Source organism: Lepidochelys kempii, chromosome 27 (assembly GCF_965140285.1).
Source record: "Lepidochelys kempii isolate rLepKem1 chromosome 27, rLepKem1.hap1, whole genome shotgun sequence".
NCBI classification, from domain to species: domain Eukaryota; kingdom Metazoa; phylum Chordata; order Testudines; family Cheloniidae; genus Lepidochelys; species Lepidochelys kempii.
The window spans coordinates 2,146,219-2,218,307 of NC_136406.1; the positions used below are offsets into that span (position 1 = coordinate 2,146,219).

General features: G+C 47.3%; 1 long non-coding RNA gene across 1 annotated transcript; it reads right to left on the reverse strand.

Moving 5' to 3' along the window:
• Positions 1-4,509: 4,509 nt before the first annotated feature.
• On the reverse strand, positions 4,510-40,699 carry LOC144929916 (uncharacterized). The gene is made up of 3 exons (XR_013635086.1): positions 40,483-40,699; positions 36,775-36,951; positions 4,510-5,035 (listed from the first exon to the last, which is right to left on the reverse strand). It is a non-coding gene; the product is annotated as an uncharacterized LOC144929916 (long non-coding RNA).
• Positions 40,700-72,089: the final 31,390 nt, after the last annotated feature.

Genomic DNA, 72,089 nt, shown 5'->3' on the forward strand with positions numbered 1-72,089 from the left:
CAATCTTTAAAAAAGGGAAGAAGGAAGATCCTGGGAACTACAGGCCAGTCAGCCTCACCTCAGTCCCTGGAAAAATCATGGAGCAGGTCCTCAAAGAATCAATCCTGAAGCACTTGCATGAGAGGAAAGTGATCAGGAACAGCCAGCATGGATTCACCAAGGGAAGGTCATGCCTGACTAATCTAATCGCCTTTTATGATGAGATTACTGGTTCTGTGGATGAAGGGAAAGCAGTGGATGTATTGTTTCTTGACTTTAGCAAAGCTTTTGACACGGTCTCCCATAGTATTCTTGTCAGCAAGTTAAGGAAGTATGGGCTGGATGAATGCACTATAAGGTGGGTAGAAAGCTGGCTAAATTGTCGGGCTCAACGGGTAGTGATCAATGGCTCCATGTCTAGTTGGCAGCCGGTATCAAGTGGAGTGCCCCAGGGGTCGGTCCTGGGGCCGGTTTTATTCAATATCTTCATAAATGATCTGGAGGATGGTGTGGATTGCACTCTCAGCAAATTTGCGGATGATACTAAACTGGGAGGAGTGGTAGATACGCTGGAGGGGAGGGATAGGATACAGAAGGACCTAGACATATTGGAGGATTGGGCCAAAAGGAATCTGATGAGGTTCAATAAGGATAAGTGCAGGGTCCTGCACTTAGGACGGAAGAACCCAATGCACAGCTACAGACTAGGGACCGAATGGCTAGGCAGCAGTTCTGCGGAAAAGGACCTAGGGGTGACAGTGGACGAGAAGCTGGATATGAGTCAGCAGTGTGCCCTTGTTGCCAAGAAGGCCAATGGCATTTTGGGATGTATAAGTAGGGGCATAGCGAGCAGATCGAGGGACGTGATCGTCCCCCTCTATTCGACATTGGTGAGGCCTCATCTGGAGTACTGTGTCCAGTTTTGGGCCCCACACTTCAAGAAGGATGTGGATAAATTGGAGAGAGTCCAGCGAAGGGCAACAAAAATGATTAGGGGACTGGAACACATGACTTATGAGGAGAGGCTGAGGGAGCTGGGATTGTTTAGCCTGCAGAAGAGAAGAATGAGGGGGGATTTGATAGCTGCTTTCAACTACCTGAAAGGGGGTTCCAAAGAGGATGGCTCTAGACTGTTCTCAATGGTAGCAGATGACAGAACGAGGAGTAATGGTCTCAAGTTGCAGTGGGGGAGGTTTAGATTGGATATTAGGAAAAACTTTTTCACTAAGAGGGTGGTGAAACACTGGAATGCGTTACCTAGGGAGGTGGTAGAATCTCCTTCCTTAGAGGTTTTTAAGGTCAGGCTTGACAAAGCCCTGGCTGGGATGATTTAACTGGGAATTGGTCCTGCTTTGAGCAGGGGGTTGGACTAGATGACCTTCTGGGGTCCCTTCCAACCCTGATATTCTATGATTCTATGATTCTATGAATGTTGCCTTCAGTACTGGTCATCCTATCTTAAAAAGGATACAACCTACAGAAAACCCAGGGGATTCTGCGACAGAAGATAAAAATTCTTAGAGGGATGGAAAGATGTTGAAAAGATCAAGACAAGTTACTTTAAAGACACGACTCAGAGGGTACATTACAAAGGTACACAGAATGATTAATGTTATAGAGATTTATATTCCTCTTTATCCTTTTTCAAATACAAGAACAAGACGACATTTACGGAACTGAAAACTGATCAAAGGAAATACCCTTGAACACAACACATAATCAATCTGTGGAAATCACTGCCAAGATATCATTGAGACCAAGAGCTCAACAGGATTTTTAAAAGGGTTGAGGATTTATATGGATAATTAGAACCACCACAGTGAGAGGAGAATAAAAGGAGGTAACCCTTCACAAATTTCTGACTGGTGGGAGTTAGGGAGAAACTACTCATAAGGGCTGCTTATCCCACAGTATCCACTACAGAATTCTTGCATCTTCCTCTGAGTCAGAGACAACATACTACTAGATGAGATGCACAGCTGGTCTGATCTGGTATGGCAATTCTTATGTTCCTAGCACTCAAATAGGGTGTTGCCAATCTTTATTAATAATGGTGCTTCATTTTACCCATCAGGAGGTTCAAATAAGAGCTCCCAGCCCTAACTCACCTAGCAGGTCTAAAATCTCAGTGAGACTGGCTGAAACCCAACCTGAAAATGTCACCTTTGTTGCTGTGCTGTCAGAATGTGGGCAGTCTTGTGCACACTGTAGATCAAAATCTCCTCCATGTGAGAGACATTTGACTGTTTCCATGTAAAGGCAGCTGTAGTCAGTGTGAGACTCCCAACCAGAACAGCTCTGCTGACTGATGCTGCAGGCTATATGGTTCCATTTCGCTATAAAGTAAGTTTTACTTTGCACTTGAGATAACTAGGTCATAAGAAGAAAAGGAGGACTTGTGGCACCTTAGAGACTAACCAATTTATCTGAGCATGAGCTTTCGTGAGCTACAGCTCACTTGATCAGATGCATAAGGTCATAAGGTTTGTTGTAAAAAACCATGGGGTTGCATGTGCCTCTGAGTTCTCAGAATATAGACTCTGTGCAATGCTGACAGTCATAGGTGTGAACCACAGGTTTCAGCTTTAAATTGCCCTGAGATTCTCAGAAAGTGGAGTCGATAGGGTTAGTGGTAGTGGTGCATAAGTGCTATTTACTGGTGTGCTACTTACTGGTCAGTTTAATTTCCAAATGAAATACAGAGCGCATATACCAGAGGAATGGGTGTACATAGCTGGAGATGAGGTGCATCTACTAGAGTTCAGTTCAACGCGCATGGCCTGATGTCAGGTCACTCTGCCTTCTCCAGTCAGAGCCACCTGCACATGCAGCTAGCACAAGTCCTTAACTGGGAGGACAATCTATCATTCCATAAAGCACGTCCCTTGAATTAATTGAAGGGACAACAGCATCTAAAACCCTGCTACCCAGCACCAAGGAGCTGGTGAACAGCAACTGGACATCACAAAAGCAACCACCTTTTCAGACACACACAGGAAATGGTGAAGCTAACGGTACAACACAGGCGTGTAGTTCTGGTCTGCTGGAAACAGACCTTTACTGCCCTTAACTAGAAGAGATCCAAGAATCATAGAACTGTTAGGCTGGAAAGGACCTCAAGAGGTCACCTAGTCCATCCCCCCATGCGGAGGTGGCTAGTGTATAAACATAAGCTGCCTGGCCACTGTATTTCTACTGCAGGTCTGTCCACACTCTCCAGCATGAGAGTCAAATACATTATCCCCAAAAGCCGAGGGGCTCCAAATCAATGCTCGTGAGTAGATTCTCTGGCCTCTTCTGCTCTCATTGAACCGCTCAGACAGTAGCCATTGGAGTAGAAATGATCCACAAGCCCCTGCTGAGTGCAGCTGCTTAGCCGCTCCCCCAGCTGGCCATTTGCTACATACCGGGGAAGGGAGACTAGTTTTAGTTGCTACATTATCTGCTTTGCTACTAGTAATCCCCAGCAGGCACAGAGCCAGCATATTCAGCTCCTATGCCTCCCTCCCCACAGTTCCTCTGGCACAGGAGTAATGTCAGGGTGCAGAGGGGCAGGTTGAGTGTAAGCATGGGGTAGTGGCTGGTGTACACAGTGCTGCAGCTATTGTATGGTTTCTTGGGGACCCTTGACAGTTGATGCAAGTTAGATCATGGAACTCCTGTTGTTGGTTCTCAGCTTTCCCTCCTGGCCTGCCCTGGGTGCTGTCTGGGGTAAATAAGCTGTCCTTTATGGGTGTTCACCTAAGCAAAGCCTTCTGAGTGTCTGCCCTGTTCACCTAGGCTCCCCCAGACCAGTAGCAGTGTATGCAATGAAGCCAGAGCTACTCTCTCTTCCCCTTTGATGCAACAGGTGGCCAGAGAGGGCAGCTGCAGTAGGAGTGGGACATCGGCTGCTCACAATAAATCTTTGGGGTTGCATGAGCCGCAGTGGGAGGTGCTTTTCATAGATTATAAAGCTAGAAGGGCCCATTGTGCTCATGTGTAGAACACAAGCCATAGGATTTCCCTGAATTAATTCCTGTTTGAACTACGGCAGATCTTTTAGAGGATCCATACACCTTTCTGTAGTGACTACGGCTGAGTTACCAAAAAAAAAAAAAAAAAAGTCACAGGATGTAGCTGGAAGCATACCTTCAATGGCCACAGGTTGGACACCCCTTTTCCAGTGCTTCCTTTTGCTTCATTTCCCTCAAGCTAAAACAAAGTGATTCCTGCCATGCAGGCAGAAGATCTTAGCTATTTACTAATACATTATTTCAGAAAGGCTTGACTGGAGAGGGTTAATAGATTTTAAAAGTCAGAAGGGGCCATTATGACTATCTTAGTCTGGCCTCTTTCAAAACACTGTCCCGAGAATTTCACGCAGTGCTTCCCGTATCCAGCCCAATAAGGTAGTTGAAAAACAGCTTATATTTTAGAAAGACACCCAATGTAGATTTAAAGACTCCAAGTGACAGAAAATCTATAGAAAGCCTTTGTATTCTGGGCCAATTATCAATTAACTGTTATCATTGTGCATTTTATTCCCAATTTAATTATTGCTGATTTCAACTTCCAGCCACTGGATTGTGTTACAATGATAAAGCCCTTTGAATATGTTTCACTAAATGTTGTGTTTCATAATAATAATGATCCTTTTATATTTTACAAAACAAAAGCAATAGGCCAGATTCTGAACTCAGTGACACCACGGTAAATCTGGAATAAACTCATTGCCCGCAGTGATTTCAATTTTACATTGGTACGGCTGAGACCAGCTTCTGCCCCAAATACACAGATGTAAGCCATGCAGCTCTATAGGAGAGCAATAGTTCAGATTTTTATGCTCTTCACAGGTCTTCTGCTTTATTGTGTTGACATTCTGAGCAGCTCAGTATAGAGGGATTCAGCTGTAAAGTGCAGCACTTTGAGGAACAAATGAAAGAGATTTGGAAGTGTTTTATATGTCTGAACCCAGCTCTGCACATTGCTTGTCTGATATGTGATTGGCTAATGATTCTATGATGTCAAGAAGGAGCGGCTGACTGAGGGATCGCAGGTTTGGCAACTTGGAGACCTTCAGGGAAAACAAAAACAAACAGAAAAACACACAAAAAAGAAAAAAATTAAAACCATATTTTAAATATCACTGTTTAATCCCAACAGACCCATAGTAGACATATACAGGTTAGTGAAATCCAGTGATATTCCATTGTGTGGATATTGTCATGTTACTAGTAAAATGACAAGCACACAGAACCAAGATGCAAAGTTCCATGAAAATCACTACAACTGTGGTTTCTATGTAAAATAATAATTCTCCTTCCTTGTCTTCTGGTTTTAGACTGCCTTTGCTGTGGGGTGGAGTTGAAGGTATGTCAGGAAATCTGACACGAGAATGACAATAATTATTCATAATAATGATTCCATAATTAATATACAAGATGCAAACTAGTGTAGGCTAAAACATATCTTAGGCCCTTAACTAGCTTTGAAATTCATGCCGTTTGTATTTCTGCTGACATTAAGATCCACTGGAACTGGTAGCTCAGGATTTGTGCAAATAATCTATCTACTCTAAAGGAGTACTTGTGGCACCTTAGAGACTAACAAATTTATTTGAGCATAATAAATATTCCTGAGCTACAATTCACTTCATTGGATGCATGCAGTGAGATGAATTGAGCTGTAGCTCATGAAAGCTTATGCTCAAATAAATTTGTTAGTCTATAAAGGTGCCACAAGTACTCCTTTTCTTTTTGCGGAAATGGACTAACACGGCTGCTACTCTGAAATCTATCTACTTTGTTATGGTGTGCCCTGAGAAGTAGCTCAAAGTACTGCTCTATTTAGTGCACATAATATTTTTGCCTGGATCTTTCAAGCAGTTAAAGAATGCCATGAGAACTAATAATCAACACGTGCACTGAAGGTCTTAGCTAATCAACTGCTCTATAATAATGTTTATTTTCTGACAGCATCAGACTGAACGGAGAATTCACACAAACCCAAGTTTTCTCTGAAGAGCCATTTTCTGACCTTGAGAAACATCCGTATTTTACCTCATATTTTAGCCCAATCAATGGAGAATATTTGGATATCTTTTTTAAATTACTTAATATTTCCTCCTATCTTTGTAGGTCCAGTGTCTGTAGTGAAGAAACAAAGGCATTTTGTGCCTCTAGTATAAGAGTGAAATGAAGCAGATGAATCAGACCACTTCTGGAAAGAAATCAGTACACAGAGTTATCTGTCTAAAATAAGGGGGAATAGACAATGTGCAGGGGATGGAGGGGTAGATTCCATTAACATTAGTGGGAATTAGGCACCTGCACTGAAGAGCATATTGCATTGAGATAGGATTAAGACCAAGGGCAAAGACACAGAATTATTGCAGAGTATAAACAAAAAAGATTTTTATTAGGCATTTGTATAAACCTAACACACACTGGGAGACTAATGTATAACCTTGCCCAAAGTATTACAACAATATAGTCAGCTCTCCGGTTAATATTCTCCTCTGATATTCTGAATAGGGAACAGCAACCTTTAACGAGTCAACAGAGCTGAAGGAGACTGTAATGGCCGCACGTTCATATAGTGCTGGGCAAAAAGTTACATACCAAAATCTCCAAAACACAACATAAACATTACAGCATTTGGATTTCTTGAAAGCTGCAGGTATTCTCCTACCCTAACACTCAGTCTTTCAATGATAATTTGATGAGCCTGTCCCTAGAATCACAGTTTTTAAATTACAAAACCAGAGTTAAAAGAAAAAAATTAGCAACGACAGAAATTTAACAAAATGTCAGAGCCTCAAACATTTCCTGAAATGTTGCATTTTGTTCATTTTTCTGGCCACAGTGCAACATTGCACTCAACATTAGTTTCAAGTTGTTACTGATCAGGTCTACCACAAGGAAGTCAAAACTAGAGCCCTGCAAATCTGTGGATATCTGCTTTATATCCACTTTATATTCGCGGACTATGTTTGCAGATTGTGCATCAGATGCAGATGCAAATTTTGTATCTGCGCAGGGCTCTAGTCAAGACCATGACACTGTATTAAAATAAGACAATTTGCACAGCAGTAAATGCAGCCGGACACTTTATGACTGCCAGAGCCCATCTGTATAATCTCATTTCCAAATGGAAATGCAGAATATGGAATGCTGAATCCATTAGGTTAATTCTAGCATAGATTACATCTTTCCAGATTCTTCAGTATTTCTGTATTCTTTTCAGAGATTGTACATTTTAAATATTACTTGTATGCAGTGGTCAATTGTGTCATTTTTGTCTTTTGTTTTTACCTGATGTAGTTCAGTTTTTTGAATGGAAAGAATGCAAAGATGATAGAAACAAACAACCTCCCCCTTATTTTGGGCCTGACAGTACCTAGGTAGGTGTGCAAGCGAGGTGCGCTTAGTGGACAGAAGGGACAGCCCAAGTGTTATGGTGCCAGACTCACGTTCAGCTCCCTGTTTGGCTACAGATCAATATGTGACTGTGGGTAAGTCCCTCAGGGCCAGATTTCCAAAGACATTTACGTACCTAAAGATGCATGTAGACATCTAGAGCTAGAGCGCCACAAAGGGACTTTGGTGCCTCACTGCCATTCTAGGGGCTTAAATAAAATATGCGAGTGCCGTTGAGTTTCTTAACCCTCTACTCAGCTGCTGGCCAAAGTCCATAGCTACCTACGTTTTTGCTAATAAAATTCCCTAGCTGCCTAAGTTTCTGCCAATGGCATTTTCAAAAGCACCTAAATCGATTTGGTGCCATTCACTTCAATGGGAGCTAGACGTGTAACACGCTCAGGCACATCTGAAAATCCCATTCAGTGTCTATCTGCACCTTGGGCACCTAAATACCTTTATATATCTGGTCCTTAGTCTCTTGGGGACAGATTGACAAAGGGACTTTTAGGCACACTGCCTCCCAGTAGAATTCTTAGTCTTGAGTCAGGCGCCCAGGCTCACTATACAATGCCTGGGGAGAGATACAGCTGAGCAAGAAGCCTTGCTAAGCTAGTCAGCAGAAAAAGCTGAGGCAGTTAAATGCCTAGCTCTGGGCTCGAGGGGGGGTGCCTAGCTGCATTTGGGATTCTCAGCTGTGAACCGTCTCTTGCAGCCAGGTGTCTTAGCTAGGCAAACCCCTTCTCAGGAAAAAGGAGCAAGAGAAACTAACCATAGCTGCCCACTGGCTGTGGCACTCAGCCCTGATGCAGGAGACCAGTTTTCAAACTGCCCTTATGCTTGATTCAGAGCAGGTTTGTGATCTTGATTTTCCCACATGCCAGGTGAGGTTATTCTGGGATAATTGTGCTACAGCCTCTCCCATTGGAATAAATATAAATAATGAAATATAAATTGGAACAGGGACTTGTCCCAGGTCAGTGCCTTAGCCACTGAGCTACAGTCAAGCTCTTCCCTGCTCTTTCTGCTCCAACAAATAGTTAATTATTTAATACAAAGTGGAACAGCTTTAACAGGAGACACTAAGCAAGCTCCATCCAAGAGCAGGCAATACCTGAATGATTACGACACGCTCCTTGCACGTGTGGGGCCTGGATTCAAGTCCCTGATCAAAATCAGGCAGCGCAACGATTTGAAAACAAGTCTTCTCTATCCCAACTGAGTGCTCCTGTCATAAATATAAAGGGAAGGGTAATCACCTTTCTGTATACAGTGCTATAAAATCCCTCCTGGCCAGAGGCAAAGTCCTTTTACCTGTAAAGGATTAAGAAGCTCAGGTAACCTGGCTGGCACCTGACCCAAAATGACCAATGAGGGGACAAGATACTTTCAAATTTGGGGGGAGGAAAGGCTTTTGTCTGTCTGTGTGATACCTTTGCTGGGAACAGATCAAGGATGCAAGCCCTCCAACTCCTGTAAAAGTTAGTAAGTAATCTAGCTAGAAAATGCGCTAGGTTTTCTCTGTTTTGGCTTGTGAAATTCGCTGTGCTGGAGAAAATGTGTATTCCTGTTTTTGTGTCTTTTTGTAGCTTAAGGTTTTGCCTAGAGGGATTCTTTATGTTTTGAATCTGATTACCTTGTAAAGTATTTACCATCCTGATTTTACAGAGGTGATTCTTTTACCTTTTCTTTAAATAAAATTCTTCTAAGAACCTGATTGATTTTTCATTGTTTTTAAGATCCAAGGGTTTGGGTCTGTGTTCACCTGTACCAGTTGGTGAGGATATTATCATCAAGCCTTCCCCAGGGAAGGGGGTGTAGGGCTTGGGGGAATAGGACTCCAAGTGGTCCTTTCCCTGCTCTTTGTCTAAATCACTTGGTGGTGGCAGCATACTGTTCAAGGACAAGGCGGAAATTGTGCCTTGGGAAAGTTTTTAACTTAAGTTGGTAGAAATAAGCTTAGGGGGTCTTTCATGCGGGTCCCCACATCTGTACCCTAGAGTTCAGAGTTGGGAAGGAACCCTGACAACTCCCAATTCTGGGCATTGGGTACATGCCCCCAGAGTTACAAATGTCCTTTGTGCAGCTTAGACATGCTCAGAGCCTGCCTACCAGATTGGAGAACGCCTCATTTGTGAATCCATCAGGGTTTAAGTGTGAGAGAGGGCTCTGAGCAGCTTGGTGATTTCAGTGGTTTTGTGCATGCCTTCTGGCAGAAACTTAAGTGCCTTCAGTGTTAGGAAGTAGCTGAGTCGGGGTTGATGATCTCACTGGTACCTAAAAGTTGGACGTTGCCATCTGTACTGGGAGTTACATGTTTAATTCCCTTTGTGGATCTAGCTCTCTGTGCCCTAGTTTCCCATCTATGAACTGGAGTTTACAGTGCTTCCTTACCTTGGGAATGTTGTGAGGATAAATACAGTAAAGACTGTTAGGAGCTCAGATACTAACATGACAGGAGCCATATAAATATGCCAGATTAGACATGTTGGCATTTTTTGGTCTGCGAGAGACAGTGGGAATTGCAGCCTATGATGTACATGGTTTGCAATGTCTCATGTGACTGAATAGTCCAATCTGAGATTTGCATAATCTTTGGCAGTTATTGCAAATGTCTGTATCTTGGTTGGGAACTGCTTGCTTCCTAAAGGCTCTTTTCTCTTCAAGCTGTAGGAGCCAGCTTCTGTCATGGACTTTGATACCCTGATGGAGACGATGGAGCCACGTGTTACCATCACTTGCCAAGACTTCTCACTGGCCAGGATCTTGCTTGCACGTGTCTTTATAGCGAAGCTTGGGACATCCTCTTGTTCTTGTTCCCTCCAACAGCTCCCCGTATAGCATGTCCTTGGGTATGCGTCCATTTTCCAACCTACTCAGATGGCCCAACCAGCACAATTGTCTTTGCTTGAGCAGGGCTGTTATACTTGGTAACTTTGCCCTTTGAAGAACCTCTGCATTGGGGACTTTATCTTGCTATTTGGTGTTGAGTAGGCGGCGTAAACAGTGGAGGTGGAAACTGTTTAACCTTTTCTCCTGATGAGCATAAGTTGTCCATGTTTCCCCACCATACATGAGCGTGCTGAGGATGCAGGCTTAGTACACTAGCATTTTGGTCTTGATGGTAAGCTTTGAGTTGTTTCATGCTCTTTTAGTTAGTCTGCTAAAGGTGGTGGCTGCCTTTCCAATGTGAACATTTAGTTCTTCATCCAGTGAGAGGTTGGTAGTCACTGTAGAACCTAAATAGCTGAACTTTTGGACTACTTCTAGCTGATTTGCATTTAAGGTAATTGAAGGATCCTGTGGAACCCGCTGTCCTAATACAACTGTTTTCTTGATGCTGATAGTGAGAGCAAATGCCTGAGAGGCACTTGAAAGGAGGTCCATGAATCCTCGTAGTAGATCTTCACTGTGGGCTATGAGGGCATCATCATCAGTGAATAAAAATTCCTTGATTAGCACCTTTTTGACTTTGGCCTTCGACAAGTCGGGACAGGTGGAAGAGTTTGGCATCTGATCTTGTGTGGAGATACACTCCATCTTTCATGTCCTTAAACACGCCATTCAAGAGTACCGAGAAGAAGATTCCAAAGAGTGTAGGGGCAAGAACGCATCCTTGCTTCACTCTGCTTTTCATCTCAAAACTGTCCAAAGTGGACCCTTCAAACTGGACAGCTGCTCTCATGTTGTTGTGGAATGAACATATAAGACTTAACAGGTGCGCATCCTATCTTTTCTAGGATTGCAAATAGACCTACTCTGCTGCCTGTGTTGAATGCTTTGGTTAGGTCCACAAAGGTGATGTACAATGGTCTGTTTTGCTCTCTGCAGAGAAAATATCATGTCTACAGTTGATCTTCCATCCCTGAATCCACACTGTGATTCAGGGTAGACACAATTCGCCAGCTGTTGTAGGCACACTAAGATGACTTTTGTGAAAGCTTTTCCTGCTACACTTAGTAGCGAGATACCTCTGTTGCACCACACTTTTCACCTTTATTTTTATACAAAGTGATGATTTTTGTGTCGCGCATCTCTTGTGGTACCTCACCCTTTTTTCAGCATTTAAGTAGCAGCTAATGAAGATACGGTAATAGGCTGTCTTTCCCAGACTTGAGGATTTCCGCTGGGATGCCATCTTTTCCAGGAGCCTTGCCACTTGATAGCAAATCCATGGCCTTGCTTAGTTCTTCTACAGTGGGCTCCACATCTAGCTCTGGCATGACCTGTAGAGTTGGTATTTGGTCCAGTGATTCGCTGGTGATGTTTCTTTCTTGTGCATATAGCTCTGAATAGTGTACAAGCCAACGACACAAGTGCTTGCTTTTATCTGTAATGATTTCGCCGCTGTGCAATTTGAGAGGGGCAACCTTGTTGACAGTGGGACCTAGAACTTTCTTCAGGCCATCATACATGACTTTGAGGTTTCCTGTGTCTGAGGTTGTCTGTATCTCTTCACGGATCTTGATCCAGTAATGATTTGCACAGTGTCTGCTTGCTCACTGCACCTCAGTTTTTGCATATTGAAGTCTCACTTTGGCGCTCTCTGTTGGCTTCTTGTTCAGTTCCAGATAGGCTGTGTTCTTAATGTTGATGAGAGATAATAGTTCCACTTCATTTTCTTCAAACCAGTCCTTTTTTGATGTTCTCTTCCCCCCGAATGTAGCTCAAGTTGTTTCATGGATTGTTGTTCTTAAATCTTGCCCAAATTGCTCTGCACTCTCTGTTAATGATTTTCCATGTATGCTAAGTTCAAAAGCATTCACAAACTCCTGGCATTTCCTCTGTTTTTTGGTGTTAATAGCATTGATTTTGGGCTTGCTCCTAGGTTTTGCTCTACGTAGTTTCTTGGCTGTAATCTTCACTTTGCCAATAATCAAGGAGTGGTCAATGTCACAATCAGCACTGTGGAACGTGTGAGTGTTCTCCACTAAGGGTAGGTCTTTCCTCCTGACGATAACAAGGTCTAATCGGTGCCAGTGGCCTGATCATGGATGTCGCCATGATGCTTTGTGGTGATCTTTTCCTGTAAAATATGAATTGGAAATACACATTTGGTTTTGGGCGCAGAATTCAAGAACTTGTTGGCCATTCTCATTCATCTTGCCAATGCCAAAATGTCCCAGGCAATCTGGCCATGAGTAGTTGTCTGCACCGACTCTTGCATTAAAGTCACCAAGGAGGAAAAGTTGCTCAGTTGATGGTATTCTTTTGATGACTTGATGCAAAGAGTTGTAAAATGTATCCTTCTCCTCGGGGATAGATTTGAGTGCTGGTGCATAGGCACTAAAGATGTTCACAGAGCCGATGGTCGTCTGAAGTTTAAGTGAGATGATACGCTCTGATTTCCCAATGGGTGTCTCTAGAGCTTTACCCACTTGTTTTTCACAGCGAAACTGACACCATGAAGAGTATTTTCTTCACTGCTTTTACCTTGCCAAAAGAAGGTGTAACTGGCCTCTTGGACAGAACCAGCATCTGCAAGTCTTGTTTCCTGAAGTGCTGTAATGTCAACATTGAGTTTGTACAGCTCATGGTCTAGCAAAGCTGACTTCCGTATACTGCTTGTGTATTGTAGGTCATCATCGCCTGTCAATCCTGGACACATGGTCCTGACATTCCAGCTCCCAAGGCAGAAAGTTCTTGGTTTCTTATTTTTGCCAGGTGCCAGATTTCCATCTGCCTTTCAACTTTTTGTCTAGCACCACGCACCTCAGGACGTGGACAGACCATGGCGGGCCAGCACCTAACTTTCTGGGGGCTGCCTGGCTTTGTGGTGGGTGGTGGCTGACCAATGGAATGCAGTGATTCTTCCCATCGTCGAAGGTGACTCTTGGAACCCTCTATGCCAATCAAGTAAGAGCTTTTTACCCATAACTGTCACCTTCTGTGTTGTGTCCAGGTTGCCAGCAAGGATGGAGTGTCCTCTCCGTGTGATGTGGCTGCAATAGCTTGGGTAGTTGATATGGAGACACTGCTTTGCCCATGTGTCAGCATCCCCCTTCACTGGTTTGAACCAAAGGAAGGACAGGAGTGGATACACTTGGACTCAACTATGCTGCAGGAGTTGCCAGTGCAGAAGAGATCTTCCATCTGCCTGGCTTTCAGGGCTCCACTCCCAATGTGCATTACTTTACATTTATCCACATTAAATTTCATTTGCCATTTAGTTGCCCAATCACTTAGTTTTGTGAGATCTTTTTGAAGTTCTTCACAGTTTGCTTTGGTCTTAACTATCTTGAGCAGTTTAGTACCATCTGCAAACTTTGCAATCTCACTCTTTACCCCCTTCTCCAGATCATTTATGAATAAGTTGAATAGGATTGGTCCTAGGATTGACCCTTGGGGAACACCACTAGTTACCCCTCTCCATTCTGAAAATTTACTATTTATTCCTACCCTTTGTTCCCTGTCTTTTAACCAGTTCTCAATCCATGGAAGGATCTTCCCTCTTATCCCATGACAACTTAATTTACGGAAGGGCCGTTGGTGAGGGACCTTGTCAAAGGGTTTCTGGAAATCTAAGTATACTATGTCCACTGGATCCCCCTTGTCCACATGTTTGTTGACCCCTTCAAAGAACACTAATAGATTAATAAGATCTCCCTTTACAGAAACCACGTTGACTTTTGCACAACAATTTATATTCTTCTATGTGCCTGACTATTTTATTCTTTACTATTTTTTCAACTAATTTGCCCGGTACTAACGTTAGACTTACTGGTCTGTAATTGCGGGGATCACCTCTAGAGCCCTTTTTTAAATATTGGCGTTACATTAGCTTTCTTCCAGTCACTGGGTACAGAAGCTGATTTAAAGGACAGGTTACAAACCATAGTTAATAGTTCTGCAATTTCACTTTTGAGTTCTTTCATAACACTTGAGTGAATGCCATCTGGTCCCAGTGACTTGTTACTGTTAAGTTTATCAATTGATTCCAAAACCTCCTCTAATGACACTTTAATCTGTGAGAATTCCTCAGATTTGTCACCTACAAAGGACAGCTCAGGTTTGGGAATCTCTCTAACATCCTCAGCCGTGAAGACTGAAGCAAAGAATTCATTTAGTTTCTCTGCAATTACTTTATCATCTTTAAGTGCTCCTTTTTTAACTCGATCGTCCAGGGGCCCCACTGGTTGTTAGCAGGCTTCCTGCTTCTGATGTACTTAAAAAACATTTTATTACCACCTTTTGAGTTTTTGGCTAACTGTTTTTCAAAAACTCCTTTTTGGCTTTTCTTATTACATTTTTACACTTAATTTGGTAGTGTTTATGCTCCTTTCTATTTACCTCACTAGGATTTGACTTCCCCTTTTTAAAAAATGCCTTTTTATCTCTCGCTGATTCTTTTACATGGTTGTTAAGCCATGGTGGCTCTTTTTTAGTTCTTTTACTGTGTTTTTTAATTTGGGGTATACATTTAAGTTGAGCCCCTATGATGGTGTCTTTGAAAAGTGTCCATGCAGCTTGCAGGGATTTCACTCTAGTCACTGTACCTTTTAATTTCTGTTTAACTAACCTCCTCATTTTTGCATAGTTCCCCTTTCTGAAATTAAATGCCACAGCGTTGGGCTGCTGAGGTGTTCTTCCCACCACAGGGATGTTAAATGTTGTTATATTATGGTCACTATTTCCAAGTGGGCCTGTTATAGCTACCTCTTGGACCAGATCCTGCACTCTACTCACGACTAAATCAAGAACTGCCTCTCCCCTTGTGGGTTCCTGTACCAGCTGCTCCAAGAAGCAGTCATTTAAAGTATCGAGAAATGTTGTCTCTGCATATCAAGTGGAGTGCCCCAAGGGTCGGTCCTGGGGCTGGTTTTGTTCAATATCTTCATAAATGATCTGGAGGATGGTGTGGATTGCACTCTCAGCAAATTTGCGGATGATACTAAACTGGGAGGAGTGGTAGATACGCTGGAGGGGAGGGATAGGATACAGAAGGACCTAGACAAATTGGAGGATTGGGCCAAAAGAAATCGGATGAGGTTCAATAAGGATAAGTGCAGGGTCCTGCACTTAGGATGGAAGAATCCAATGCACCGCTACAGACTAGGGACCGAATGGCTAGGCAGCAGTTCTGCGGAAAAGGACCTAGGGGTGACAGTGGATGAGAAGCTGGATATGAGTCAGCAGTGTGCCCTTGTTGCCAAGAAGGCCAATGGCATTTTGGGATGTATAAGTAGGGGCATAGCAAGCAGATCGAGGGACGTGATCGTTCCCCTCTATTCGACATTGGTGAGGCCTCATCTGGAGTACTGTGTCCAGTTTTGGGCCCCACACTACAAGAAGGATGTGGAAAAATTGGAGAGAGTCCAGCGAAGGGCAACAAAAATGATTAGGGGACTGGAACACATGAGTTATGAGGAGAGGCTGAGGGAGCTGGGATTGTTTAGCCTGCAGAAGAGAAGAATGAGGGGGGATTTGATAGCTGCTTTCAACTACCTGAAAGGGGGTTCCAAAGAGGATGGCTCTAGACTTTTCTCAATGGTAGCAGATGACAGAACGAGGAGTAATGGTCTCAAGTTGCAGTGGGGGAGGTTTAGATTGGATATTAGGAAAAACTTTTTCACTAAGAGGGTGGTGAAACACTGGAATGCGTTACCTAGGGTGGTGGTAGAATCTCCTTCCTTAGAGGTTTTTAAGGTCAGGCTTGACAAAGCCCTGGCTGGGATGATTTAACTGGGAATTGGTCCTGCTTCGAGCAGGGGGTTGGACTAGATGACCTTCAGGGGTCCCTTCCAACCCTGATATTCTATGATTCTATGATTTCGTCCTGAGGTGACATGTACCCAGTCAATATGGGGATAATTGAAATCCCTCACTATTATTGAGTTCTTTATTTTGATAGCCTCTCTAATCTCCCTTAGCATTTCATCGTCATTGTCACTGTCCTGATCAGGTGGTCGATAATAGAGCCTTACTGTTATATTCTTCTTAAAGCATGGAATTACTATCCACAGAGATTCTATGGAACATGTGGATTCATTTAAGATTTTTATTTCATTTGATTCTACATCTGGGATGTGCGAAACCTAGGGTCAGTTCCCCCTTCAGGCAGAAGGGGAGAAAGGATTTGAACAAGGATCTCCCAACTCTCAGGTGCAGGCTCTAAATACTGGGCTAAGGGACATTTTTATGTGTGCCTTCCTCAGTCTCTCCTAATAAAGCTATTCCACTCTGGATAAACAATTAAAGAACCACTAGAGCATGGGTCACCTCCCCAGTGAGTGCCCTCCCACTAGGCTACACTCCCTGGCCAATGACTCTTACATTAAGGTAACTCACAAGCCTTTCACAACTCTTGTATTGCTGCACACTCCCCTCCAGGCAGTGCATCACCCATTAGCAGATGCAGCATACTCCTCCCATTGTGTCCAGCCATCTCTGCTGCCCTTGCTCTTACCCAGTGCCCAGACTCAAGATCTAGGTAGGTAATGCATGACTTGCATGGGTTGGGGCATTATGCTCCCTTACTCCGCCCGTAGCGCCAACTCTCAGGATGTTATTATGAAGTCTGTAAAGGGAATCGAGGGATGAGGTAACAAGCAGCAAGAATGTGTACTGAAGAATAGCATGCTTGTTAGCTCCATGAGTTCTTTTTCAGGAAATGTGACCCTGGACTTCAGAAAAGCAGACTTTGACTCCCTCAGGGAACTCATGGGCAGGATCCCCTGGGAGAACAACATGAGAGGGAAAGGAGTCCAGGAGAGCTGGCTGTATTTTAAAGAATCCTTATTGAGGTAACAGCAACAAACCATTCTGATGTGTAGAAAGAATAGTAAATATGACAGGCGACCAGCTTGGCTTAACAGTGAAATCCTTGCTTATCTTAAATACAAAAAAGCAGCTTACAAGAAGTGGAAGATTGGACAAATGACCAGGGAAGAGTATAAAGATATTGCTCGGGCATGGAGGAGTGAAATCAGGAAGGCCAAATCACACTTGGAGTTGCAGCTAGCAAGAGATGTTAAGAGTAACAAGAAGGGTTTCTTTAGGTATGTTAGCAACAAGAAGAAAGTCAAGGAAAGTGTGGGCCCCTTACTGAATGAGGGAGGCAACCTAGTGACAGAGGATGTGGAAAAAGCTAATGTACTCAATGCTTTTTTTGCCTCTGTCTTCACGAACAAGATCAGCTCCCAGACTACTGCATTGGGCAGCACAGCATGGGGAGGAGGTAACCAGCCCTCTGTGGAGAAAGAAATGGTCCGGGACTATTTAGAAATGCTGGACGGGCACAAGTCCATGGGGCCAGATGCGCTGCATCCGCGAGTGCTAAAGGAGTTGGTGGATGTGATTGCAGAGCCATTGGCCATTATCTTTGAAAACTCATGGCGATCCGGGGAATTCCCGGATGACTAGAAAAAGGATAATGTAGTGCCCATCTTTAAAAAAGGGAAGAAGGAGGATCCTGAGAACTACAGGCCAGTCAGCCTCACCTAGGTCCCTGGAAAAATCATGGAGCAGGTCCTCAAGGAATCAATTCTGAAGTACTTAGAAGAGAGGAAAGTGATCAGGAAGAGTTAGCATGGATTCACCAAGGGCAAGTCATGCCTGACTCATCTAATTGCCTTCTATGATGAAATAACTGGTTCTGTGGATGAAGGGAAAGCAGTGGACGTGTTGTTCCTTGACTTTACCAAAGCTTTTGACACGGTCTCCCACAGTATTCTTGCCAGCAAGTTAAAGCAGTATGGGCTGGATGAATGCACTATAAGGTGGGTAGAAAGTTGGCTAGATTGTCGGGCTCAACGCGTAGTGATCAATGGCTCCATGTCTAGTTGGCAGCCGGTATCAAGTGGACTGCCCCAAGGGTCGGTTCTGGGGCCGGTTTTGTTCAATATCTTCATAAATGATCTGGAGGATGGCATGGATTGCACCCTCAGCAAGTTTGCAGACGACACTAAAGGGGGAGGAGTGGCAGATACGCTGGAGGGTAGGGACAGGATACAGAGGGATCTAGACAAATTGGAGGATTGGGCCAAAAGAAATTTGATGAGGTTCAACAAGGACAAGTGCAGAGTCCTGCACTTAGGACGGAAGAATCCAATGCACCGCTACAGACTTGGAACAGAATGGTTAGGCAGCAGTTCTGCAGAAAAGGACCTAGGGGTTACAGTGGACGAGAAGCTGGATATGAGTCAACAGTGTGCCCTTGTTGCCAAGAAGGCCAATGGCATTTTGGGATGTATAAGTAGGGGCATTTCCAGCAGATCGAGGGACGTGATTGTTCCCCTCTATTCGACATTGGTGAGGCCTCATCTGGAGTACTGTGTCCAGTTTTGGGCCCCACACTACAAGGAGGATGTGGAAAAATTGGAAAGAGTCCAGCGGAGGGCAACAAAAATGATTAGGGGACTGGAACACATGAGTTATGATGAGAGGCTGAGGGAACTGGGATTGTTTAGTCTACAGAAGAGAAGAGTGAGGGGGGATTTGATAGCTGCTTTCAACTACCTGAAAGGTGGTTCCAAAGAGGATGGTTCTAGACTATTCTCAGTGGTAGCGGATGACAGGACAAGGAGTAATGGTCTCAAGTTGCAGTGGGGGAGGTTTAGATTGGATATTAGGAAAATTTTTTTCACTAGGAGGGTGGTGAAACACTGGAATGCGTTACCTAGGGAGGTGGTGGAATCTCCTTCCTTCGAAGTTTTTAAGGTCAGGCTTGACAAAGCCCTTGCTGGGATATTTTAGTTGGTGTTGGTCCTGCTTTGAGCAGGGGGTTGGATTAGATGACCTCCTGAGGTCCCTTCCAACCCTGATACTCTATGATTCTATGACAGGTTTCAGAGTAGCAGCCGTGTTAGTCTGTATTCACAAAAAGAAAAGGAGTACTTGTAGCACCTTAGAGACTAACAAATTCATTTGAGCATAAGCTTTCATGAGCTACAGCTCACTTCATCGGAAAGCTTATGCTCAAATAAATTTCTTAGTCTCTAAGGTGCCACAAGTCCTCCTTTTCTTTTTAGGATTCTATGACTACTCCTCTGCAGGGAGGACTAGGGTTTTCAGGCTTGTTGGAAGTAGTCTGTTTTAATGGAAGGACTTTGAAGGAGGAGAAGGTGGAGGTCCTGCAGAGCAGGTCAGGGAGGGGCCTCTGTGTGTAGGAAGCCACCTAGGGAAAGCCAGGAAGGCGGGAATGGAGAAAGGATACTAAGGACTTAGTGAATCAGACAGTTTGAGCACAGTAAGGAGGAGGAGCAGAAAGATCTGTGGGCACATGTGGGAATCACGCTGAGCAAGGCCTGAACGAGAAGACAAGGAGCTTGGCTTTGCTGTAGAAATGGAGAGGAAAGCCAGCCAAAGGATGAGGAGGGGCTTGATGCTATCAGAATAGCAGGCAAGGAAGGCATTTTGGATGGACGTGGGTGTCAGGCAGGCCAGACAGGATGCTGTTGCAGAAGTTAAGGTGACAGATGACAATAGAAGAATGGAACCCTGTGGACTTCAAGGTGGGAACAGAGAAGGATGAGCACGTTTTAGAGATGCTGTGAGGCAATCTAGCAGGATTTAGTGATAGCATCAATTTGGGGTGGGGTGGAGGGACAGAGAAGAGGAATCCAAAGTAATACGAGGGATGAGATACTGCAGCAGAAAGAGAAAAGAGAAAGCAACCTTGACAGCAAAGGGAGGGAGAAGGGAAAGCTTCAGGAGAAAGGGAAGGAGCTCAGTTTTACTCATGCTGATTTTTCTGACAGCTGGAAATTCAGGAAGGGATGGCAGAGAGGCAATCAGAAATAATGGACTGGGCAGAGCTCGGGAGTGGAGAAATGAATTTGTGAATCTTCACCAGAGAGGCAACAGCTAAAGTTGTGTAACCAGATGAAGTTGTACAGAGACAGGGAGCAAGAAGAGAAGAGGAGGGAGACAAGAATGTAGCTCTGACAGACACTGAAAGGGAGACAGAGTCCACAAAGTAGCCACTGAAGAGTGGCTGGGGGTGTAAGATGAGAACCAGAAGAGCACCAAGTCCAAGGCATTGTCTACATGGGTAAATTGCATTGGTTTAAGTTAAATTAGTGCAAACCCTTATGTGGACACTCTTGTTCCAGTTTAAAAGTGTCTCATTTTGGTTGAACTAAGCCTTTTCCTATTCAGTTTATTAGCATAAAAAGCCACTCTTATACTGAATAGTGTCGATATCGGGTTAACTGAATCTATTGAAATTCACACCATCCGTTAAACTGGGGCAATGTTATCATGTAAACAAGCCCTATAAAGCCAAGAAAGGAGAATCATTAGGAGGAGGGACTGGATCAACTGAGTTAATGGTGGTGTAAGACTGAGAAGGAGGAGAAAGGCAGCGTGGTCTTGGGATTTGGCCAGGAAGAGGTCACCGTTGACGTTGTTGAGGGCATCCAGTGGAGGTACAGATGCCAAATTGTAGGGGATTAAGAATGAAGATGGAGATGATGAGACAAAAGAAGTAAACCACGTGCTTCAGCGGCAAAAGGAAGGAGTGAGATGGGACAGCAGTTGGAGAAGACGTGCAGGAGGGAATCAAGGGTGTTTTTTTAACAATAAAGGAGATGGTATGTTGGAGACAGAGTGGTTGAGGGGGAGGTGGAAGGATGAGGTCAGTGAGGAGGATCTACCTTTGAGAAAAGAGTAGGCCAAAGGTGCTGGGTGCAGGGTTAGAGAAAGAAAGCAGGAGACATATTGCTGAGTTGAAGACTGGGATGTACGGAGAGATGGAGCAGGATGGGAACAAATGAGGGGGAGGAGTAGAAGTGGAAGCTCATGCTGAATAGTATTTGGTCTCGCCTTAAAAAAAAAAAAAGAGACGATCTTCAGTGGAGAAGGGAAGTCAGTGCAAGACTAGAATCAAAGGTAGAGAAGAATTAGTGCGGTTTTCCATTCTAACTCCTGTTTTCATTTGCTCATAACTTTCTAAAACGTTCACCTTTCAGACCAACGTCTGCTCTGCCTCTTGGTAGTTGGGGTTCTTTGTTTGGACACACAATGTATTGAATAACAATATTCCCATCAATAAGGGACCACATATCATATGACACAAACTAACGGGAATTTGAATTTCAGTCTTTTGACATTTTCTCACTATTTTATACAATAATCCATATTTAAGTTTCACAAATATGGAGACTGTAGAAGATCCAGCCAGAACAACTGGGGATTGGTCCTGCTTTGAGCAGGGGGTTGGACTAGATGACCTCCTAAGGTCCCTTCCAAACCTGATATTCTATGATCTATGAACATGATGATATGTTTTATGAAATTATGTAATATTACCATTACCACTACCACATAGACAGTACTTTCTTCACCAAAAAACTGAGTATCACATTTATAATTGCCAGAGAAAGAAGCTTGTACATTCAATACATGTCAAACATATCTTGTCATACATATCAAAACCCAGCACTGGTGTAGCACAGAAGGGCTAATATTTCAGAAAGAAAAGGACAAGGAAATGGTGGGAGTTCTGAATATCTGCTCTGTTTTGGTAGGTTTTCATGTCTCCAAAAAGCTGTTCCTTTAGATAAAAAAAGACAAGAAAACCAGGTATTGTCCACAGTATGCCTGTCAGTAACAATGTCCAGTTGTAAGCATAGCAAGCTGTCCTGTGAAGCAAGAAGAATTAAATGAAGGCCCAGATTAAGCTGCTCTCAGCCATGGTAGTGGCAGAGGACAACAGATTCCCAGAAACCCAGAGAAGATCCAACCAACCTTGGAGAATTGGTGAACAATGATATGTAGGCAGTGCTTCTTCATGTCCAGAGCCTGTGTCTTGTCAGCTGCCTCTAAAATCTAGAGCAGAACAAAGTTAAAACTCTCTTCTCTTTCTTCTTCTGATAAAAGTCTAATCACAGACAAGTGCTGATTTTATGCAGAGAAGGTCATTTCCCTAAACTTGAGGCTGCTACCAGCTTTCCATTCTGAACTGGATTTTGGCTGTTGTGTGTGGTTCTTGTCAGAAGGTAATTTTTATGGAAAACTGGAGACGACTTAGGCTATGCATGGAGCCAGATTGTCTCAGGTGCCAGAATGAGACTGGTGCAGGCAAAGGGAAAGCAATACCCTAGGCTGTGGGTGGGGAGCAGTCAACGTAGGAGGGAGCACTGCTAACTTTTTGCCAACTGAGGATTCCCTCTACCAGGGAAATTCTTAGTTGGCTAGATTTTGGCTCTTTTGCACCACCTGGGCAGCAAAAAATGAGCAGGACCAGGGCAGAGGATCTGGTCCATGATCTTTAGGAAAAAATAGTTTATTTATGGTAACTGTCATTCATTGAAAGTTGCCTCTATGCATTCACATTTGTGGGTTTGACGCTCCCAATGATCTGCTGATGGAACTTCTACCAAACCAGTGTCCATTGGGTCTGCATGAGCACCCCTTACTGACACTGATGTTCAACTTCTAAGCCTACAGAAGGAAGTCCAGTACCCAACCACCTCGGCTTCTTCTTCTATACCAAAGTATGATGAGAACTCTGTATGGAATGGGGACAGGAAGTGTGAATGCAGAAAGATAACTCTCAAAGAACAACTGTTATAAGTTTCTTCTTCCAGGTCCTCTGTGCATTCTCATTTGCAGGAGATTAGCGAGCAGTACCCACAGAGATGCAAGGCAGGCTGAGGAGTTTGCAGCTGAAGAGAAGTTGTAGCACTACTTTCCCAGTCTCGGCCTCCAAACAGGAGGTCAAGATTAAGGAACAGTGCTTGCTAAGATGTGATCTGAACTCTAAATGAGTGCTCTACAGAACGCCCTACTGGGCAACAGCTTGAACATGCCACACAAATGGCTGTAATGCATAATGGCAAGAGAACCTTAGTCCAAGAGTAATAGAAACAAATGGACAAGATGATCCACTTGGATAACCTGCGAGAAGAAACAACCTGTCCCTTGTACCTCTTCCCATATGCTAAATTAGCCTAGTGCTATTTCAGAAGGGCTTAGTTCTCTCTGGACAGAAACAGAGTGCCCTTCTCACATTCAATGTGTGAAAATATGCATCCTCTGGGAGTGGTGTGAGTTTTGAGGAAGAAAACCAGAAGGGATACAGACTGGTTAATATGAAAATCCATCACTGTTTTAGCAATTAAGTTTGGGTGTGGCTATAGAAATCCCTCAGCCTTATGTGTAAAACTAGGTCACCATTAAATCTGCAACTGACTGACCCTCCAAGCTGACATAATGGCATTGAGTAAGGCTTTTTTGTAAGAGATAGTCCAAAAAGCAGTTTGCCAGTGGTTCAGAGGTGTGGTTCCATGACCTTTGCTAGCACCCAGTGCAAGTCCCATGCAGAAAGAGGCTACCTCACAAGAGAAAGGTGTTCGCAAAGCCTTAGATGGAATGTGTGATTGCAGAGTGTGGAGGAAATGAACCGCCCAACCACACTAGACCCTTGCAGATGGAGTTGGCATACAGAATCTGCATCCTGATGGACTTTTGGGGATGCATCGAACAGACTGGTCTCCTTTTGGTAGTGGTCTAGAATGGAGGGGAGCACTCTAGAACAATCCTTCAGCCATTGCCCAAGTGGAGCATATCTTCCACTTTGAACACAGTACATGTGTGTCACACGTTTTCTAGACTGAAGAATCTTTCTCACTCTTGCAGAACTAGACAGGTCAGAGTTGGTTAAGAATCTATCAGCCCGGCAGTCAGATGCAAAGATACTAGATCTGGATGCAGAATTCTCTTCCAGCCTGAGATAGAAGATCAGGAGATAGCAGAACGTGACATGGTAGCTCAAAGGAGGATGCAACAGCTTGGCATACCAGTGCTCTGAGACACTCTGGAGCAATGACAAGAGTTTTTACCCTCTCTCAGGGTACGAGGTACTGCCAGGAAAGTACAAAGTTCTTGCTCCAGTCCAGGAGGAATGTGACCCTGAGAGACTCCTTCTTCCTGACCATTATTGAACAGAAAAGGTGACCCTTTCTGCCTTTATAGCAAAGCATTTTAGCACAGATGTTTACGTGCAGAAGAGATGGCAAGACAACGATGTTTCCAGAGACCACTCATGTTGGTCTAGTTGCCTTGGCCTGAATGCATGAAAGGAATTAGGTGCATAAGTCCCTATTTTAGGCATCTAAGTCCTACTTTCAGCACCACTGTGATGCACAACCCCCTGCCAAACCCTGCAAGCGCCTGAACTCACTTGGCACTCAGCTATTTGCACTAAAAGTTCCCTAGATGCCTATCTTACTGCCTGTGGGCAGGCACACTGCTGCGTTACCAGGGGTGTCCAGATGCCTAGCTCTTGCCTAAGTCCCATGAGCCTCAGAAAGAACCAGATAATTTGGCAAAGCTGATATTGCAAGGTTTGCAGAGTTTGACCGGTACTGTGAAATCTGTCTTCTGGCAGCAACATCTTGTCCACAGGTTAGTCTCAGACTGTGCCAATAAAAGTGAGGCTCTTACAAGGGCACAGTTCAACATGCCCCACTTGATTTTGAGCCCCAAAGTCTTGATTAAATGACAGGTCAGGACCAAAGAGCAGAAGAGCTCCTGCCATGATCTGGCTTTGAGAGGTCAGTTGTATAGATATGGCAAAACATATATTCCTCTTTTCCTTAGCTGGGTTGTCACCACAGCCAGGCGCTCAGTAAACACTCTTAGTGCTGTTGACAGGCTGACGGAGAATGCTGTATTGTAAAAACTTTTCTCCTATGCAAAACTTCATGCATTTCCTATGTGATTGCTTTATGTCTGTGAAAGTAGGTGTCCTTCAAATCAAGAATCATGCATCAGGGCTTGTCTATATGAGCAATGATTTGCAGCAAGCTGGGGTGAAAACGTAGTGTGCGGCATGCTAGTGTGGGGTAAGTTTCCGTAGGGCTCCTGCTGACACACCCTAAAAGTTCCCTAATGCACTTTAATCTACTCCTGTTTCAAAGTGGGGTAGATCAAAGTGTACCAGGGAACTTTCAGTGCACAGCAGCAGGGTCCACATGAATACTTAGTGAGTGGCACACTAGTGCAGGATAGATTTTCACCCCAGCTTGCTGAGAACTCAATGTTCATGTAGATAAGCCTTCAGTCTCTTTGGAATAGGGAGGGGGAATGACGAACCAGCAGGGGTTATCAAACTTTCTTTCTGAGGCCCCCACAACATGCTAAAAAAACTCCACGGTCCACCTGTGCCACAATTGTTTTTCTGCAAATAAAAGCCAGGACCAGCATTAGGGTAGCAAGCAGGGCAATTATCCAGGGTCCCCCACCATAAGGGGCCCCGCAAAGCTTAGTTGCTCAGGCTTTGGCATCTGCTCCAAGCGGTGGGGCTTGGGCCCCTGGATGGTAGGGCTTGGGGCCTCAGGCTTCAGCCCCATACAGTGGGGCTTCATCTTTCTGCCTAGGGCCCCAGCAAGTCGAATGCTGGGCCTGCTTGACTGAATCCCTGAAACCAGCTCTTGGCCCCCCAGTGGGCCCCGGACCCCTGGTTGAGAACCACTGCCATAGTGATCATCCTCATTTTGAAGGTTCTGATGTGTCTCTTCAGTCTTCAGGCCATCTATCTTCCAAAGGATCTGTGAAGAGGAACTGAGAAGGGGGGCTTGGAAGCAGGATGGTGAAGAACTGTATGGAGTAACCTTGATGCGTAGTCTTCAGTATCCAGCAGTCTGATGTGATTTCATACTTGGCTTTGTGAAGTCTCTAAAGGACGTGGAGGTGGTAAATGAAGAGAAGAGCGTGCAAGAAACTGGAATGCGGCTCCCAACTGTGGTGTCACCACACCAATGTCATCAGATATCACCAGTGTGGTGCTCTGCTCTGTTCAATGTTGATAACAGTCAGCTGCATGTGTGCGTTCCCTCTTCGTGCTGCTTCAGCTCTGAGCAGGTAGCTGACACAGCAGACCCCGAGAGAATCCCCAATGACCACAGACTCTGATAAGGTACGAAGGCACCTGGCCAGGTTTATTGTCAAACGAAGCACAGTAATAGTTTCCCAGAGACTCTACAGGACATACTACAAATATGTACCCCCTGACAATGGACCTGCTTAGTCAGTGGTGGGACTCTCCATTGCCCCCTAGGCCAGACAAAGACAACCCTTCAGGGTTCAGAGTAACAGCCGTGTTAGTCTGTATTCGCAAAAAGAAAAGGAGTACTTGTGGCACCTCAGAGACTAACCAATTTATTTGAGCATAAGCTTTCGTGAGCTACAGCTCACGATACAAATAAGTTACACATTACTCTGACATATAGAGGTGCAACCCCACTATGTGTTAGGGTGCTGCCTCTCACCTTGTACATGTTGGTTCAAACAAAACAACTCTATCCATCATATTACCCTCCTGCCCCTGTCTTTAGGATGGGTCAGTATATTCCTTGTTATCTATGTGGAATGTGCTAGTACCGGAATGTTCTGGTACTGTCCTGGCACATGTTTATATTACTAGTGCTTTGTACCTTTTAGGTACATGTATATTTGCAACATTAGCCTTCTTCTTGCCAGCTCCTGTGAGCAGAGCCTGCCTCTGGATCACAGCTTAACTTGCTTTGTGTTAGCAAAGTCTTGACCATTACTTTAGTTCAGGCCTTAGGTCTCATACCGGTCTCTGGATTATGTTTCAGGGTCTCATCTTACCAAAAATCTCTAAGGTTTTGTTGATTTTTTCAGTAAAATGGCCTTAACTTTCAAATTCTGTATTCACACTTGTGATTCTGGGGCAAGGTCTGAGGAATGAGGGGGGATTTGATAGCTGCTTTCAACTACCTGAAAGGGGGTTCCAAAGAGGATGGCTCTAGACTGTTCTCAATGGTAGCAGATGACAGAACGAGGAGTAATGGTCTCAAGTTGCAGTGGGGGAGGTTTAGATTGGATATTAGGAAAAACTTTTTCACTATGAGGGTGGTGAAACACTGGAATGCGTTACCTAGGGAGGTGGTAGAATCTCCTTCCTTAGAGGTTTTTAAGGTCAGGCTTGACAAAGCCCTGGCTGGGATGATTTAACTGGGAATTGGTCCTGCTTCGAGCAGGGTGTTGGACTAGATGACCTTCTGGGGTCCCTTCCAACCCTGATATTCTATGATTCTATGATTTAATTCCTGAATATCTCTGCGGCCGTGGCTCTGTTGCAAGGGGCAGAGGTGTCATAGGCCGCATGGGGGGAATGACAGGCCATACTTCTGCTTCAGTGGCAAGATCCTTTGCTGCCTTAGCCTGATCTTTAGGAATCAACTACAGAACAATTGCATCCCAGAGGGTGTACTGTTAGTATCTTGTCACTGCCTAGTAACTGGCAATACACTTGGATCCCAACAAATATGATTTCCTACTGAGCGAGGAAATTCTGTGCCCAGGGAGCAGATTTAGTACCCTTTATCTTTTCTAATGCAGCAGAGACCACACAGTTCAAGCACCACCAAGTAGTGTCCTTAAGGCTTTGTGAAGGAATGCCATAGCAACATCTGTGAACTCCTGATATCATGGAAGACAGAGTGCTCTGTGGAACTGAAGAGGTGTATGAAGGCTGATGGTGATGGTTCACTCAAAGGGGGCCTGAGTGAAGCAAAAGGGAGATCCTGGGCATCACTGAACAGGAATTCCAGAGATGAATCAGGAGTAAGTTCCAAAGCCAAACCGTGCACCAGTGAAGCAAAAATCTTTTATGTGGACTAGTTGACCAGTCTTGGGAAAAGTTGCTGGACTACCAGGAACATGAACTGGGGAAGTCTGCAGCTGTTACAGGGCCAGTGACAACTTAGGAGCTGAGACCTTCTCCAAAATCAACCCTGGGGAATTTCTTCTTTCCTTCTTCACTTCCCCAGAACCAGACCTATGCTTTCCTTTCCTTGTTTCTTCTGTGCAGATGGTGTATATTCCTAGGATGGTGCAGCAGGTGCCATAGAAGGATCTTCAACAGCTGAGGATGTTCTCTCAATAAACGGGTCTCGAAACTAATACCATTTGGGGAGTCAAACTTATCCGCATCACAAGTGCCAATGCAGATGAAAACGCCTGATAATGCTTCACAGGGGAGGTCAGTGCTGCCTGAGGCACAGACCTGGCACTGGAACCCTTGTTAGAGGCCCAAGTTGAGGCCGGTGAAGAGGCTGGAGCCAGGTTCCAAGGCTTCACTCATTTAATAGTAGTGCATTTTTGTGCCAAGGAGGGTCATTGTGGGCCCAGATTTTATTGCCTCGTCAGCCTGATAGCAGGGCCTGTGCTGTCTGAGTGTCACTGGTTTGAAAGACAGATAGGCCTTTAGACTCAATTGCTGATCATGGCATACTCTGGGGATGAATGTGATGGAGTGTGAGCTTCACCTGAGCACACCAGACATTAAACATACATGTCTGATTTCAGATAGACTGTCAGATATTCTTACAGCCTTTCTAGGGCTCTACTCCAGCCATCTTTGCATGGACCAACACCAGATCAATCTCCTACACTATTCTCTCTTCCTTATAATTAAAGTGAATAAAAGAAAATTCAGATGGCAAAGATGGTCTATTAAATAATTAGACAAAGTCACACACAGCGAGGATCCTACTGCTTTGCACAGGAGAGGAGAAGGAAATGAAGACACTGGGGTCTGCACTGCTTTATATAGATTCAGATATTGAGCACTGACATCACTAGGAGGGCTTATGCAGCCCCACTGGATACAGCTGTAGTAGAGGTTCCATGAACTTGAAGCCAGAGGATGTCAGACCTGCAAGTAGGGATGCACAGAAGCCTCTGAAGAAGAACACAAGTATTACTTACTCTGTAAAAATTTTAATACACTTTCCCCAGTCACATCTGTATAACAGCTTGGCCTAGAAACATCAAATGTTTTAACTCATCCCCATACTTCAAATTTTGCACATTCTTGTTTACAAATTCTGTTTCAATTCCATGGCATTCTAATGCTTTTCCACCCAAAAACTATAGTATCCCTATAATCTTAACTGCAGTTTAGCCAATTATTTTTGTCTAAGAATGTGAGTAAATCACAGACCCTTCTGGCTGGTGTTGCTGGACCCTTTGAATTTCTTGAATATTTACTGTATTTAAGACTACCAATGACTAATTAAAATGAATCAGGGACAATTACCTGGAGCACATTTTCCACTGTAACATTCATTTCCAGGTTCTGCTTGCAGTATGCTTGAAGTCTGTTGTTGTAGAAACCATAATAATAAGGGGCAGAGAAGAGGTAGCTATAAAGCTAGTCAAGGAGAACAAATCTGTGTTCCAAGTTGGTAATAATTAGGGCTCCGTGTCTGCCATGGAGGTTGTGGAAGTCATGGATTCCATGACTTCTGCAGCAGCCAGTGTGGCTGATCCCAGGGCTGCCCAAGCAGCTGGCTCAGGGGCCAGCTGCTCATATAGAACAAGAAGTAATGGACTTAATCTGCAGCAAGGGAGATTTACATTAGATATTAGGTAACACTTTCTAACTATAAGGGTAGTTCACCTCTGGAATAGGCTTCTAAGGGAGGTTGTAGAATTCCCATCATTGGCAGTTTTTAGGAACATGTTGGATGAACACCTGTCAGGGATGGTCTAGGTTTCCTTGGTCCTGCCTCAGAGCAAGGGGGCTGGACTTGATGACTTCTCCAAGTCCCTTCCAGCCCTACATTTCTATGACTCTATGGTTGTCCATGCAAGCTCCCTCCAAAGATGTATATAAAGTACTTCCCCAAGAGTTGTATAGCAAGATGGTTAGTCAGTGGACCAGTCCAACATACTGAGGCATGCATACTCTCTGGTACCCATTGTGAATGACAGCAATGGCCCAAAAATATAGTGAGCAGGGATTAAGTCCTGCATAGTTGTGCTCACGCAGGGGATCTTGGCATTGCAACACTTAACTTCTAGGCACCTTGCCACACAGTGGAATTCACGTCCCGAGTTAGGTTGTCAGGCTCCCCATGCATTGTATGGGGAGAGTTAAGCACCTATGAACCGGATTCTCAGAAGCCAGCAGCTGAGCAGGGAACTGCCTGAGCTGGCCAGGAGTGAAATGCAGAGGGCTTAGGGCCCAGATTCACAAAGGGATTTACATACCAAATTGAGAGGCTGGAAGGATGCGCCTATCTATGCTCAGGATTCTTAGCCTTGAACCCTTTCCTGGATTTAGGTACCCAAACCAGGTGAGCTCTTTCTCACAAAGAATTGAAGAGACACTCCTCTACCCCATTTTAAAATTATAGGAATGAAGGGCTCTCAAGAGGCCATCAAGTCCAGCCCCCAATAGCCCACTGCACACACCTGGGGGTGTGGGAGACCTGTTTTCATAACCCTGCTCTAACACATGTTTCCTACACTCCTGGTGCTTGCTGTAAACACCAGGCTATCAGGTGATGACTTGCTTACCCTTTTGTGTGGGTTCAGCACTCTGAGTGCATCAACCAGATCAGGCCCTGCACAAGTGAGATGGGCAGGGAACACCTACTTTGAGAATTCCACTGTGGCTTGGGTGTAAGAAAAGGTTACTTACTAACTCTGATTCTTCAAGATGTGATGCAGACGTGTGTATTCCACTTAGGCGTGTGTGTACCCAGTGCAGCAGAGGAAGAGAATTTTCCCTAGCAGTACCTGCAGAAGGGCAGTGCTCATGCCTCATAGCCATAGCACCACTCCAGGCTTTTGAAGGCAGTGACACCCCAACCCCACTCAGTTCCTTTGCAACGAACATCCAGAGACCAGACTCTGATGGAAAGGAGGTGGAGGGTGGGTAGTGGAATTCATGTCTGTATCACATCTAGAAGAACCAGTTACAATAAGTAACTGGTTTCTTCTTCTTCAATTACATGCAACCGAGTATTCCACATAGGTGATGCACAAGGAGTATCCACAGGAGGTGGGGCTCAGAGTGTAACTAAGGATTGCTGGACCGCCCTTTCAAAGTTTGCATTAGCTCTGGAAGATGCAGTAATGGTATAATGACAAGACATCATCTGACAACTAATGTATGGAGATACTGCTCCTCCGGAGCTGATTGCAGCTCAGGAAAAAACATGGGTACATATACCACCTTCGAGAACCCTGTATAAGGAGGCTCTCAGAGCCTGCAACTCAGAGACTCCCCTTCCAGATGTTATTGAAACCAGGAAAGCAGTTTTCTGACAGAAAGTAGAAAGGGTTAAGATGCCAGAGACTCAAATGGAGGTCCCATTAAGTCCACTGGGAAAGTATTAAGGTCCCACAGAGGAACTGGTTTTGAGACACTGGAGGATGGAGATGAAGAAGGCCTTTAAAGAATCTTGCTGCCATGGTACTGGAAAAGACTGATCTTCCAAGAATGGGTGGATGAAACACTGAAATCACTACCCGGTGCGACCTCAAGAGCTAAAGGCACCACCAGGCAACCGAAGACACAGCAAGTACTCTAAGATGTCCTGGATAGAGACCAGCATCAGTTGAATTCTGCGGGGCCGATGAACACACCAAAAAAATGGTTCCATTTTCTCAAACAGGTGATTTTGGTACAGGGCTTTCTATTTAATAGAACCTGCAGAATGGCTGCCAAACACCACTTTTCATTCTCGTTCAACCACAAAACAACCACACAGTGAGATGCAGGGAGCTGAGTGTGGGATGCAAGGCAACACCATGATTCTGAGTGAGTAGGTCAGGATGAAGATAAAGGGATAAAGGAGGCTGAATTGACAAGCGCAAGGTTGGAGAATCAACACTGCCTCAGCCATGCTGGTACAAGGAGGATAAGCATGTCCTGATCCGCTTTCAGTTTGAGGATGATCTGTTGTATGACTGGGATTGGGAAAAAACATACAGAAGAGCTAATGTCAGCTGAGATGGAAGGTGTCAGTCAGGGAGCCTGGACAGAATTCCCCTCGAGAGCAGAACAGATGGCATTTCCTGTTGTCCCTTGTAGCAAACAGGTTGGTTGTTGGAATGCCCCAAGCTGCAAAGATGACCTGCAGGATGCTTGTCTTCAGGGAACACTCGTGATTCAGGCAAAAATTTTTTCTGAGATGGTCTGCGAGATGATTCGGGGCCTCGGAAAAGCGATCGGCTATTAGAGTGATAGCCTCCTTGATGCAGAACTGCCATAACCTAACCACCCTGGATTGTGCTCCCCTTCTCTGTTCACATAATGTATCACAGCAGTATCACTGGTAAATATGTAAATGATGGCTCCCCGATGCGGTTCAGAAAGGCGGGACAAGTATCGCAGATGGCCCGAAGCTCCAGTATGTTGATATGCAGAGACACTTCCTGCTCTGACCACAGACCCTGAATTTTCAAAAAGAAAAACTTGTGGCACCTTAGAGACTAACCAATTTATTTGAGCATAAGCTTTCATGAGCTACAGCTCACTTCATCGGATGCATTCAGTGGAAAATACAGCTGGGAGATTTATATACATAAAGAACATGAAACAATGGGTGTTACCATACACACTTTAATGAGAGTGATCACTTAAGGTGAGCTATTACCAGCAGGAGAGTGGCAGGGGTGGGGGGGAAGGAGAAACCTTTTGTAGTGATAATCAAGGAGAATTTCATGTTCTCTATGTATATAAATCTCCCCACTGTATTTTCCACTGAATGAATCCGATGAAGTGAGCTGTAGCTCACGAAAGCTTATGCTCAAATAAATTGGTTAGTCTCTAAGGTGCCACAAGTCCTCCTTTTCTTTTTGCAAATACAGACTAACATGGCTGCTACTCTGAAACCTGAATTTTCAGTGACTCCAGATGTGCTCCCCAGCCCACCAGGGAGATGTCAGAGACAACAGACCTGGTTGGTAGGGGCTGGACAAAGGGAATGCCCTGACATATACTTTCTGGAAGCATCCACCACTACAAGGAGTCCAGGACCAGTGGAGGTAGATGGACCGATCTGTCCAAGGATTGAAGAGTCAGATGGTAAACCATCCTGAGCCACATCTGAAGGGGTAAAGGCGCAATCTTGCTAACAGAACCCTCTGCATGCAAACAGATATGTGGCCCAAGAGCCTCACGCACATCCAAACTGCGATGGAAGGCTGAGACTGCCCAAAAGTGCATTGTGGACAGTATTGCTGCTGCTGCCCATAGCAGCACCTTTGCTCTGCCGGTGTGTACAAACCCAAGGAATGTAGGGTGGCCCTAGAACCCTTGAAGTACTGAGTCTTGTCCATCTTGTCTGAAAAAAGCACCTAGCCATTGAAAGGCAGATCATCTATAGCCTGCTGCAGGTCAGGAGCAATGCCCAAATTCTGCAGCCAAGATACCCTTCTCATGGTCTCTTGGAGGCCACAACTCTGACTGAAGAGTCCGTGATGTTCAGCATCGACTGCAATGATGTCTTGGCCATCAAGCAGCCTTTGGTAATGAATGCCCCAAATTTCTCTCTGGAGGTTTCAGACATCTGGTCTGCAAACTTAGACATGAACATCTAATTTACAAATTTGTATTTGGACAACAATGCCTGCTGGTTTGCAATCTGCATTTGCAAAAAGGAGGAAATATAAATCTTCCTACCCATAAAGTCCATCCTTTTAGAGTCCTCATCCTTAGCAGTGGACTTAAATCTGCCCTGCTGGCCTTTATTGTTCACCACAGTTACGACCAGGAATTTGGATCCAGGTGAAAATAAAAGCCCTCAGATCCCTGCACCAGGACAAAACAGAGTTTCTCCATGTGCTTTGTCATACATGATACTGAATCATAGACTATCAGGGTTGGAAGGGACCGCAGGAGGTCTTCTAGTCCAACCCCCTGTTAAAAGCAGGACCAAGCCCCAATTTTTGCCCCAGTTCCCTAAGTGGCCCCCTCAAGGATTGAACTCACAACCCTGGGTTTAGCAGGCCAATGCTCAAACCACTGAGCAATCCCTCCAAGCTGGCAATCTCCAAAGAACATTTGCAGACTCTAGGAGTGCATCATTAATAAGAGGAGCCACTCTCCCAGGAGCAGACAGCTGCAGGATATCCAGCAACATAATGGTGCTCTCCTGCAGGAACTCTGCCTGAAGGCCAGGGAAGCAGCCATGCACCACCAAAGGTCCTGATAGGACTTGAAATCCTCAGGTATTGAAGGCGAGGAAGAGCCCTGCCAAATTGTTCCCGATGGGGGGAGCAGTGTGGACCCCAAAATCAGTGGTGGCACCAAAGTAGCTGACGGTTCCAAAGTGGAGGGCAGTGAGAGCTGCCATGGTAACATCAGTGGTGTGAATGCAATGGTGCCAAGGAGTTTCCCAGTGCCAAAGAGATCCCTTGCACCAAGCCCATACCAGCCCTGCTTCCACAGACTGTGGAAGGGGAACATCGGAGTGTGGTCCCAATGGACCAAAAGGTTCAGTGGCCCATCCACACAATGAGGCTATAAACGACACAGCCCTGGCAAAAGCCTGGATCAATGGAGGGGTCAGGATGGAAAAGCAAAGGAGGTCTGTTGCTGCTTGATATGCCGCCGGCGTGGAAACAACTGATGCCAGCATCACTCTCGTCAGTACTGGATTCAAGAATCAGAGTCAATGGTAGAGGGTCTCTGACCTCTCTGCTCAGTATCAGGAAGCTGTTAGAGGCACCCACACCCTCATGTATGCTGGCATTAACACAATGCTGGTCCACACTCTTTCTGGAGGAGGCAGAAGAGTTTTCATGAGACCTGCAGTGGTCTGGATTGGTCTTATGTGACCTCTTCCTCGGCGCATTCGATGGGGAACTCCTCCTCCATCCCTTTGGAGAGGCGCTGGCTCCAGAGCATGACATGGCAGCACTCTCAGAACCTGAGGGTGACTTCCAATCTGAGGAGGTCCTCGGTGCTTAAGCAGGCCACATGGCCTGGTCAAGCAGGTGCTGCTTTAGGCGAAGGTCCCTAGCCAGCTGAGTTCCTTTCAAGAACGACCTAGAAATTGCACACCGCTCCTTGACGTAGACGTCACAGTAAGCAGTGTGTGGGGATTGTTGTTGGGGGTCGCTCTCCCCATATAACAATCTTTAAACCATGGTGAGGGCATCACCGGGGAAATACTTAACTAAATGTAATTAACACTACATTTAACTAACACTAAGGGTACTAATTATATACGACTAGAACAAACACTAGAAAAAGACAGTGAGAGATTGCATGGTTAAGAATCACACAAAGCTCTGACTCCAGCCACAGGCAGTAAGAAGGAAATGAAAGGGGTCAGGGTGGTGCCGCCTCATATAGCCAGAAGCTGTGGCAAGGAGGTGTGAGCGCTGCCCCTTTACAGACATTGCTAAGCAAAGTTCTCTGGCTCCAGAGCCCTAGGCATGCACCCACCAACACGGCTGCATCTACTCAAAGAAGCAGCTTAGGCTCTGAATGTCTTGTTAGCTGTGAGGGCAGTGTCAGGATTTAGTCAGCTTTGGGCATGCCCACCAGCAGAAATGCAGGTGCCTTTAGGGATTTAGGTGCCTACATAGTTTGGTGGCAGCTGAGTGGTGATTTTGTGAAAGTTAGTGATGTATAGGAGACACTCTTTTTGTGCATCTTACCCTAGCTCTCTAAGACACACCAGTCCTTTCACACAAACAACCCAAGACAGAGCTTGCCCCCATTACAGCCAACAGCCCAGTGGTTAGCACACACACCTGGACTGCAGGAGACCTAGATTTAAACCCTTCTCTGGATTAGCGACTTGAACCCCAGTCTCCCATATCCCAGGTGAATACCTTAAGTGGCAGGCTATTGGACATTTGGGGTGGGGACTTCTCAATCTGTCCTGTTGGAGCTGTTCCACTTTGTATAATTAAATATTCATTAGATCAGGAAAAGAGAGAAATTGCATAGATCAGTGGTCTGAAAACTCACATGGGAAAGCCAGGTTCAAATCCCTGGCTAGTTATAATTAAGGCTATGATTTTGTCATGATGGTCACAGAAAGCATGAATTTGAATAAAGTCCATCAAATGCCCTCCAAAACAACTGAAATGTGCTCAAACCAAGTGGTGTTACAAACTTGTACATGGGGTCACAGCACCACTCAGGTTTGGTCCATCTGCCCTACCATCTCCATCTAAAGCAGCATGGACTCTTCAAAACTGTTCAGCATTGTGACCCCATGTGCTAGGTCGCAAGGCCTAGAGCGGACAGCTGGGCTCAGTCCCACGGGACAGGAGTTGCCATTGTGGGGCGAGTGTGGGGTAGGGTCACTCTCCGTCTCCCACTAACCTCTTTCTGTGACATATTGTTGTTTTCCAGCACCTCTGCCATGAAATATATTTAAAAATTTCATGACAAAATCATAACACTAGTTATAGTTTAACTCAACTGAACTGTTTCATAGTCCAGTAGAAGGGCCTGATTCTCCACTCCCTCACAATGAAGGCATTTGCAGCAGTGCAGAGCAGGTGTAATATGCTTCTCTTCTGGTCTGGCATATTTTTTTTCACTCACTTTGCACAGGTGTAAATGATGACACCAGGTGCATGACATGGCAGAATCAGAGCCAACATATTAAAATATCCATAGCAAAAGAAATCCAAAGTGTCTGTTTCAATTGCATCTACAGACCTTAGGCTTCAGTAGATTTAAGGATACAGGGAATCTTCAGGAGGCATGTTCACTTCACCATAGTAAATGTATCTCAGCATAGACTCAAATGCTTGTTTACTGGGAACCATTTCACCTATAGAAATATTTACTTGTCCATCTTCTGGCATGAAGGAATGGAACATGGCTTCAAAGTAACTGGAAAAGGAAAGGTGACTGATGTAACACAAGGAGATTTTACATAACCACAAGAAAGGTTCTGCAGATGGTTTCAAGCAGTACTGTTCAAAGGGGGCTACAAAGCATTGATGCTTTCACATAAATTACTTCCTAGCTACTATGCGGAGGGGAAAACTGCCTCTAAATGCCTCCTCAAATATAGTATGCAGTGTTGTTGTAATCATGTTGGTCCAGGATATTAGAGAGACAAGGTGGGTGAGGTAATATCTTTTATTGGACCAGCTTCTGCTGGTGAAAGAGACAAGCTTTTGAGCTACACAGATCTCAGGTCTCTTCCCAAAGGGGATTTGCTAGTGTTTTCCTCTATATAGTTCATGAGTGGCTTAGAGAACATACACTCAGCTAAATTGTTTGAATCTCTGCATGCGGGTGGCTGAGTGATCACAGCACCTGGAGGTGTTTACTGCTTATCACTAGCAAAGCACTATGAGAGACAGCCCAGATTGGAGAGCTAAGGGGGAACAAGGGTCCCACGGTTCCAAGTTGTACCCCAGAGATCCAGTCACACTCAAACCTTGTCTCTCAAATGTAGTATTGTCATGTTTCAGATAAATCTGTGTGTGATGCAACAAAGCAACACAATCCCAACAATGCTATAGGATGTTATATAGGAAACAATGCCATATGGATTTTCTTTATGGCAATTAATTTTCAAAAATATAAAAATTAGGATATAATACACTGTAATAATTCATTTACTTACTTTGCATATGAAGTACTGGTAAACTTCAAACATTATGGGTCTCCTGGTTTCTTAGGGGCTAGACACTAATATAAATGGTTACCTGCCTACTGTACAAGGATATTGTGATGGTTTGTTAGATACTATTTGTAAAGTACTAAAGTATGTACATGCTAAAGATTATTAGGGCTGGCTGAAAATTTTCCTTCAAAACTTTTTTTAATGGAAAATTGGATTTTAACTAAACGAAAATTTTTGCAGAAAGTATTGCCAAAAATTAAACAAAAAATCAAGTTTTTTTTCAACAAAAAGTCAAAATTTTCTGTTGACCCCCTCCATTTTCTAATTATTATTGTATACTGAATGGAAGGAACCCATTTTCACTGGCTATAGGCATTAGTAAGTTTGCCTGTGATAGTATTAGATTGTGCTCATCTACTAACCTCATTGCACCATTAATAGATAGGTTTCAGAGTAGCGGCCGTGTTAGTCTGTATTCACAAAAAGAAAAGGAGTACTTGTGGCACCTTAGATACTAACAAATTTATCTGAGCATAAACTTTCGTGAGCTACAGCTCACTTCATCGGATGAGCTAGATTCTAGTCTGGTTTCCCGCCTTTTCTACCCTTCCTCTCCATATAACATAACTTGCATCTACTGATGTGGCAAAGTGCTTTTCTTCACCCCACCAGGTGTACCTCTAACTCTGGACTATTGATCCAGCTCCCCCTTCCTTTTTTGAATATGTAAGAGTCAGTTTTTTCAGGTGCCTGAATCTGAATGACATGGTCACAATTTCTGGATAACAGCTTCTGAGTGCAGGTTCTTGTCACCGGTTACTGTAGACTCCTAATGGCATTCAGTATTATATTCTCTTCAACTTGTATACCTGATTAAAGCCCTTCACAATTTCTCCCTAGCAAATTCTTCATGTCACAACCAATTAGACTCGGCCTGAGATTTCTGCCACTGGCACTCTAGCTGTCTGTCTAGCTTCCTCTCCTGCTCCATCTGTCCCAGGTCATCTGTAAACCATGCTGATCAGTGAGGATGAAGCTGTATAGGGTCACCCTATCAAACCCTGAACTGAGAAGAGTTAGATGCCTCAAAAAGGGATTCCCAAAAGCCAGCATGCTGAGCGGGGAGTTGCCTAAGCCAGTCAATAGGAAATGCTGAGGAGAGGGGTGGTAGGTGGTGGTGGTGGTAGGTAAAGGGAGGAAGGTGCCTAACTTCGGTCTGAGGGAGGTGCCTCCCTCTAGCTGGGGGGGTCACAGCCATGAGCCTTCTGGAGTCAGTCACCTAAGCCGGGTCAGCCCTTTCTCAACAAAAACTGAGAAGCAGGAGGTGATGGTACTTTCCCCTTCACCAATAGTCCTGTGGCTAAAGAACTCATCCACAATTTGGGAGACTCAGGTTCAAATCCCCACTCCCCTTGATGAGGAGCAGTGTTTTGAACCCAGGTCTCTCACATCCCACACAAGTGCCCTAACCACTGGGTTTGAAGATTGAAAGGTGATTTGATTACCATGTCCCTTGTATTTTCTTCACAGGTACTAAAGGGCTCTTTATCAAGGAAGTCAGAATAAGAATCTGTGGCTGGAAGTTAAAGCCAAATGCAAATTAGAAATAATACACACAGTGAAGGTGATTAGCCATTGGAACAAACTATCAAGACAGGCGGTGGCTTCTCCATCTTTTTAAATCAAGATTGGACATCTTTTCTGGAAGACATACTTTAATCATCCACAAGTTACTGGGCTCAGTACAGTGTAAGAGGGCAAGATTCTATGGCCTGTGATATACAGGTCAGACTAGATGATCTAATGGTCCCTTCCGGCCTTGGAATCTACGAACCATTTATCTCGCCAACAATCCCCCTCTCCTTTTCGATTACTCCCTTTACACAGTTTAACAGGCCTGCTGATTCTCCACTGGCTTCTTACTTTGATGTACAGATACAGGACTAGATCATACCTAGCTTTAACATAGCCATACACAGAGTAGATTCCCATCTCTCTCACTCAGCCAGGTTAAGGCTGCCTAGATTGCAGCTCTATGCACTGCAGAACCCAATGCCATGCACCCAATGCTCCCCCTGCAAGTGAGTGAAGAAGGTACAGGGAAGGGCAGAACCAATATCCACCTCTCCTCACTACATGTACCAGCCAAGAGAGCTGGGTGGCCGTGCCAGGGAAGAGACGTATGATACACCCTTAAACGAGTAAGTTATTTACAACTTCAACCAAGTGGGAACCCAGAGAGACCAATCTACCCCCTAATGTATTGATGTTTTTATATGTTTGTTCAATGGATTCTTAAATCTCTACCTCATAGCTTACATACCAAAGTTTAGGCTTCATTTCTATTAGCATCTCTTGAGCTGCATTTTCATTTTTAGAACATCCTTTTTGTTCTTCATGAACACTTGTTCCTTTCAAGTTCATGACAGTAGTTTTATGCGTGATTATTTGCTTCTTTTTGAAATTGTGGTAGGATACAGACCATCTGTTATTCAACTAAGGTTTTGATTTTCTAACATTTCCCTGCTGAGATGGCAAATTCATTCATATTTTAGTCACTGTTGCTTAATGGCTCTATTATGTTGAATTTCTAGGAGAAAAATCCTATGTGTTACTCAGTGAACAGAAGCCTATTCTCTTGTGTGCTTCAAAACAACCTGATCCAAGAAGCAGTCTGTGGTACTGAGAAATCATGTCCACACATGACATTTGTTATTGCTCTAGTAAATGATGACTATTTAAAAAGTTTCTAAGTTTCAGTAAATGGTTGATCAGAGTGCACACACCTGGAGCGGGCTGCCAGAATTGCCTTATGTGCTGGTCTTGGGTGGCCATCTAACAGGAGGATGATATCACAAAACTCGATCCCAGCTCCTTCTAGATAAGCCTTCATATCCTGAATCAAAGATGTTCCTGACAGAGGCAACATGGTGAAATGATTAAAAAGAAGACATTTCCAGGTAATCAGCTGCTATAAAGTTAATACACGGTTGTGCCACATCTACATACAGGTTTTCCCATGGGATTAAGGGAGTTGTTAGTAGGCAGGCACTTCATCACATTCTCAGCACTATGGGAGGCCTCTTTTCGTATGCCATGGATAAGGCCAGGCCACGATCCCTGGAAATTTGTTCTGTATGTAAGACTGATGCCCTCGGTGAGGTTTTACATCTGCATCCTTTTCCTCACCTCTGGTACATTTGCCTCAATCCACTCCTCACCCACCCCCTGTCCATTTTGTGCCAACATTGCTAACCTCACATACATTGCACCTCCACTTCTCTCGCTGTCTCTGGAACGCCATGACATATCTACAAAGATCTCAGCCACCTGTGACCTCTTCCTATCTTGCTCCCTCCAGCTCCTGGCTCTTCAAGAAACCTGGATCCCTCTACAGCTGCCATCTCTTATAGAGGCTTCTCCTTCTCTCACCCCTTCCTTCCCCGCCCCGCCCGCCCCCCCCCCCCCCGCCTGGATCAGACTGTGGTGGGGTACGGAGCTTCTCCTGTCCCCTTGCTGCTATTTCCAATACCTCCCTCCTCCCTTCCCCCTCCTCTCTTCTTCTGAACAATGCTGCATTGACTTCTCTCTTCTCCCCCTCAATATTGCTGTCACCTACCATCCATCCAGCTCCTCCCCATCAGCCTTCCTCTCTGATCTCAACTCCTCGCTCTCTCTCTCTCTCTCTCCCTCTTCTTACAATCTCCCACACTCAGCATCAGGGACTTCAACTTCCATGGGAACAACCCATCCAACCCCTTAGCTGCACACTTTCTTTTCCTCCCCTCTTCATTCAATCTGCAGCTCACGGTCAACTCTCCCATTCACCAAAAGGAACACTCATGGAATTTGGTCTCACCAAGCATTGCTTTCTCAGATCTCTCTTGCTGAGCTCCCTCCCTTTCAGGATCACCCATTGCTCCCCAACTCCCTCATGCCCTGTCACTTGGTCTTTCCGTGACTTCTAGTCCTTCAACATCAGTGACTTCTTATCTGCTCTCAGCATTCTCATCCTTTCTTTCACTGTTGTTGATTCGCTCCCTCCCTCCACCTTTGCCTCTTTTGCCTCTCTCTCTCAGTGCAAGATCTGCCCTACCAACCTCCAGCCCTAGCTCACCCCCAGCATGAGGAAGTTACTTACCTTATAGTAACTGGAGGGTCTTCGAGATGTGTGGTCCCTATCTGTATTCCATTAGGGATACGCATGTACTCCATGCTCCCAGAGTCAGAGAATTTTGAAAGCAGTGTCCGCTGACTCGCACATGCACCCTTACTTTCCTAGGGCCTCCACCGAAGGAGATAAAAGATGGAGCACACCAACCACCTCTCCTGTTCCTTCTCTACCATGAATCTAATCAATGTCCAAAGCAGAGGGGAAGGAGAGTGGTAGTATGTATGATAGGGACCACAAATCTCAAATAACCTGTAAGGTAAATAACTTCCTCTTCTTCTTCAAGTGCTGGTCCCTATGTGTACTCCATTGTGGGTGACTGACAGCTAGTACTCAAGAAAGAAGCGAGTGCAAGGATGTAGGTGGCAGAGTTGCATGAAGGACTGTTGCCTCATAGTATGTGTCAGCAGCAGAGTCTTCTACTAAAGCATAATGACTCAGGAACATATGGTTGGAAGTCCACGTAGCTGCTTTACAAATGTTAACCAAAGACACTACCCTCAAGCAATGCTATAGACACTGCTTGTGCTCATCCTGCGTGAGGGAAGGAAAGTGAGACAATTGATAGCAGAGTAAGATACAACCTGAGATCCACCCAGAGATCCTCAGAGAAGATAGCCTGACCGTGGACACTTTCCACCGTGGCTCAAACATTGGGAGGAAAGAATTGCATCAGAAATGTTGGTTGGCAAGTGATCTACATGTGTCCCTAAAAAGGATTTTGAATGTGATTCGTTGGTTAGATCGTCAGCTTCCTGGTATGAACCAGGTACTCATGATGTGTGCAATGAGAACACTGATCCACTACTCCCTGCCACCAAGTGGCTGCTAACAGGCACCAGAACTAGAAGTTGAATTCTGAGAGAACAGAGGACTGCAATCCTGGAATCTGCTAGGTGGAATTCGGGGGTTCTGAATGTCCCTGACTGTATTTAAAATCAAGCACAGAAAGAAGAAGTTGTCCATGTAACTGGGTTGCCCCTGCTCAGGACTGTTTCCCTTGCACTACCTGCTCCTACTACCTGACTCTGATCCCCTGGTAACCTGACCCTGCCTGCCTCCTTACACTTGACTTTCGATCTCTGGCATAACTCAGAATCTAATCTCCTGGTATCTGACCCAGCCTGGCTCCCGACTCCTGGTCTGGCCGCTAGGTCAGACTGCCCACGTCAGTTTGCATGGACCACTTAAGCCACAGGAGTGGGCTTGATGCCAGTAAAATAGACCTGGCCAAACTTCTGGAAGCACTGGACACTCCCAACTGGGCTGCCTGACTTCAGGCTGACAACTAAGCCTTGGAGGCCCAGGTCATTCAGCTGACCTCGGAGAAAAAACTGTCACCTACCTTTCATAACTGTTGTTCTTTGAGATGTGTTGCTCGTGTCGATTCCATTCTCGGTGTGCGCGCACCCACATGCACAGCTGTCAGAGATTTCTGCCTCAGCGTTATCCTTAGGGCTGGCTGTGGTGCCCCCTGGAGTGGCACTCCCATGCAGTGGTATATCAGGTGCTGCCTCCCTCCTGGCACCCTCTCAGTTCCTTCTTGCTGGCAACTCCAACAGAGGGGTGGGGGTGTGGGGGGGAAATGGAATGGACATGAGCAACCCATCTAGAAGAACAGTTAGGAAAAGTAGTTAACCGGTTTTTCTTCTTTGAGTGCTTGCTCATGTCAATTCCTTTTCAGGTGACTCACAAGCAGTATCAACAGAGGTGGGCTTGGAGTTCATAGCTTAGCGGCATGCAGTATTGTCCTACCGAAACCAGCCTTATCCCAGGCCTGCTGGGTCAGCACATAATGGGACGTAAAAGTGTAGACAGACGACCATTTGGCCACTCTATAGATGCCCTGGATAGGCACATGGGCCAGAAAGTTGCCGAAGAAGTCTGCGCCCTTGTAGAGTGGGTGGTGACGATCGCCGCAGGTGGCACCTTCGCTTGGTCATAGCAAAAGCGAATGCAGACCGTGATCCAAGAAGAAATTCTTTGAGTGGATACCTGGTGACCTTTCATCCTGTCAGCCACTGTGACGAACAATTGCATCGATTTACGGAACAACTTGGTCCTATCCACACAGAAGGCCAGAGCCCTCCTAATGTCCAGGGCACTTAGCCTGAGCTCCTCTTCTGACTTATGCGGCTTTGGAAAGAAGACCAGTAAGTAAATGTTCTGGCTCCAATGAAACGGAGACTACTTTAGGAAGAAAAGCTGGGTGTAGCCTTAGCTGGACCTTGTCCTTGTAGAAGACCATGTACAGTGGCTCCGAGGTGAGCACCTGAATCTCGGATACCCAGTGGGCCGACATCACTGCAACCAGGAACGTGACCTTCCAGGAGAGGAGGAGAGAGCAAGAAGCCAAGGGCTCAAAAGGAGGACCCGTTAGCTGAGACAGCACCAGATTCAAGTCTCACAGAGGGATGGGGTCTCTGACTTGTGGGTAGAGGCACTCCAGGCCTTTAAGGAATCAGGCCATGATTTCCTGAGCAAAAACAGACCTACCCTGTAACGGTGGGTGGAAAGCCGAGATGGCCGCTAGATGGACCTTTATCAATGAGAGGGACAATTCCTGGAGAACCATAGAATATCAGGGTTTGGAAGGGACCTCAGGAGGTCATCTAGTCCAACCCCCTGATCAAAGCAGGACCAATCCCCAACTAAATCATCCCAGCCAGGGCTCTGACAAGCCTGACCTTAAAAACCTCTAAGGAAGGAGATTCTACCACCTCCCTAGGTAACGCATTTCCAGTGTTTCACCACCCTCCTAGTGAAAAAGTTTTTCCTAATATCCAACCTAAACCTCCCCCACTGCAACGTGAGACCATTACTCCTTGTCCTGTCCTCTTCTACCACTGAGAATAGTCTAGAACCATCCTCTTTGGAACCACCTCTCAGGCAGTTGAAAGCAGCTATCAGATCCCCCCTCATTCTTCTCTTCTGCATACTAAACCATCCCAGTTCCCTCAGCCTCTCCTCATAAGTCTTGTGTTGCAGACCCCTAATCATTTTTCAGAGTAACAGCCGTGTTAGTCTGTATTTGCAAAAAGAAAAGGAGTACTTGTGGCACCTTAGAGACTAACCAATGCTCAAATAAATTGATTAGTCTCTAAGGTGCCACAAGTATTCCTTTTCTTTTTGCTAATCATTTTTGTTGCCCTTCGCTGGACTCTCTCCAATTTTTCCACATCCTTCTTGTAGCGCGGGGCCCAAAACTGGACACAGTACTCCAGATGAGGCCTCACCAATGTCGAATAGAGGGGAACGATCACGTCCCTCGATCTGCTGGCTATGCCCCTACTTATGCATCCCAAAATGCCACTGGCCTTCTTGGCAACAAAGGCACACTGTTGACTCATATCCAGCTTCTCGTCCACTGTCACCCCTAGGTCCTTTTCCACAGAACTGCTGCCTAGCCATTCGGTCCCTCGTCTGTAGCGGTGCATTGGGTTCTTCCGTCTTAAGTGCAGGACCCTGCACTTATCCTTGTTGAACCTCATCAGATTTCTTTTGGCCCAATCCTCCAATTTGTCTAGGTCCCTCTGTATCCTATCCCTGCCCTCCAGCATATCTACCACTCCTCCTAGTTTAGTATCATCCGCAAATTTGCTGAGAGTGCAATCCACACCATCCTCCAGATCATTTATGAAGATATTGAACAAAACCGGCCCCAGGACCGACCCTTGGGGCACTCCACTTGATACCGGCTGCCAACTAGACATGGAGCCATTGATCACTACGCGTTGAGCCCGACAATCTAGCCAACTTTCTACCCACCTTATAGTGCATTCCTCCAGCCCATACTTCTTTAACTTGCTGACAAGAATACTGTGGGAGACCGTGTCAAAAGCTTTGCTAAAGTCAAGAAACAATACATCCACTGCTTTCCCTTCATCCACAGAACCAGTTATCTCATCATAGAAGGCGATTAGATTAGTCAGGCATGACCTTCCCTTGGTGAATCCATGCTGACTGTTCCTGATCACTTTCCTCTCGTGTAAGAGCTTCAGGATTGATTCCTTGAGGACCTGCTCCATGATTTTTCCGGGGACTGAGGTGAGACTAACTGGCCTGTAGTTCCCAGGATCCTCCTCCTTCCCTTTTTTAAAGATTGGTACTACATTAGCCTTTTTCCAGTCACCCGGGACTTCCCCCGTTCGCCATGAGTTTTCAAAGATAATGGCCAATGGCTCTGCAATCACAGCCGCTAATTCCTTTAGCACTCTCGGATGCAATGCGTCCGGCCCCATGGACTTGTGCACGTCCAGCTTTTCTAAATAGTCCCTAACCACTTCTTTCTCCACAGAGGGCTGGCCACCTACTCCCCATGCTGTGATGCCCAGCACAGCAGTCTTGATCTTGTTCGTGAAGACAGAGGCAAAAAAAGCATTGAGTACATTAGCTTTTTCCACATCCTCTGTCACTAGGTTGCCTCCCTCATTCAGTAAGGGGCCCACACTTTCCTTGGCTTTCTTCTTGTTGCCAACATACCTGAAGAAACCCTTCTTGTTACTCTTAACATCTCTTAAGCTTAAGATGCAGGAGTTAGTCCAGCATAAGCTGCACTGAAGCCCACTTGGGACGAAAAGACAATTACCTTTTCTATAACTGGTGTTCTTCAAGATGTGTTGCTCACGTCTATTCCACAATAGATGTGTGTGCTCGCCACGTGCACTGGTGTCGGAAGTTCTTCCCCTAGCAGTATCCATAGTGGAGCACCCCTAGTGACCGCTGGAGTGGCACCTTCATGGTGCAGTATAAGGGGCGCTGCGTGCTCCCCCCACCCTCAGGTCCCTCTTGCCAGATAACTCCGGCAGAGGAGAAGGAGGGCGGGATGTGGAGTAGACATGAACAACACATCTCGAAGAACACCAGTTACGAAAAAGGTAACCGTCTTTTCTTCTTCAAGTGATTGCTCATGTGTATTTCACAATAGGTGATTCCAAGCTATATCTGTTGGAGGTCAGTAAGAGTTCACAAACTCTTGGGACGGAGCACAGCCCTGCTGAACCCGGCGTCTTCCCTGGTCTGGGAGACGACTGAATAATGCAAGGTGATCGTGTAACCAGAAGGCCATGTGGCAGCCCTGCAAATGTCCTGAATGGGGACATGGGCTAAAAAGGCAGCTGACGAGGCTTACACCTGAGTCGAGTGTGCCCTCCCGATTGATGGCGGAGGGATTCCTGCCAAGTCATAACAGGTACAGATGCATGAGGTGATCCAGTTGGAACGCCGCTGAGTGGAGATCGGCTGACCCCTCATGCGTGCAGCCGAGGCGATGCACAGCTGCGAAGACTTCCTGTACGGCTTACTCCGCTCCAGATAAAAAGCCAGAGCCCGTCTCCAACATGTGGAGACGGTGCATGTCGCTGGATGCATGGGGGTTGGGGAAGAGGACCGGCCGGAAAATGTCCTGATCCATGTGGTAGGCGGAGACCACCTGCAAGAGGAAAGGGGTGTGTGGCAGAGCTGGACCTTAAATTTATGGAACACTGTCTATGGGAGCTCGGACATCAGGGCCCTGAGTTCGGAGACCCGTCTAGCCGACGTGATCGCTACCAGGAAGGCTACCTTCCACAAGGTGTGTGACCAGGAGCATGTAGCGAGCGGCTCAAACAGGGGGCCCATCAGCCAGGCCAGCACCAAGTTCAGGTCCCACTGAGGGACAGGGGACCTAGCTTATGGGAAGAGATGATCCAACCCCTTAAGGCATCGGCAGGCCATGGTATGGGAGAATACTGTGTGCCTCTGCACCGGCGGGTGGAAGGCCGATATGGCCGCCAAGTACACCTTGACAGATGAGTGTGCCAGGCCGTGGTCTCTAAGGTGAAGGAGGTAGTCCAAAATGAGCTGGATCGGGGCAGCCATGGCGGAAACGCACCGCTCAGCCACCCATTGACCACTTTGCCAAGTAGGCTCAGCACGCGGAGGGTAGCCTGCTTTCCAAAAGGACATGCTGGACCCCTTTTGAGCATGTCCTTTCCTCCTGGCCTAACCACTGAGCAGCCATGCTGTGAAGTGGAGCGCCGCTAGGTTGGGGTGGAGGAGGTGGCCCTGGTCCTGGGAGAGCAGGTCTGGACGGGACGGAAGGCATCGGGACGGAAGGCAGGAGGGCATCGGAGATAGCGCCCCATCTCAGCCCGCCCCGGAGCAGAACTGGGAACAGAAATGGTTCTGTTGAGTTGTGAACACGTCCAATTGGGGAGTTCCCCAGTCTTGGAAGTCTGTGCACCACCTCTGGGTGAAGAGACCACTCATGCTGAGAAGTCCCTGCTCAAGCGATCCACCCGCGAGTTCCGGGTGCCTGGTAGGTGGTAGGCCTGTAGGCAAATATCGTGGGCTATACAGAATTCCCACAGCTTGAGGGCTTCCAGGCAGAAGGCGGAGGAACGGGCCACGCCTTGTCTGTCGATGTAAAACATTGAGGCCGTGTTGTCCATGAGAACCCTGATTACCCTGCCTGCCAGGTGCAAGTGGAAGGCCATGCATGCCAGCTGGATTACCCTGAGCTCCTTGACATTTATATGGAGGGCCAGGTCCTGTGCAGACAACAGACTTTGGGTCTGAACGTTTCCCACATGGGCTCCCCACCCCAGATCCGAGGCGTTGGATACAGTTCCAGAGATGGGGGCCTGCCTCTGAACGGGACCTCGTGGAGCAATTTCCCTGGTGAGGACCACCATCGTAGGGAGGCGATCACCAGTTTGGGCACAGTGAGGATCGTGTCCATCCTGTCTCTGGCCTGGGAGAAAACTGAGGCCAACCAGAGCTGGAGGGGCCTCATCCTGAGTCTGGCGTGACGAATCACATATGTGCACGCCGACATGTGACCCAAGAGTTGGAGACACGCTCTGGCTGTTGTCACTGGAAACCTTGTGACTGAGGCAAGGAGCCCTTTCAGGGTCTCGAACCTATCCAGTGGGAGGGAGGCTCTGGCCGACGTGGCGTCCAGGGGTAAACTCTATGCATTGTACTGAGACTAATGTGGACCTGGTGTTGTTTACTAACAGGCCCAGAGTGGCGCACATGGACAGGAGGAGTGCCAAGTGGTTCTGTACTTGCGACCGGGAGCTGCCCTGGACCAGCTAGTCATCCAGACAGGGGAAGATCTAGACCCCACGGCACCTGAGGTAGGCTGCTGCCACAGACATACACTTTGTAAATACACTGAGGGCACTGGACAGGCCAAATGGGAGCACTGTAAATTCGTAGTGTTCCTGCCCAACCATGAAATGGAAGACGCTCCTGTGCCCCTCCAAGATATGGATGTGGAAGTATGTGTTCTGCAGATCGAGGGTAGCATACCATTCCCCGGGATCCAGGCAGGGGATGATGGAGGCCAGGGAGACCATGCAGAACTTGAGCTTCACCATGTACTGGTTCAGGCCTCACAGGTCCAGGATGGGCCTGAGCCCCGCTTTGGCCTTCGGGATAAGGAAATAGTGGGAGTAGTACTCCTTGCGTTTGAACTTCGCTGGCACCACTTCCACTGCTCCTAGTCCAAGGAGCCACCCCACCTCCTGCTCGAGTAGATCCTCGTGAGAGGAGGTCCCCCAGGACGGACGGGGGCAGAGGATGGTTGGGTGGGGTACAGATAAACTGGAGGGTGTAGCCCCAAGAGATGGTGCTGAGGACCCATCGGTCCGAAGTCAGCCGCGACCACTCCGGGAGGAAAGCACACAACCAGTTGGAGAAGGGAAGCTTTATTGGGGGTGGATCCCTGATAAGAACTGGTAGGTCGCCCCCAGGCATCCTGTCAAAACTACCGTTTCTCTGCCTGTTTGCCTTTGGAGGACCCAGGCTGGGGGGCAGACCGAGACTGCCTCTGGTGCCATTTCTTGTAGTCCCGTGACTTTTTATAAGGGGGCTCATATTTAGAGTGCGTGGCCTTGGTGGGAGCCTGCTGCTGCTTAAACTTAGATGTAGCCAGAGCTGGAACATAGAGGCCCAGAGTCTTAAGCGTAGTGCGGGAGTCCTTCAGGCCACGCAGTTTTATGTCTGTCTGTTCCACAAACAGAGCCTTGCCATCAAACAGGAGGTCCCGCAGGGAGCTCTGCACCTCACTGGACAGCTCAGACAGCAGGAACCACCACACCCTTCTCATGGACACCACGGAGGCCATGGACCACACGGCCGTGTCCGCCGCATCTGCCGCTGCCTGCAGGGTTGCCTTGGCAGCTGCTGTACCCTCCTCCACCAGAGCTGTGAACTCCTTCCTGTCATGCTCCTGGAGGGAGTCCTCGAACTTGGGCAGAGAGCCCGGAAGATTGAACTTGGCCCAGGAGAGCCTGATGGTTTGCCACCCATAACTGGAAGCTCGAGGACGAATACATTTTTCTTCCAAAGGAATCCAGCCTCCTTGAGTCTTTATTCTTCGGAGAAGGAGCTGGTTGGCCTTGCGTTCTCTCTGGTTGACCGACTCAACCACCAGGGAGTTACAGGTAGGGTGGAGGTAAAGGTACTCATGACCACTGGCGGGCACAAAATACTTGTACTCCGCTCTCTTAGAGATGGGGGCCAGTGAGGCCAGGGTTTGCCACAAGGCATTTGAAATTTTCACCACCCCTTTGTGGAGTGGCAAGGCCACCCTGCCCGGTACCAAGGTGGACATGATCTTAAAGAGAGAGTCCAAGGGCTCTTCCACCTCCTCTGTCTGGAGGTTGAGGTTTGATGCCATCCTTTTCAAGTGTTCCTGGTGGGACTTTAGAGTTCTTTTGCGGTATGGAGGGCCCTAATCGCCTCATCATGGGTGGGCGAGGAGACAGGCACGGTACTTTGCGTGTTCATCGGCATCGGGGGATCCGTTCGCTCGTCGCTCTCCAGGCACAGTGCCGAAGATGTGCATCCCAACGACTCCTTCCTCGGAGGCCGGGAGAGGGAGGCCGACGACCGTCCAGAAGCTCCGGCCAACCGAGTGAGCCCCCACTGGGGGCTGCATCGGGGACTATGGTGCACACTGGTACCACTATGCCAGCCACAGGGCCCGGTGCACTGCACCACCTTCAGTACCAGCGGAGCAGGCAGTTCGGCTTGGCTGGCCTGACCCATCGATGGAGAACTATGAAGGGAGGGCGGGATGGCCAGGATCCCCTGGGGGACTAACTTGAAGGGGAAAGGAGTCCAGGAGAGCTGGCTGTATTTCAAGGAATCCCTGTTGAGGTTACAGGGACAAACCATCCCGATGAGTCGAAAGAATAGTAAATATGGCAGGCGACCAACTTGGCTTAATGGTGAAATCCTAGCGGATCTTAAACATAAAAAAGAAGCTTACAAGAAGTGGAAGGTTGGACATATGACCAGGGAAGAGTATAAAAATATTGCTCGGGCATGTAGGAATGTTATCAGGAGGGCCAAATCGCACCTGGAGCTGCAGCTAGCCAGAGATGTCAAGAGTAACAAGAAGGGTTTCTTCAGGTATGTTGGCAACAAGAAGAAAGCCAAGGAATGTGTGGGCCCCTTACTGAATGAGGGAGGCAACCTAGTGACAGAGGATGTGGAAAAAGCTAATGTACTCAATGCTTTTTTTGCCTCTGTTTTCACTAACAAGGTCAGCTCCCAGACTGCTGCGCTGGGCATCACAAAATGGGGAAGAGATGGCCAGCCCTCTGTGGAGATAGAGGCGGTTAGGGACTATTTAGAAAAGCTGGACGTGCACAAGTCCATGGGGCCGGACGAGTTGCATCCGAGAGTGCTGAAGGAATTGGCGGCTGTGATTGCAGAGCCACTGGCCATTATCTTTGAAAACTCGTGGCGAACCGGGGAAGTCCCGGATGACTGGAAAAAGGCTAATGTAGTGCCAATCTTTAAAAAAGGGAAGAAGGAAGATCCTGGGAACTACAGGCCAGTCAGCCTCACCTCAGTCCCTGGAAAAATCATGGAGCAGGTCCTCAAAGAATCAATCCTGAAGCACTTGCATGAGAGGAAAGTGATCAGGAACAGCCAGCATGGATTCACCAAGGGAAGGTCATGCCTGACTAATCTAATCGCCTTTTATGATGAGATTACTGGTTCTGTGGATGAAGGGAAAGCAGTGGATGTATTGTTTCTTGACTTTAGCAAAGCTTTTGACACGGTCTCTCATAGTATTCTTGTCAGCAAGTTAAGGAAGTATGGGCTGGATGAATGCACTATAAGGTGGGTAGAAAGCTGGCTAAATTGTCGGGCTCAACGGGTAGTGATCAATGGCTCCATGTCTAGTTGGCAGCCGGTATCAAGTGGAGTGCCCCAGGGGTCGGTCCTGGGGCCGGTTTTATTCAATATCTTCATAAATGATCTGGAGGATGGTGTGGATTGCACTCCCAGCAAATTTGCGGATGATACTAAACTGGGAGGAGTGGTAGATACGCTGGAGGGTAGGGATAGGATACAGAAGGACCTAGACCAATTGGAAGATTGGGCCAAAAGGAATCTGATGAGGTTCAATAAGGATAAGTGCAGGGTCCTGCACTTAGGACGGAAGAACCCAATGCACAGCTACAGACTAGGGACCGAATGGGTAGGCAGCAGTTCTGCAGAAAAGGACCTAGGGGTGACAGTGGACGAGAAGCTGGATATGAGTCAGCAGTGTGCCCTTGTTGCCAAGAAGGCCAATGGCATTTTGGGATGTATAAGTAGGGGCATAGCGAGCAGATCGAGGGACGTGATCGTTCCCCTCTATTCGACATTGGTGAGGCCTCATCTGGAGTACTGTGTCCAGTTTTGGGCCCCACACTTCAAGAAGGATGTGGATAAATTGGAGAGAGTCCAGCGAAGGGCAACAAAAATGATTAGGGGACTGGAACACATGACTTATGAGGAGAGGCTGAGGGAGCTGGGATTGTTTAGCCTGCAGAAGAGAAGAATGAGGGGGGATTTGATAGCTGCTTTCAACTACCTGAAAGGGGGTTCCAAAGAGGATGGCTCTAGACTGTTCTCAATGGTAGCAGATGACAGAACGAGGAGTAATGGTCTCAAGTTGCAGTGGGGGAGGTTTAGATTGGATATTAGGAAAAACTTTTTCACTAAGAGGGTGGTGAAACACTGGAATGCGTTACCTAGGGAGGTGGTAGAATCTCCTTCCTTAGAGGTTTTTAAGGTCAGGCTTGACAAAGCCCTGGCTGGGATGATTTAACTGGGAATTGGTCCTGCTTTGAGCAGGGGGTTGGACTAGATGACCTTCTGGGGTCCCTTCCAACCCTGATATTCTATGATTCTATGATTCTATGACATACGACCTGATGCTGTCCCTGGACCGGGAGGAGTGGCAACACTGGGAGTGATGCTGACCATGAGACCGTGACCCCGACATGGAAGAACAGTACTGCCGGTAGCAGCTGCTCTGCGATTGGCTCCGGCGGGCGAACCCGCGCCGGCGATCGATGCCCAGGGCTACAGGAGAGGTGCCGAGGAGGGGTCCTGAGGAGGGGTCCTGGAGTGAGACGACGAACGAGAACAGCATCAATGTTCGTGTCATGACTGGCTACGGCAGCCCTGCTGAGATGAGGACCTGTGTCGTCGTCTGCCTCAGTCCCATTGGTATCCGCTTCTCGAGACAGAGCGGTGCCTGGAGCCTCTGTCAGATGGAACCCAACCAGACCCCTGGTGGGGGTCAAAGGCGACCTGCGTGGACTAAGCACAGGATGGTTGCTGAGCAGTGAATGGCATCAGGAACGTTCCCTCGACCAAGACTGGTATTGAGCCGGGGGAGACTGTGGGGATCCCACAGGCGTTTTGCCTTTGGAGCACGGGGCCAACATTGGCGGTGCTTCTGGTACTGGCATGGACATAACATCCTGAGTTGCTTGCAGGGCCTCTGGTGTGGAGGGCATCCAGACATCCAGGGAAGCCTGCTCCAAAGGGGCCCGGGCTACTCCGCTCGACCTGAGTCAGAGGCCGAGAGGATCAAGGACTGCCCAGCATGGGTCTAGCCTCTCCCCCAGTTTTGCTCCAGTGCTGTGGCGAACAAGGCCTCTTCTTAGCCTCCTTGGCATGTCCCATGGATGGGAAGTGGTGCAGATTGGTAGATAGTGCAGGTGGGTCATCGCATACCGACGCCCCGGTACTCGGAGCCTAATGTCTCTTTCTCTCTTGGTCCGAGGTTTAAACGACTTGCAAATCTTGCAGTGATTGCTGAGATGAGTTTCACCCAAACAGTGTAAACAGTCTGAATGCAGATCACTCACTGGTATCGGTCGCCCACAAGCATTGCACGACTTAAAACCCGGGGCCCAGGTGCACTAACTAAACTAACTCCAGGTACCAACACTGAATGAACAAGAGTTCTGGGGACGAGCTGCAGCAAAGCTGGAGCAGAGCAGTTCTGAAGCACTTTCACTGGCAGCAAGAAGGAACTGGGGGTGAGGGAAGTGTGCAGTGCCCCTTATACTGCACCATGGAGGCGCCACTCCAGAGGTTGCTAGGGATGCTCACCTACGGGTATTGCTAGGGGGAAAACTTCCGACATCGGTGCACGTGGAGAGCATGCACACCTATTGTGGAATATACATGAGCAATCACTCGAAGATGATCACCTTTGTCCGCAATCCAACAGGTGAGAACCATCTCCATTTGGCCACGTAGATCGCTCTGGTGGAGGGCTTCCTGCTTCCCAACAGAACGCGTTGAACCTCCACCGAGCACGGCTGCTCCTGCGCATTTAACCACGCAGCAGCCAAGCTGTCAGATGTAGTACCGCCAGGTTGGGGTGCAGAAGACTGCCATGGTTCTGGGACAACAGGTCCGAACTGAGCGGTAGCTGGAATGGGGTTGCTACTGAGAGGTCCAGAAGGGTGCTGAACCAGTGTTGGCATGGACACACTGATGCCATGAAGATGATCCTCGCCCTGTCTTGTCTGATCTTCATGATGACCCTGGGCAGCAACAGTACCGGAGGGAAGGTGTACATCAGATCCCGTGACCATGGGAGCAGAAAGGCATCAGACAAGGCTCCTCTGTCCATGCCTCCAATCAATCAGGAGACGTGGCACTTTCTGTTCTGTTTGGAAGTGAACAAATCCACCTGGGGAGTTCCCCACCTGCGGAAGATGGAGCTGACCACCTCCGGATGAATTTGCGGCGAGACAAGAATGTCCTGCTGAGGCGATCTGCCAATGGGTTCTTGGATCCCAGAAGGTGAGCGGCTACGAGATGGATATTGTACTGTAGACAGAAGTCGCAGAGCCAGAGGGCTTCCCAGCAAAGGACCGATGACCTGGTTCTGTTCTGCCTGTTGATATAGAAAACTGTAGCCGTTTTGTTCGTCAGGACCCTGTACAACCCTGTCTTGTATATGAGGTAGAAAGGCCTGGCAAGCCAGTCAGACCGCCCTGAGTTCCCTGACATTGATATGAAGGGAACCATCTTGAGTGGACCAACAGCCTTGAGTGTTGAGATCACCGAAGTGTGCTCCCCAGCCCAGGTCTGAGGTGTCGGAGACAAGGATCACCGATGAGGATGGGGCCGCAAAAGGAACACCTTCCAACCATGACGAGGGATTCTGCCACCAGATGAGGGACGCCAGGACGCTGTCCGGAATCCTGACTACCCGGTTCATGCTGTACCAGCTGGGGACACAGACCGACGCCAGCCATGCCTGAACAGGTCTGAGGTGGAGTTGTGCATGCCAGACCATGTAAGTACATGCTGCATGTGGCACAGCAGCCTCAGGCACGTGTGGGTGCTAGTGAGTGGGTGGGCCTGCAGGCCCACAATAAGGTCTGAAATGGCCTGGAACCAAGTCTCAGGGAGGAAAGTCCTGGCCCGAGTGGAGTCGAGGACCGATTCGATTAACTCTATGCGTTGTATTTTGTCTCATTTATTATAAACCCCAGGTCGCGACAGGTGAAACAGACCAGGTCAAGATGCCTCTGCACCTGACCCGGAGACCAGCCCTTTATCACCCAGTCATCGAGGTACAGGTATATTTGGACTCCCCGACATCTCAGGTAAGCAGCCACTGGTGCTATACATTTTGTGAATACCCTCGGGGCCGACGAAACACCAAAGGGCATCGCCAAGAACCGGAAATTGCGCCCTCCCAACATGGAGTGGAAGAAGCACCGGTGTCCTGGGAAGATGGAAATATGGAAGTACGCGTCCTTTAAATTGAGGACGGCGTACCAGTCTCTTGGATTCAGGGAGGGGATGATGGATGACAGGGAGACCCTGTGGAACTTCAACTTCTGGAGCTACTTCTTGAGTCGACACAGGTGGGTCTGAGGCCTCCTTTTGCCTTCGGAATTAGGAAGCAGTGGGAGTAGAATCCTCTGCCTTCCATGTTCCGAGGAACTTTTTCCACTGCCCCCAGGTGAAGGTTTTTGATCTCCCGAATAAGGAGTTGCTTGTGAGAAGGGTCCCTGAAGAGCGACGGGGGAGTGGGAGAAGTGGTCAGCTGTAAACGGCAGGGTATAGCCCGAAGAAACCATATTTAGCACTCAGCAGTCCAAGGTGACACAGGACCAGGCCGACCGGAAAGGGCGGAGGCCGTTGAGGAAAGGGAGGGTTTGGATCCAGTACATTGGCTGGGGCACTGTCTTCGAGCGTACCCTCAAAATGACTGCTTCTAGCCTCCCTGACTTCTGGGAGAGTCAGGTTGAGCAGCCGGATGGGAAGAGGATGGGTAGCGTCTCTTACACGCTTTGTCCTTGTTCTTTCTCCTGGAGGAGCCAGACCTGGGAGCCCCCCACAACCTAGACTGCATCTGAGGAGGAGGCAGAGGGCAGAATGGCTTCTTGGACTGCTGAGAGGTGTGCAGACCCAGGGAATGGAGGGTGGCTCAGGTGTCCTTGAGCCCATGGAGCCTAGAGTCAGTCAGCTCAGAAAAGAGCCCCAAACCCTCAAATGGCAGGTCCTGTATCGTGGTCTGCATCTCCTGAGACAGCCCAGAAGCCTGCAACTAGGAGCTGCGTCGCATGGCTACCACCAACACGACCACCCTGGCAGCCAAGCCTGTCGCATCCCAGGCTATATGGAAGATTCCCCAGGCCACCGCCGTGCCTTTGCTCACCAACGCAGCGAACTCTTGGGCACGAACCTGTGGGAGGGCCCCCGTGAACTTACTAAGGGAGTCCCACAGGTTAAAGTTATAACATCCCAGCAGGGCCTGGTGGTTAGAGACCTTAAACTGTAAGCTGGCCATCGAATAAACTTTTCTCCCAAATAAGTTGAGTCTCTTGGTCTCTATTTTTTGAGGGGTCCGCTGGAGTGGCCCTGTCTGTCCCTTTCATTCACCGCAGACATGACCGGTGATGCCGCGGAGGGACGAGTATACAGATACTCAAAATCCTTGCAAGGACACAGTATTTCTTTTCCGCTTTTTAGGATGTTAGCGGAATAGATGAGGGCATTTGAATGGATGAATGGACTATAAGGTGGATAGAAAGTTGGCTAGATTGTTGGGCTCAACGGGTAGTGATCAATGGCTCCATGTCTAGCTGGCAGCCGGTATCAAGTGGAGTGCCCCAAGGGTCAGTCCTCGGGCCGGTTTTATTCAATATCTTCATAAATGATCTGGAGGATGGCGTGGATTGCACCCTCAGCAAGTATGCAGATGACACTAAACTGAGAGGAGAGGTAGATACGCTGGAGGGTAGGGATAGGATACAGAGAGACCTAGACAAATTAGAGGATTGGGCCAAAAGAAATCTGATGAGGTTCAACAAGGACAAGTGCAGAGTCCTGCACTTAGGACGGAAGAACCCCATGCACTGCTACAGACTAGGAAGCGAATGGCTCGGCAGCAGTTCTGCAGAAAAGGACCTAAGGGTTACAGTGGACGAGAAGCTGGATATGAGTCAACAGTGTGCCCTTGTTGCCAAGAAGGCCAACGGCATTTTGGGATGTATATGTAGGGGCACTGCCAGCAGCTTTGAGGGACGTGATCGTTCCCCTCTATTCGACATTGGTGAGGCTTCATCTGGAGTACTGTGTCCAGTTTTGGGCCCCACACTACAAGAAGGATGTGGAAAAATTGGAAAGGGTCCAGCGGAGGGAAACAAAAATGATCAGGGGACTGGAACACATGACTTATGAGGAGAGGCTGAGGGAACTGGGATTGTTTAGTCTGCAGAAGAGAAGAATGAGGGGGGATTTGATAGCTGCTTTCAACTACCTGAAAGGGGGTTCCGAAGAGGATGGATCTAGACTGTTCTCAGTGGTAGCTGATGACAGGACAAGGAGTAATGGTCTCAAGTTGCAGTGGGGGAGGTTTAGGTTGGATATTAGGAAAAACTTTTTCACTAGGAGGGTGGTGAAACCCTGGAATGAGTTACCTAGGGAGGTGGTGGAATCTCCTTCCTTACATATTTTTAAGGTCAGGCTTGAGAAAGCTCTGGCTGGGATGATTTAGTTGGGGATTGGTCCTGCTTTGAGCAGGGGGTTGGACTAGATGACTTCCTGAGGTCCCTTCCAACCCTGATAGACTATGATTCTATGATTTGACAAACTGATTTGGCTATTTTGAGCACCCCTGAGTGGACGGGCAATGTAATTTTTGCTGGTGTGGTGGCCAAGATGACACTTCAGCAACCTCTTCGATTTGCAAGCCCAAATTCTCCATCACTCATTTAAGGAGGGCCTGGTTCTCCTTAAAATCGTCTAGGGGACCGCTGGTGTGGGAGGGTCCGACCACCACCTCGTCCGGGGACGACGATGATGATTGACTGGCCTGAGGGATGGTGTCACCCCTTTCTTTGTTGGGGGAGAGCTCCCTCGGCACCAGAGTATGGGGTGCCGGTTCTGCTTGTGCCGCGGTGCCATGCTCTGATTGCAGCACTGGGTGCACCTCGGCCCTTTTGTCCAACGTGGCCAGGGAAGGCTAGACCAACATCACCAGCACCCCCCATGGATTCCAGGACTGCCAGAGGGGGGGGGGGGAGGGAGGGAGAGAGAGTGTCGGTGTCACAGTCCCTGCTGTGTTGGCACCACGGCTGGTGACGTCTCAGTCTCCTGTGTCGGAGGGGAGTCACCCTGCTTCGGTGACAAGCTGAGAAGTCACGGTCTGATCCAACCACTGCCCCTCTGGTGACCACGGCAGAGCTGTTGAGGCCTGAGTCTACCTACTGACCCTGGTAGGCAAACGACAGTGTGACAGGGAGTCGTGCCATCTGCCAGAGGAGCATTACCAGGGCGAGTGTGACCGATGTCGAGACCCCGAGTGATGGGGACTGACAACAAGGAGACCTTCTGGGAGAAGGTGTTTGGCATATAGACGACCTATGACTCTTGGTACCAGCAGTACGGGGAGCGGCGCCATTAGTCCGGAGTCCCCGGCCTAGTAGGAGGGGAATCTCAACAGAGATCTTGGCCATCTGGCTGGTGAGCTAGGGTACGGTGCCAGGTCCTGCGGTTGCAGTGAGGGGGACTTGCATCTGTGATTTGGTGACCTCCGGTGTTCCGCCAGTCTAGGCTGCAATACACTGGTGACCTTCCCCTTCGGTGCACAAGCAGAGCCACACTGGTCACCTGGCATGGCACCTGCAGAATTGGTCGGCCTTGTCCTTGGCTGCCAAGACCACTTCGGGCACTGAAGGCCCCATCACAGGCTGGGAACCCTTGGTGCTCCCTGGGGTCGGGGGCAGGTCCTTGGCAGGGCTGCTGCATCCAACCTCTGTGGTACTCCCGTGACTCCCCGTAGCAGGCGCATGGCCTGACAGCAGTCCTCTGCCTGATGCTCCCTCCAGGGGACAGAGGACTCCATTTCTTCAGCACCGGCGAGACGGAGCAGTGCTGGGCCGAGTCCGGGGCTGCGCTGCACACTGAGACCAAAGTACTGGGCATAGGTGCTGCAGTGGAGGGTTCCGATGCCGGACAGAGCAACCTCCATCAAGAATGCCCTCAAGCAGAGATCCCGTTCTTTCTGAGTCCATGGGCGAAAGTTCTTACAGATGCGGCACCTGTCCTTGCGATGGCCTTCTCCCAGACACTTAAGACAGCTATCGTGCAGATCGCTGATTGGTATCGGCATGCTACATGACGCACATGGCTTAAAGCCGCGGTAGTGGGGCAAAGTCCTAACAGGGGACTCTCTTGACTAACTAACACTATTAGCTAACTAACTATGAAACTATGTACAACCACAACTAGCAAGTCAATGGATAAACTGCTACCGTTCTTGTGAAGCAAGACAAGACACTTCAACCAACCATCACGGGCGGTAAGAAGGAATTGAGAGGGTGTAGGGCCGGTGGTGCCTGATATGTTGCCGCATGGGAGAGCCACTCCAGGGGGTGCCACAGTCAGCCCTATGGATACCGCTAAGGCAGTAAACTCCGATAACTGTGCACATGGGTGCACATGCACCAAAAATGGAATTGACATGAGCAAGCATTCAGAGAAGAACTAGGTATTGCAAGAGCAAGTCACACAATTGCATGCTGAAAACACTGCACTCCAGACATGGCTCACAGTGCCCTGTTCCCTGATATGTCTGCAGGAATGGTTTGATGGTAATCACCAGGGATTCCATAGTTTTATAAACCAGTGCTGCCTCCTGTTCATGATGCATCCTGAGTCCTACACTACTGATTGTATAAAGGTAAGCCTGGTTATCAGCCTGCTGTCCGGGGAAGCCTCTCCCCTCTTGGAGTGTGACATTTTGGTATTGTCAACTTGGGACATATTCCTGAAAGTCAGTTCAGTGCTGTTTGGAGATCTGCACCAAACTCCAAAAGTGGAGGCCGCCCTAAGAAATCTCCAACAACGGCAGAGCACTACAGGCTCATATGCAGTACAATTCTGTCACCTCATGGCTGATACAGATCGGAACGAGGTGGCGCAGCTATACCAGTTATGGTGGGAAATGTGAGACGAAATTAAAGATGAATTGTCCTGAGTGGAAACTTCCGCAAGTCTGCATGCCCTCATGGATCTTACCATCCATACAGACAATTGGTTACAGGAACAAATGGAGGGAAAAATGGGGGTCTTGCAACTATTTTATCATTTTCTCTTACTTCTTTATCAATGCTTCCTACCAAGCTGATGCAGGTGGACATGGGCTGTTGACGGCTCACCCCCGTAGACAAGAAATGACACTGCCAACACCATCTCTGCTTCTATTCTGGTGAGTCAGGTCACTCCATCTCTGCCTGTCATGTACGCCTCCAAGGTATCAGGAAAAAGAGCTCCCCCACACTTTGGTCTTGACTGGAACACACCCTGAACTCTGTCCCAGGGCTCCCCACTTGCAGGTGCTGGTCCAGTAGCTCATCCCCAGGATGACCCTGCAAACTCCTGTCTCACTAGTCCTCATCAGGTCAGCCTCACCTCAGTCCCCGGAAAAATCATGGAGCATTTCCTCAAGGAATCAATTCTAAAGCACTTAGACGAGAGGAAAGTGATCAGGAACAGTCAGCATGGATTCACCAAGGGGAAGTCATGCCTGACTAATCTAATTGCCTTCTATGATGAGATAACTGGTTCTGTGGATGAAGGGAAAGCAGTGGATGTGTTATTCCTTGACTTTAGCAAAGCTTTTGACACGGTCTCCCACGGTATTCTTGTCAGCAAGTTAAAGAAGTATGGGCTGGATGGATGCACTACAAGGTGGGTAGAAAGTTGGCTAGATTGTCGGGCTCAACGGGTAGTGATCAATGGCTCCATGTCTAGTTGGCAGCCGGTATCTAGCAGACTGCCCCAAGGGTCGGTCCTGGGGCCGGTTTTGTTCAATATCTTCATTAATGATCTGGGGGATTATGTGGATTGCACCCTCAGCAAGTTTGTGGATGACACTAAACTGGGAGGAGTGGTAGATATGCTGGAGGGTAGGGATAGGATACAGAGAGACCTAGACAAATTGGAGGATTGGACCAAAAGAAATCTGATGAGGTTCAATAAGGACAAGTGCAGAGTCCTGCACTTAGGACGGAAGAATCCAATGCACCGCTACAGACTAGGGACTGAATGGCTAGGCAACAGTTCTGCAGAGAAGGACCTAGGGGTGACAGTGGACGAGAAGCTGGATATGAGTCAACAGTGTGCCCTTGTTGCCAAGAAGGCCAATAGCATTTTGGGGTGTATAAATCAGGGCATTGCCAGCAGATCGAGGGACGTGATCGTTCCCCTCTATTCGACATTGGTGAGGCCTCATCTGGAGTACTGTGTCCAGTTTTGAGCCCCACACTACAAGAAGGATGTGGAGAGAGTCCAGTGAAGGGCAATAAAAATGATTAGGGGACTGGAACACATGACTTATGAGGAGAGGCTGAGGGAACTGGGATTGTTTAGTCTATGGAAGAGAAGAATGAGGGAAGATTTGATAGCTGCTTTTAACTACCTGAAAGGTGGATCTAAAGAGGATGGATCTAGACTATTCTCAGTGATAGCAGATAACAGGACAAGGAGTAATGGTCTCAAGTTGCAGTGGGGGAGGTTTAGATTGGATATTAGGAAAAACTTTTTCACTAGGAGGGTGGTGAAACCCTGGAATGAGTTACCTAGGGAGGTGGTGGAATCCCCTTCCGTAGAAGTTTTTAAGGTCAGGCTTGAGAAAGCCCTGGCTGTGATGATTTAGTTGAGATTGGTCCTGCTCTGGGCAGGGGGTTGGACTAGATGGCCTCCAGAGGTCCCTTCCAACTCTGTTATTCTATGATTCTATGATTAAGTCAGGTGCACCGACTGCTTTGCAAACACAGGTTTGGCTCAGGTTTTCAGATTCCCCTGCAAAGCAAGATCACTCCCAACCTCATAGAGACTACTGATGGTTCCCCTTAGTCTTCAGGTCCAGTAATAGAGGAAAAAACTCCCCTGGAGGCCATGATACAGGGGCACCAAGAAATGTTACAATTTAGCATGACCCTTTCTCCACACTTTCTCCTGATCCTCGGTATCTCCTGACTGGCTCTCCACAATCCACTAACGTAGTGGCAAGCACAGGAAGTCTATCTTCCACTGGATTTTGTCAGCAGCACTGTTGGGGACTAATAGATCCTGTTGCGGCACCTAAACTCAAGAGGCTCAGGTGGGGGTGGCTATCCAGGCATAACCCTCTGTTGAAACTACATTGGAATGCCCGTTGAAATACCAAGAATAGGATGAAGTTTTTGAAAAGAGGAGTGCAGAAACCCTGCCTCTACACCAAGACTCTGACTACCCAATAGAGTGCAACCAGGAGCAAAAATACCACTGTCTGGAAGGAGCTCACCACCCAGTCCAGGTATTCACTGATCATAAACATCTGGAGCACCTACATAGGGCAAAAGCCTTAAACCAACAGCAGCTTCGATGGGCCCTATTTTTCTCCCAATTTGATTTCATCATCACATATCATCCCAGGTCCAAAAATGGCAAGGTAGATGCACTGTTCTGAAGATATGGTACTAACCTGTGAGGCCCCAGCCAGGAATATCCCCTCATTTTCAAATCCCATAACTTTCTCAGTGCAGCTCTTCACCAAGATGTACTCACACTGATATGCTCTACCTCTGCCTGAGGAATTCCACCTGACAAACAAGCTATCATCAATAAGCAAACCACGTGACTCCTGGGAAGGGATCACATATATAAGGGACCATATCTATGTTCCCCCAGGACCCAAAAAAGTTGCAGTCCTGCAACTATGTCATGACTTTCCCCCAGCAGGACACTGGGGTACTTTAAGGTTCCAAAACCACTGGGCTACAACTCACAGACGGGCTCCCTAGAGTAATAGCTCCATCCAAAAACTGATGTCTATATGCTTGTGGGGTAAAACCCATCCTGACTAGGATAGCTTCCTTGACCTCCACATACAAGCCAGCCTGTTCATCAATCAGGACCTTATATGCAACTGCTTCCCCAGTCAAAAATGGGGCCATCCTGGCCTCCCAGGATGACTCTTCCCAATCAGCTGCACTAGCCACCCATTCAAATGTGCGAGGGAAGGCTTCTAGTCATCCTGCAGCCCCAATTTTTCCAATACATGGAACAGTCTGCCCATGGAACCCATCCCTGTGCTAGATTGACTCCTGGTACCCCATTTCTCTAGCTGTTGTAAGAACCATTTGTGCAGCTGTCACTGACCTCTGGCCAGTGTTGTTGTACAGGGAAATGTACATCCTGCTCTTTTTGCTGGGTTTCCAGGGAATGGAACAGAAGATTCTGAATTTGTTTCTGCTGCTCCTGCTATTGTAGTGGGCCTGCGAGACTTCAGGTGTACACCACCTTCCATTTTGGATGTGAGACAGGGCCCCCTCACGACACAGCCTAGTGATACAGAAGCTCCGCCTTGCTGCTCAATCAACCCTCCTTAATGGGAGGGAAAGGGGATCTTCGGAATCCCACCACTGGTATCAGTTGTTATGTGGTGCACTCACTGCCAGAGCATCCCATCACGCCAGGATTCAGCACTGCAGTGACTTCATCTTGAGTATTCCCCCTTTTGTTGGCCAATCGGTTTCTGAACTGGTCTTCTGGGTCACTCAGTCCTCCAACCAGGTTGCAGTTAAAGTTCAGTCCCCTTCCAGGGTAACAAAAGTCCAATTAAAATAAAATATCCAACCAACTGAATTTCTGCCCCTCTTGGGCCTGACAGGTCTCCCACTGCCTTTCCTCCCCAAAGACTCCAGCAGCTTCACATGGGACCTGGGACCGGCAAGCTGTATCTCAGGGTGTAATGGTCCCTTGCTCTCCCGCTCGGAGGGAGGCCACTCATTCCAGTCCTGTTTGGCCAGGATTCGAGTCCGCAGGACAGCCAAGAGCCCACAATAGGGCTGGGCAATCAATAGTCATAGTCAGGCTTTAGCCTGGGTTTGGACGGCTCAAACTGTCGGCCCCGAAACAGTCTATAACTGAGCTGGGGGCCTGGGCTTGAGGAGGCTCAGGCAGCCAACAACAAACAGACTATCAGGGCTGGCTTTAGCCTGGGTGGAGCTCAGGTAGCCAGCAAACAGTTTATAAGGGAGCTGGTAAGGGAGGCTCCTTCTTCAGGGCTAGAGCTTCCCTGAACAATGTAGGGAGTCAGCCACCCCAGGGTGGGGTGACAGGGGGATGCGGGCCCACCCTACTTCACTGCTTCCCAGCTCAGGGCCCTGGCAGGGGCAGCACTGGCTGCCCCTGCGTCAGTGGGGATCCAGCCACAACACGCTGACTGAGCCACACCTGACTCTGCAGCCAGCTGCTCTGTGGCTGCCCCTGGACCACTTCCTGCTTCCCCAGGGTTCGGTACCTGTGGCCTCCAGGCCTCTTCCGGCTCCTTGGGGTACACGGCAGGCACTCCGGGCCAGTCCTTGCCAGCATCTGGGGATCGGGACCAGCCAGGCGTAGGTTCCCCTCTGGGACGTGGCAGAACAGGCAGAGTATCCTCCTCTGCAGGCTCTGCCCCAACTGTGCTGCTGAGCCTGCCTTCCAGCCACGCTCTGGTACTTCCGGTGAGGGGGGCGGGACGATCTAGGCTCTGCCCTCCAAGGGGAGTGTAATGGTCCCTCACTCTCCCACTCGGAGGGAGGCCACTCGGCCTTGCTACACGGGGCTTCCCAAAGGAGCCAAAACTGGGTTTTTATCCCAGCTTCCTTCTGATTGTGTTCTCTTATGCCCTTTTTATTGTAAGGCCTAGTATTTGCCACACTAATACACGACCCCTTCAGTCCTTCCCCTTCAGGCTGGGATGCAGTTAATTATAGCACAGGTAGGGCTAACTGAACAGGTCTCCTAGCCCTTAAAAAGGCAGACTGTGAGAATTCATTGGTCTCAAACCACAGTCTGTGGGGCTCCAAGTGGGCAGGGCTTCCACACTGCCGCCAGACAGCCTTGTTGAGCACATCATACTTCCTGGGAGACAGTCACTGTAGGAAGTGCTGCCCACAATAGAAATTATTGGCAGCCCCTCCGTCAACATCTGATTGACTCAGACCAAGTGTTTAAACAAGGCAGGAGTACCAGAAAGTTATCTGAGAAACAAAGTAGATCCCTGACATGCTGTTGAGACAGACCCTGCCTTGTTCCTGGTCCCTTGCTTGGCTCCTGGTTCCTGCTCCCTTGCCTCATTCCCAGTTTCTGCCTCCTTGCCTTGCCCTCCAGTTCCTGGCTATTGATTCTGGCTTAACCCGTGGCTATTGACTAAGGCCTGACCCTCAGCTCTGGTTCCTAGCTGCTGACTCTGGCTTACCCCTTGGTTCTGGTTCTTGACTATTGATGCCAGTTTAACCTTCAGCTTCAGCTCAGTAGGCTATTGACCCTAGCTTGACCCTAGGCTCTGGTTCCCAGTTATGGAACTTGACATGATCCTTGGCTTGACCACTCAGGACCAACTGCCTATGGCTCTAACTACTGGAACTGAATGCCCATGCCCTGGTTCCTGACAGCTTGCACAGACACCTCCGACATTCTGTGGCCAACACTCCAGCAGGAGTTGGAGGGACTAGGCATTCCATTGTCCCATAGGGGCACCGGATCTGCAGGCACAGGTCGCCCACGTACAAGCAGAGATTTCAGCTCTGTAGGCCCAGGTGCTGCAACTTTTTGCAGAAAACCCTCCACAAGCAACCCATGCATAAGGAGATACATCACACATGGTGTGAGTGATAGCGCCGCTATACAAGCCAGGACCTGTGGTTTGATGGAGACCCCTGAAAATTCCTTAACCAGTGTCATCATTGTTTCTGCTCCACCCCCAGACCTACCCCCTCGGTCAGGCCAAGGTGGGATTGGTAATTAGTTTCTGACAGGTGAGGCACTGTTTTGGGCCTCCCCCCTGCTCCAGCAGAACAGTCCAGCACTGAGCCTTGTCTATGATTTTTTATTACCCTTGGTGCATGTGATCGCTGAAGCTGCCCTGCAGAACTTCACACAGGGACAAGGGCCAGCTGCCTTGTAGGCTGCACATTTCTGATGGCTTGTGGATGACATCAAGTGGAATGAAGTAGCCCAGATCTACCAGACTCAGTGAGGACTCAGTGAAGAGGTTCAGAATGTGTGGAAGCCACCACGGGCCTGGACACCTTCACTGATCTAGCCATCCACATTGACAATGGGCTACAGAAGCAGAGAGAGGAAAAGAGGGGTTCTACCCAGTTCTTGCCCACATCTTGCACTAGCACCCTCGAGCTCATCCCCTGAACACATGCAGGTCAACGTGGACTGCCAACGCTTGACCACCAAGGAGAAGGAGCAACCTTGGCACAAACAAGCTTGCACTACTACTGCGGTGAGTCAGAACACATACTTGCTTCATGCATCATGGACCCCAGCCAGGAAGGGATCAGGAAATGACCAAGCTTGGACTTCATAGTGGGTCTTGGCTTGGGCACAACCACAAAAATACACTCAGGACTGACCCCTGCCCCCAAGTCTTGACAGGCCCACCCAGACATTTCCTGCATCTTCAGGTTCCAAGTTAGCTGTGCCTCCGTGGCAAAACTTGACAGCTGCCATTGCTGTGGGCACTCACTGTTTCCAGGGCTACTGCCAATTTCACAAATTCCAAGACAGCCCAAGCTCTGCAAATCACCATCTGGCAGGAGTCCATACCAGACATTTTGGAAACCAGCAATGGGACACTCTTGTCATTGGGGCCGGTAACCCAGAAGACAAATTGGAGGATTGGGCCAAAAGAAATCTGATGAGGTTCAATAAGGATAAGTGCAGGGTTCTGCACTTAGGATGGAAGAATCCAATGCACCGCTACAGACTAGGGACCGAATGGCTAGGCAGCAGTTCTGCAGAAAAGGACCTAGGGGTGACAGTGGATGAGAAGCTGGATATGAGTCAGCAGTGTGCCCTTGTTGCCAAGAAGGCCAATGGCATTTTGGGATGTATAAGTAGGGGCATAGCGAGCAGATCGAGGGACGTGATCGTTCCCCTCTATTCGACATTGGTGAGGCCTCATCTGGAGTACTGTGTCCAGTTTTGGGCCCCACACTACAAGAAGGATGTGGATAAATTGGAGAGAGTCCAGCGAAGGGCAACAAAAATGATTAGGGGTCTAGAACACATGACTTATGAGGAGAGGCTGAGGGAGCTGGGATTGTTTAGCCTGCAGAAGAGAAGAATGAGGGGGGATTTGATAGCTGCTTTCAACTACCTGAAAGGGGGTTCCAAAGAGGATGGCTCTAGACTGTTCTCAATGGTAGCAGATGACAGAACGAGGAGTAATGGTCTCAAGTTGCAGTGGGGAAGGTTTAGATTGGATATTAGGAAAAACTTTTTCACTAAGAGGGTGGTGAAACACTGGAATGCGTTACCTAGGGTGGTGGTAGAATCTCCTTCCTTACAGGTTTTTAAGGTCAGGCTTGACAAAGCCCTGGCTGGGATGATTTAACTGGGAATTGGTCCTGCTTCGAGCAGGGGGTTGGACTAGATGACCTTCAGGGGTCCCTTCCAACCCTGAGATTCTATGATTCTAAGACAGTGCCCCTGGAAGCAATAATTCAGGAACCCCATGTAATCCTGCAGTTCAGTGTGATCTATCCCCGGCATTTCAGCATTGAGCATGTCAGCAGGCCTGCCTCCATAGTAACAGTTGCACGTCCAGGGGTCAGTCCCAGGCAATACTGAGTGCACCTCCACGTCTGCTGGGGCTCACAGCAACTGGCCAAACCAAACCACGCCTGGGTCCGACCCCCCACATTCCTGATAAATACTAGGATTATGCAGGTATCTTCAAAAAAAGAATGTGGACATGTTGCCTCTGCACTGAGACTATGACTTCCTTGTTGTCCTACAACCTGGGGTGAAGGTTCCCTATGGCCATATTTACACGATGTCCGAACCAGAACCAGTAGCTCTTTTTGCAAATATTCAAGAAAACCTGGCCCAAGGGTTTATTTGCTTCTCAACATTTCCCGCAGGGACCCTGGCCTTCTTCGCAAAGAAGAAAGACAGGACTCTGCACCTCTTTAGAGACTATGAGGCTTTGAACCAATGGATAATTTGGAACTGGTACCCTCCGTCCTTAATCTCTGACTTGCTGGATGATGTAAGATACTCATGGATATTCACCAAACAAGACCTCTGGTGGGCATACAATCTAATACACATCTAGACCAGGGATAAATGGAAGGCTGCTTTGCGAACTTGTTACAGATACTTTGAATACCTGGTAATATTCTTTGGACTGAACATTTGGTAATGTCCCTGTGATCTTGCAACACTTCATCAATGATGTATTTAGGGACATTCTGGATCAATAAATTGTTGTCCATTTAGATTATATTTGTCTTTTTGGAGAATCCAGGGCAGCACAAACACCACATCAGGACCGGCCAGGAGAGGTAGCAGCAGCATAGTCTATATACAAAACTGGAAAAGTGAACCTTCAACCAATCCTCTGCAGAGCTTTTGGGGTACATGCGCTCTGCATGAAGCCAAATAAGATGAAAGCTGTCTACAACTAGGAGTACTTGGGAAGTGCAGTGTTTCCTACATTTCACCAATTTCTATCACCACTTCATTCCAGGGTTCTCACAGTGAACAGTTGGCTTGACATCCCTCCTCTGCAAGACTGTCAAATTTGTTTGGTTATCTGAGGCTCACGAAGCCTTCAAACAGCTCAAAATCAGCTTCACCACTGCTCCTATTTAGGTGCATCCTGATTCAGTTAGAGAGTTCTTAGTGGAAGCCGATGCATCTAATGTGACCATATAGGTCACACTCTCTCAGATGCACGGGCCCCAGCACCTGCTGCACATAACACTCATGGAAGCTAAAACACACAGAAAAAAAGTACAAAATCCTCTATAAGGAATTGCTTGCGATTAAATCCACATTTGAAGAGTGGAGTCACTGCCTAAAGGCAATGGATTGCACCCTCAGCAAGTTCACGGATGACACTAAGATGGGGGGAGAGGTAGATACACTGGAGGGTAGGGATAGGTCCAGAGGGACCTAGAAAAATTGGAGTATTGGGTCAAAAGAAATCTGATGAGGTTCAACGAGGACAAGTGCAGAGTACTGCACTTAGGATGGAAGAATCCCATGCACTGCTACAGGCTGGGGACCGACTGGCTAAGCGGCAGTTCTACAGAAATGGACCTGGGGATTACAGTGGACAAGAAGCTGGATATGAGTCAACAGTGTGCCCTTGTTGCCAAGAAGGCTAACGGCATATTGGGCTGCAATAGTAGAAGCACTGCCAGCAGATCGAGCGAAGCTCTTTTTTTTGTTAACTATGTTAACTACCAGCAGCCTCCCCAAACCCGTCAGCTACCAACTTAGTTTAAGGATCCACCACATTCCAGAACTAACGGGGCATGTCAAGGACATTAAGAAGACTGCCGGAGACAGGAGGAACTGATCTTTTATGTAGGCCAGAAGATCTGGTTATCTGCTAAGCATTGCAACATGGGCAGGCCATCTCTCAAGCTAGACCACCAATTGCTTGGACCCTATATATTTATCAGAAAATCAACTGTTGCTTTCAAACTCCACAACCTCAAATTGTACCCAGTCTTCCATATTTCCCTCTTGAAAGCACCCACTGAAAATCTCTTCCCTGACTGAACACAGCCATCACCTTACTAGTTCCAGTTCAGGGCAACGAGGTGTCTGAGGATTGGGCTCCAGATTATTGTGGTACCTCGTAGACTGGGAAGGCTATGGCCCCAAAGAGTAGTACTGGGAGCCTGCCAGTAACATTCATGCCCCTGAACTTGTAAAAGACTTTCACTAATGTCACCCACAAAAACCTGGCATGACAATCTTTTGTCACCGTCTTTTGTAGGTGACAAATCTGAGAAATTCTCACAGATTGAAGTGTCACTAGAGGAGGTTTTGGAATTAATTGAGAAACTTAACAGTAACAAGTCACCGGGACCAGATGGCATTCACGCAAGAGTACTGAAAGAACTCAAATGTGAAATTGCAGAACTATTAACTATGGTCTGTAACCTGTCCTTTAAATCAGCTACTGTACCCAATGACTGGGAGATAGCTAATGTAACGCCAATATTTAAGAAGGGCTCTAGAGGTGATCCTGGTAATTACAGACCAGTAAGTCTAACATTAGTACCGGGCATATTAGTTGAAACAATAGTAAAGAATAAAATGGTCAGGCACATAGAAGATCATATTTTATTAATCTATTAGTGTTCTTTGAAGGGGTCAAACAACATGTGGACAAGGGGGATCCAGTGGACATAGTATACTTAGATTTCCAGAAAGCCTTTGACAAGGTCCCTCACCAAAGGCTCTTCCGTAAATTAAGTTGTCATGGGATAAGAGGGAAGATCCTTTCATGGATTGAGAACTGATTAAAAGACCAGGAACAAAGGGTACGAATAAATGGTAAATTTTCAGAATGGAGAGGGGTAACTAGTGATGTCAGTCCTAGGACCAATCCTATTCAACTTATTCATAAATGATCTGGAGAAGGGGGTAAACAGTGAGATGGCAAAGTTTGCAGATGCTCAAGATAGTTAAGACCAAAGCAGATTGTGAAGAACTTCAAAAAGATCTCACAAAACTAAATGGATTAGGCAACAAAATGGCAAATGAAATTTAATGGGGATAAATGTAAAGTAATGCACATTGGAAAAAATAATCCCAACTATACATACAATATGATGGGGGCTAATTTAGCTACAACTAATCAGGAGAAAGATCTTGGAATCATCGCGGATAGTTCTCTGAAGACGTCCACGCAGTGTGCAGCGACAGTCAAAAAAGCAAACGGGATGTTAGGAATCATTAACAAAGGGATTGAGAATAAGACAGAGAATATCTTATTGCCCTTATATAAATCCACGGTATGCCCACACCTTGAATACTGTGTACAGATGTGGTCTCCTCATGTCAAAAAAGATATACTGTCATTAGAAAAACTTCAGAGAAGGGCAACTAAAATGATTAGGGGTTTGAAATGGGTCCCACATGAGGAGAGATTAAAGAGGCTAGAACTTTTCAGCTTGGAAAAGAGGAGACTAAGGATGGGGATATGATAGAGGTTTATAAAATCATGAATGGGGTGGAGAAAGTGAATAAGGAAAAGTATTTACTTGTTCCCATAATATAAGAACTAGGGGCCAACAAATGAAATTAATGGGTAGCAGGTTTAATAAAACTAAAGGAAGTTCTTCTTCACTCAGCGCACAGTCAACCTGTGGAATTCCTTGTCTGAGGAGGTTATGAAGGCTAGGACTATAACAGGGTTTAAAAGAGAACTGGATAAATTCATTGAGGTTAAATCCATAAGTGGCTATTAGCAGGATGGGTAAGGAATGGTGTCCCTAGCCTCTGTTTGTCAGAGGGTGGACATGGATGGCAGGAGAGAGATCACTAGATCATTACCTGTTAGGTTCACTCCCTCTGGGACACCTGGGATTGGCCACTGTTGGTAGACAGGAT